Raw genomic sequence first — 72,089 nt, forward strand, 5'->3', positions numbered from 1 at the left:
AGTTACCTGAATTGATTTTTTGAATATTTTTTTATAATAAACCTGTAGTGTTGTTTTCTTTAGGACGACAAATTTATCGTTCCACCCTGCAGTATACGAATATGCTTAAGTGGATGTATTATTTTTTCACCGGCGTCTGTTTAGCGCATTTATAAATCGATAACTACATAAAGTGTCATGGAAAAATGAATAGAGATAAAAAATAAAAGCAGCTTTAGAACGAGATTAATAACAGTTTCGGTTAAATAAACACGCGATGACGAAACAATAATGTCATATTTCAATTACAGTTTTTAAATATATTCCAAAATAAAAAGAAAACGGTTGTCACTGAAACATAAGACACTGCTATGTGGGACTATATATGGCGTTAAAAAGCAATATTATGTTTATCGTTTTAAAGTTCTGCAGAGTATCACATTCAGGAAAGCAAAGTGGGGAGTTCTAAAATCTGGCAGTTCGAGGAAAGAAACTATTACAGTAGATTTTTTTACGGAATATGGTGACCTCAACAGTAAAAGAGTTAGTTTTATCAATTAAACTCTTCCTTTTTCATTTTCCTAAATATTACTCATAGGATGTAAAAAACAACAAGAGGAGATACCAGATAAAGGTTGCTGTCGAAAATATGAAGCTAATATAAGTTCGAAAACTAAGAAAATATGACTAAGATTAACAGAAAGCTTGAAAAATCTGTGATTAAATGTGGCACTATATCTTATTGCCCTAGTTTTAGTGGTTATTAACACTCCCTCCAGCATGGCCAGGAGGTGATTTGGCCGGAAGCGGAGGGATACACAGAAATAAGCAACCAGATTCCCTTCCTTTCTTGGTCTCATTTTGTTGGACAGCCATGAGGTACCTATTTACTATGCCTCCCCACAGGACAGAGTTAGACACCAGGGTCGTTTTTTAACGTGGAGAAAAGGTACAAAAATAAAAATTGTCTCAGTCGTGAAGGATTTCTCCTCCACCGAAAGAGAACAAGAAATAGAAGTGCAGCATCTGAAGAACAGATGGTATTTATTTGCTCCCCCACCGAGCAAATTAGGCACAAGGCCAATTTTTAATGTGAGGAGTGAAGGGAGGGGGAAGGGAAAGGGGGGACCAGCTCCCGAGAGGTGAGAAATGGGAGATGGTTAAAGGTCAGGCAGTGGGGTTGCCCCCACATCTGGTCTTTGCTAGTCATAGCTAGTCCTAGCTTGCAGTATCTGCCGGAACAGATGGTATTTATTTACTCCCCCACTGAGCAAATTAGGCACAAGGCCGTTTTTAATGTGAGGTAAAAACCAGCTCCCCTAAAAGTAAGCAAAAAGGGGGCACTCTGGTTACCAAAAATAATAATTGTCCCAGTATAGAGGGTTTCCCCTCCATTGACTGGCAAAAATTATCTTAAGTGCAGCATCTGCCGGAACAGATGGTATTTATTTGCTCCCCATCTGAGCAAATTAGGCACAAGGCCGTTTTTAATGTGAGGTAAAAACCAGCTCCCCTAAAAGTAGGCAAAAAGGGGGCACTCTGGTTACCAAAAATAATAATTGTCCCAGTATAGAGGGTTTCCCCTCCATTGACTGGTACAAATTATCTTAAGTGCAGCATCTGCCGGAACAGATGGTATTTATTTGCTCCCCCACCGAGCAAATTAGGCACAAGGCCGATTTTTAATGTGAGGAGTGAAGGGAGGGGGAAGGGGAAAAGGGGACCAGCTCCCGAGAGGTGGGAAATGGGAGCTGGTTAAAGGTCAGACATGTGGGGTTGCCCCCACATCTGGTCTTTGCTAGTCATAGCTAGTCATAGCTTGCAGCATCTGCCGGAACAGATGGTATTTATTTGCTCCCCCACCGAGCAAATTAGGCACAAGGCCAATTTTTAATGTGAGGAGTGAAGGGAGGGGGAAGGGAAAAAGGGGACCAGCTCCCGAGAGGTGGGAAATGGGAGCTGGTTAAAGGTCAGGCATGTGGGGTTGCCCCCACATCTGGTCTTTGCTAGTCATAGCTAGTCATAGCTTGCAGTATCTGCCGGAACAGATGGTGTTTATTTGCTCCCCCACTGAGCAAATTAGGCACAAGGCCGTTTTTAATGTGAGGTAAAAACCAGCTCCCCTAAAAGTAGGCAAAAAGGGGGCACTTTGGTTACCAAAAATAATAATTGTCCCAGTATAGAGGGTTTCCCCTCCATTGACTGGTACAAATTATCCCAAGTGCAGCATCTGCCGGAACAGATGGTATTTATTTGCTTCCCCACTGAGCAAATTAGGCACAAGGCCGTTTTTAATGTGAGGTAAAAACCAGCTCCCCTAAAAGGGGTCACTCTGGTTACCAAAAATAATAATTGTCCCAGTATAGAGGGTTTCCCCTCCATTGACTGGTACAAATAATCCCAAGTGCAGCATCTGCCGGAACAGATGGTATTTATTTGCTCCCCCACTGAGCAAATTAGGCACAAGGCCGTTTTTAATGTGAGGTAAAAACCAGCTCCCCTAAAAGGGGTCACTCTGGTTACCAAAAATAATAATTGTCCCAGTATAGAGGGTTTCCCCTCCATTGACTGGTACAAATTATCTTAAGTGCAGTATCTGCCGGAACAGATGGTATTTATTTGCTCCCCCACCGAGCAAATTAGGCACAAGGCCAATTTTTAATGTGAGGAGTGAAGGGAGGGGGAAGGGAAAAAGGGGACCAGCTCCCGAGAGGTGGGAAATGGGAGCTGGTTAAAGGTCAGGCATGTGGGGTTGCCCCCACATCTGGTCTTTGCTAGTCATAGCTAGTCATAGCTTGCAGTATCTCCCGGAACAGATGGTATTTATTTGCTCCCCCACTGAGCAAATTAGGCACAAGGCCGTTTTTAATGTGAGGTAAAAACCAGCTCCCCTAAAAGGGGTCACTCTGGTTACCAAAAATAATAATTGTCTCAGTATAGAGGGTTTCCCCTCCATTTACTGGTACAAATTATCTTAAGTGCAGCATCTGCCGGAACAGATGGTATTTATTTGCTCCCCCACCGAGCAAATTAGGCACAAGGCCAATTTTTAATGTGAGGAGTGAAGGGAGGGGGAAGGGAAAAAGGGGACCAGCTCCCGAGAGGTGGGAAATGGGAGCTGGTTAAAGGTCAGGCATGTGGGGTTGCCCCCACATCTGGTCTTTGCTAGTCCTAGCTAGTCATAGCTTGCAGTATCTGCCGGAACAGATACTACACTTTGATCTTAGGTAAGCAAGTATTATTGTCTCTCTTTAAATGGAAGGAGGGGGTCACCTCCTGCACTCAGCATTAGTTAAGGTTAGCTAGTTGTGAAAGTTAATTATCATCTGTAAATTTTTTTATAAAAATATTGTATTATTTTCTTGTAAAAAAATAATAGTTAATCATACTTCTCATATATTACCAGTGCGTTGTGCGTCATTCTTTTGTGACTGCCTTAAATGTCTACATTAATAAACGAAACAGACCTAGAGAGGAAGGATCCAATCATGTCAAACCCTCAAGGAACAAGATATCATTTTGGGAGAAGAACGACCCAGCTACATCCAACATCTTAGGTATGCCTTTTTCTCTTCACCTAGACAGAAAGCCATCTAATTGACAGATCTTCCTACGCGGACCGTTTAAAAAACATTTAGCGTAACACGTGGGTCGATCACACACCAATACCGCCCTATAGGTGTACAATTTTTTTTTAAATATCAACACTGAAGTTATTAAATCTGGTAAAATTAGTTATTATTTGATATGTAAAGGTAGCTATATGTTTACTGGAACATTTAAGCTGCAGTGCAACAGGCTATGTAAAATTAAATAGATGATTATTTGAGTAGACTCTAAGTAAAACACATTATTATTAACTTGATGATTATTATAATCTATAAAATCACTCGTATAAAACGTACAGGTTTAGCTTAAAAGAATCCAACATAACGACATTTGCATTGAAATTATTTTCATTTTCTATTATATGTAATAAATTTATTAAACTAATATGTAAATACAGAAGATTTAAACGCTCCTATGAACTCATTATTTCATATTTAGTTAAAAACACATTACAGCAAGTTTTCTACCCGAATTGTCACAGGAATTTATTTTTTTAGTAGGATTTGAAATATAAACGCTGGACAGAGATATATGAGGGGCGTTCTAAAATTAAGCTTTCTAATTTTTAATGCAAAAACTAAAACGATGAAAGCCTACCAAAACGGGTGTGGTAACATTTGAACGTGCAATCTTTTGTGCTCCAGATTTTTCCTACATAGTTATTATTATTATTATTATTATTAGTAGTAGTAGTAGTAGTAGTAGTAGTAGTATTAGTAGTATTAGTAGTAGTATTATTATTATTAGAGTAGTAGTAGTATTGTTATTCTGAATGAACTTTTGCCAGCAATGAACAATGCATCGTGCATAAAAGTAAAGAGTGCGCTTTGCCACTCACATCTTTGCCGCTACGGTGAAATCGACGGGTTATTTATTTCTGCTGATGACACATACCTATCATTGGGGTTATTTCTTAGAGTCTTACGCCGTCGATATCTGTTACGGAAAGAGTGAAACTGCCAGGTCATGAATGCATTAGCTCAGCTATTATGCCAACGCAATTTACCATACTCTCTAGTACATTCGGTGGAATAAAAATAGAAGGCATTACTTTTGAAACAACTCTAGAAAAATTAGTTTATCGTTTATAATCGCTACTTGTTACTTTGAGCGTAAAAGGGTTAAAAAATAATACCAATGTAAATAAAAACAATAGAAATATATTTGAAGGCAATATGATCCACACACACACACACACACACACACACACACACACACACACACACACACACACACACACACACACACACACACACGCACACACACACACACACATACTTATATATATATATATATATATATATATATATATATATATAAAGTTAAGTATAGAATACAGAGTTGATTGGTTAGCAAAAAAAAAAAAATGTGTTGTTAGTTTAAAGACCACAAGGAAAATTTTAATAATAAGCCAACCTGCAGGCTAATAAACCCGACTAAAAGCGAAATCAGTTTAGCTAGCAAATCAATTATTAGAGAAATAGTAAAAGAAAAAAGAAAGAAAATCAATTCTTAATTTGTGGGCAGACACAAGCGCGGTACTGGACTGGTTTAAAAGCATAACTGAACCACACATATGTAAATTCCCAAAACTAGACATCGTGGATTTTTACCTCTTAATTATTAAGTACTCTGGAAAAATCATTACTTTTTGCATCAAATTACAAAAAGATAAGTGAGCTGTATAAGGAAACGATTATGCAAGCAAGGCAAACCCTCTTATTTTTTGAAGGTAAATACCCCTTTGATGTCGCGAAGGGGTCGTTTGACAGTGCGTACTTCTGTGATCTATTTGGACTTCTCCTACTAGGCACCATAAAAAACAAATTCCCAGTCCACCTTTTGGAGTTATATACGGATGATGGACTTTTCCTATCACGAGACTGCAATGGATGTACACTAGACAGGCGTAGAAAAGATTTAGCTGATTATTTTCAAGGAACTAGGTTTTAAAATAATTATAAAGGCAAATTTGTATTAAGTGGAGTTTTTAGATGCAACTCTGGATCTCGAGAAATATACGTAAACCCTTCCATAAACTAAATGAAAAAACTTATGTACATAAATATTGGTTCATGCCACCCACCCACAGTGTTTAAAAATATAATAGCTAATATTAGCAAAAGAATATCAAGAGTTTCTTCGAACGCCGAAGCAGCGCCATATTATAATGAGGCAGTACGTAAAAGTGGATTCAGTGAAAATATAAAATTTCAGCAGACTCAGTATCAAAAAGGAAATAAAAAAGAAATAGGAAACAGAATATAACTTGATTCCTACCCCCGTTCTCACTTAATACAAAAACTAAAGTAGGAAACTTTTTCTTAGCCTTCGAGATAAGCATTACCTATAAAAGCACAGGTTGCACAAAAAATTTGAATAGGAATACTGTGAAAGTAAGTTACTCGACAGCACCATCGATCAGGTTTATCATATCTAAGGAACAAGGAAAGATAGTTAACGCAGGCTGCTCTTGGTGAACCCAAAATAAGTGCCCATTGGAGGGCAACTGTGAAGCTGAATCCATTGTTTACGAAGCTACAATAACGGACCAATCTACAATCATACCAAAAAAATATATGGCTATGACGCAAGGCCCATCTAAACAAAGATACTATACGCATAGGAGCTCCTTTAAAGCTAAAACAAGGATAAAAACAGCATTAGCAACCCGTGTCTGGGAGCTTAAAGGAGATGGTACACCTTTTTCTATAAAATGGAGAAAAATCGAGTATAAACCAGCATACGCTCCGGAATTAAGTTAATGCTCACTCTTAAATGCAGAAAAATATCACATCTTTCGGGAAATTCATGACCCAGAAATGAGATGTTTAAATGTGAGGAGTGAATATTTGAAAAATTGTATACATAGCAGGAACGCACTTCTTATAAACTGGATCAGTGAAAAAAACAAAACCTAACACTTTATGTATAAAAAACAAACTTACTTCTTAGTTAAGTTTTTAATTCTAAAATTGATTTTCGTTTGTAAAATTGTATTTAAATTGTATGCTTAAATTATTTTATTATAGATTTTAAATTATGTTATTATATAAATATTAAAACTCATAGTTTATAAATGTTATTTACACTGTATTTCAATTTTAAAACATTGAAAACTACAATAGTATTGAGGTTAATATATTTGGAAAATCCATTTGGCTAGATAAATATCCCCCTCCAAAAATCTAGAAAGAGTTAACATTTTTAAACGCATTTCGATATAATTAAATGGAAGTTTTCGTTTTAATCGATATTGAGATGAATTTTTAGTTTTAAATTTTGAAATAAAAATGTTTTTTTAATTATAAAATAAACTTGTGGGTTTAATATTAAAGACACTTAACATAAAAAAATAATTTAAATTAGATTAAAAATTTAATATAATTTAATTTTAAAGTTATTAAAATCATCGCCATCTGATAAATAAAAGGGAGGTTCGCAAAACAAAAGTTGAACGTGAACTCATGAAGTTTATATATTTATACTTCCAGTCATAAAATAGATGAGTATTGGCCGAAGAGAGCTTGATATATGTATCTAAAACGGTCCTAATTATCGGGTTTAAAACCGACGGTACTAATGAATTGACTCATCTAAAAACTTTTTGTAAACAATATATATATAGTCATCCACATGCAGTGCTATTTCGCTGTTTCACAGTCAATCAGTGCGGCTAGACAAGCAATTACCTCAGGCCAGGATCGAAACCCAACCGCCTAAATGACAATCGGAGCTTCTAACTATTGCGCTGTTCGATGCTGCTATGCGGGCGGTGAATTAACAGTGTTTTGACATTGACCAAAGACACAAAGAGCATCCTCGCTTAATATGCTAACGATAATTCGTATATCACTTCCCAATATGCTCAACCTAAGATAGGGAACATTATAGTCATCCACATACAGTACTTTTTCGCTGTTTCATAGCTCATCAGTCGAATATATATATATATATGTGTGTGTGTGTGTGTGTGTGTGTGTGCGTGTGTGTGCCTGTGCTTGTGTATATGTGCGTGTGTGTGTGTACATATATATATATATATATATATATATATATATATATATATATATATAAGCAATGTTTATCTAGGGCTTCATATCGTATGAATGGAAAGATTCTGTGGTTGGCATTGATTACGCAGACACCTTTTCTTATTTAGCATGATTTCTAGAAAGAATTAATATATTTACAACAGACACCACGTAAAGATTGCCAACATCCTAAGTAAACGCAGTTCTGTAGAGCGAGCTGGATTTGAAGTTAGCAACCTTAAATCGAGACTTAGTGTCGTAAAACATTTAGCCACATTTATTTCATATTTTAAGTATACATTTCGGTAACGTTTGTTATGTTTTTTAAGCAGGCAATATTCTCCACGAATATTCTTTGCAATGTATTCTAAGGAAGGATGACCCTTGTTTTTTTTTTAACTTTCGGCTGTTTACTACTTGTTTCACTTATTTTGTTCTACAGTCCTTACATTCCATAAGCGACGTTTCTGACAAAGAAGAAAGGGTTGCTGTATTTTTGTTGGAATCCATCTAAAACTTGATCATCACTCGTCGGAAACCTGTAAATTTGTGTATATTTGGTTTTGATCACGAAGTTGTATTTTTAACTTGGTTTTTCTGCAAGATTTCCATAAACGTATGTTCTTACACGGTTCGTATTTTGGTCAAATGGCAATAATTCAATACAATACAGATCAATCTCCAAACAAGTTTTGACCATCCCAATTGTGCTCATTGCTATAATATTTAAAATGTAAAGATGACTGCGCGAAACAGAAAGTTTACAGAACATTCTTTCAGTTGACTGCTTTAGTTCTAAATATAACATCGACTTTTCAAAGCCACCGCACGTCTTTGTTATAATTTCTTTTTGTTTTTCCTTGCACCAAGTTACTTCATTAATAATAACAATAAAATACATTTGAAGAAGTTAATATTAGATTGAAAACATATGCTAGTAAATGGTAAATATATCCGGCTTAGTGCTATAGCACACAGGATATATTGGACATTAGTTTATATATAAAAGTAATTACGTGATTAACGAACTATGGAAGCTGCACTGAAACGGATAACGAAAAATATAACAGAAAATGATGTCTTAAGATAATATGCAAATACGTTCTTAAAGTCACCCCCTCTTATAATAGCGTACGAGAATATAAAGCACGCAGCTGGAGTGAGTCTGGTTGGGTGAAGATGACTATCGTCCCTCGTTTACTCAGCGGTCATCGATCTTTTTTTCGTTTTGTGTTTCTTTCTCTGGAATCGATCAAAACAGATCTTTGACTTCTATGCTAACACTTGAGCGACTGGACATCAATAAATCGCATCACCTCTGCCCCAACATCATCAATCAGTTGTCGATTCGATTCGATCGATTTGACCCGGTAATGATTCGATTAAAATCGCCCTTTTTATTTGCTGCCCTATGCGGCGGCTTCAGTGTCTGTGTCGGACGACAAACAATTTTGCTTTTCAAAGGACATGGATGAACAAGGTGCCTACTGACATAACATCACAGATATTTCACCGATTCTTAGATTAGTAAACTAAACAACTACGAACATTTTAGATTTCGTTACAATTTCATCAGTTTAAAGGAATATAACATCCTTTTGGGTTACTTAAAGCTTGAAATACAATACTTATTGTTAACGATTCATTGAATACAACATGCTTATTTGAACAGGGATGGGTAAATCTTAGGTTTTTAGCTTTTGTAAATATTCGGTCCTGTAATGAATTGATTATTATCCTTGGTTTTATTTGCTGCTCTTTTTTGTTGCATAAACATTCGTATCGAACAGCTAGCCTTTCGATAAAGAAATAGATATAAATTACAAGCACTGCACCACGTTCTAAGACGATTTATGTAAAGACCTTTCAATTGACTGATAAAATAAACATAGCTGTTCTTTTTCTCGTAAGTGAAAAGCCTACTAACAAGGTGCCTTAATAATGATGAAGGGAAGTAAGTGTTGATCAAATTGTTTACATAAATACTGGCAACACCTTAGAAAAATTCATTGATAAGTGTTAAATATTACATATCACTGACAATTCATATGCGTCCATTTAGTTAAGATCACTGCAATCCACATCTTGGTTTTTATTTTCACAGCGTTTCGGCGAACAAATCTCCGAACCTTTTCAAATGCCTATTTTTGAACTATAGCAGCTTTATTTCGTACTTAAAGACCTTTTTGTAAAACCCGCGGATGACCAGGAAATTTCGAACTGGATATATGCACATATCAGTCCATGAAAATATCTACATGTCAATCAATGAGAAATCTGTGACACGTAATCCGACAGTCTTGGTAGCTATCGGGCTGAAAGATAGTTCTGTTGTGTTGTAGCAGGTGGATAATTCCATATCGAAGCTTATTTTGTTGTTTGTCGCAGATCCATTACTTTAAGAATACTGAAAAGGTTGATCAAGGAATTTTTGATTAGTTTACTTTTTACCGCAGCTCATTTGATGTCCATACTCTTTGCAGAGAATGTGAATAATGATAATTTATATGCAACTGGTTATAGTATTCTAAATTCGTTACCAACTACAGACAAAATGTCAATTAATCAGATTCATAGTAATAGTTTTATTATACGTAACAGTTTCCAAAAGGGTTGTTCTATATAGACAATTGTTGGAAAACGCGTGGAACTGTTACAGCACAAGTCCAGTTTTATTTTAGTATTTATATCAACAATGTTAAGCAATGTTTTGCATTCATGTTTGGAAGTGACTTTTATAAATCAAGACTTACTATTTTTTTTATTTACTTATTTTCTTACTGATGCTTTCAACGAGTATTTATAATCATTGGTTTCCATATTTTAATCAATTCCATATTTAGCTCAACATGCAAGGACATTTTCACCCAAGATATTCACTGTTTCATTAAGATGTCTCCGTTGTTCTGTCTGAACTATATTTGTTTGCTAGGAGCAAGATTATCAATATCTTCCTGACTCGATGTTGCAATGTTTTTGGTTTACAGTCACTTTTATTTAAAAACCTTCGAGTGATTGAGGATAAATTTTTACTACTAGTGAAAATAGCATAAGTAATTAAGTGAAGATATGATATTCTAAATGTATAATATAAAGAGTGTGATTTCTGGCATGTTCACAACTCACCCGAAAAAAAATTAATATCTCAAATACTCATCTCTAAACAGTGTGAGTTGATACTCTATGAGAGTGTGGGGACCATATAACACATTTGATATATAAGTAGTTAAGGAATGATTTCGATGCATGATATTACCTGCAGCTACGATTTCTGCTTGAAATTTGTGTAATGATTTAAAAAAAATATATCTTAGATAAATATAGCAATCTACATGTGATTGGTTTACATTTTTAATCAGAGTGACTTGTTTGCTGAGTGCTTGTTCACATCGTGCCTTTCCAATTCATTTTACTCTCATTCTCTGAAAACATATCAAAAAAGAGTGGAGCTGGTCACTATGTGTACACATCTTTCAACTAGCGTGGCGTTACGTCGACTTATATGTTCTGTGTATTGTTGATTTCAGTCTCACACTCTATTTAATTTTTTCTGGTACATCGTCCATGTTGTGTCCCTACCCACACTTCGTTGCAAGTTCTGAAGTCTAATCTTGATTGTGGGCCTGCGCTGATGTTTTATCGATTCTTTTCAGACTATGCGGTATCGATAGAATATATTGGCAGATGCCAATAGTGGGACGTTGTCCGAGTGTACTGCTTTCGGTATAGTACACCTTTTTCTGGTAGCGATCATTTTTACAGTTCTCTGATATCGATCGATAATGTTGTTATCAGATGGAACGTATCAAGTCGACCTTTCTATTCATCTAATTAGGGTTTGTACAAGCTGCGTCATACGTCAGGGTTATTACCTGTCACAATCTCATAGAAGAATGTCCTTTGGTTGATTACACTTGCCGCATATTGCCGGGGAAGGCGGCGCAAGATAGCAAACCCAACGGGAGCGAAGCCAATCAATGTACACAATTGGGCCCTATTAAAATGGGTAATATCCATCGCTACTCGGTAACATATTTACTTAGCAGTCAAAGAACCCCCCGACAAGTGCATGGGTTACAGATCGATCGACCGACACTCTACATTTTCTGACAAGGGTTTTCACAGCGGTCTTAGAAATACCAGAGTAAAGTCGTTGCGAAAAGTAGAATGCCCGTCTTACACCAGGATTATTGCTTTGTTGCTGAAAAACTTTGATGTAATAAAACGCTCAGGAATAAAGCGCAAGCAGTCTGCACAGGCTCTGGGGTCCTCATAACCACGCCAAGCTGCCTTTGATCTGCTATTATTTGGATAGATATGCCCATAGATCCATCCCTTGACAAGGCGTATTTCATTAACAATTTTATTATCGTGTCAACCGCCCTAAAATGAGCATCAAGTTGTAGCTTTTGTTCGTACCCAAGCCTTGCAATTAATGGTATCAGATGCATTTATGGACACAAGCAGCATCAGAAGCTAATTGCAACGGAATGGTCCGGCATAGAAAGGCACACGAAAGGCTTGTTCTACTTGATTTAAATCTTCCCTAAGTCACGGATTAACGATTGATATACTGACAGAGCCCCGTCTCCTAGCATGAGTGGTAGAAGATGTTCGACATTGTCAACAACACACATTTTGGCACATCAGCGCAAACTGTCTCCACTGTTCGAGCACTGTATGATATAGTGGCATGCTATAATATATATATATATATAGAATATAAAACGCTTTACCTGTCATTTGCATGTGGTTATTCATTAGTCGAAATAATGTGTTCGGTAGGGTTTTAAATTTTAGTCGAAGTGAAATAAACGGTAAGTCAAGTTTAAACGCAAGCAATGAACTAATAGATATTCACCTACCAGATATCAGCAAAATGCTGCGATTTCGCCTTTAAGATCTGCTCTTTTCATGCTCATTAAATGCAGCCACTTAACATGAGATATCCGACGTATTTCTACATAAAACATGCCACACCTATTACGTCTACTTCTTTAGTTTACCACGTACAAGTGTTTCTCCAAAGTAAGATTGTTTGTGGCATTTCTTCAACAGAATATCTTTTTATGCTTTACCTCATCTGTCTATTCTTTTAGACGTTTTACAACATTATTATGTTATTAGATGAAGCTTATGCCATCCAGTTTAGGGAAAAGTTCATAAAATGACTTGCAGTTTAACTTTCGCCGAGATCACGCGGTGTTTCTTCAATATTTTCAGATTTATTATTCTTTTTGCAGTTTATATTTGACTTGATAGTGTTAGTACTTTCCGTATTCGAATATTTCCTTAAGATATAAGTTATTTCATCATGTCTGTCTTTTGTATATTTGTAGTCTTCCCTTTGATTCCAATTTCTTTTAGTTTTTTTTCTTCGGTTTTATCGAAACAGTATCTACTTCATATATTATATTAATAAAAGTAGTAGTGGCAGTATAAGTAAGAATAATGTTTTATTTTTATTCACTCACTAAGGACAGCGTTATTTTTAAATTATTGGTCTGTTTTAAAATATGAGAAACCTGACAGTATTATCTTGGATATATTCTGACTAGAAACAAGAAGTGTGCTAATTTCTCATGTTTATTCAAATTCCTACCGCCTTCCTCAAATATCCTATCCCGTTAAATAGGATGCTCGTCAAAAGCGAAACTTAAAAACTTGACCTTTTGCACTCTAAACTCACACCCATTTGGATTTTCTATTCTTGTTTCCAGGCGTCGCTCTGTCTATTTCTCTCGTTCTTGAAACATTTTAACCATCAACTTCTCTTCGTCATGAATATGCAAGGCAATTTCCAATAATGAAACGTTGTCCGTTTTCCACGACTAGTATTGAGTTGTTAGATGATACAAAGAGAATTTTCGTTTCGAAATGAGTGAACGAATATTTTTACACTTTCTAGCTACATTAGACAATCAGTCTACCGTAAAGCGAAGGCAGCGGGAGTCCTTATTTAAGAATTATTATAAGTACTGTTAATTTTATTTTTGAAGTTCCCGACGTTTTGACTACTTTTTTCCTTTTGTTTATTTCAGGCTGACTAAGCCAAGCGTCCAAATTATCTGTATAACAAAAATATATGATATGAAGATGAGAAGGTGCGAGAAGAGTAAAGAAACAAAACGTGACAGTAAAAGAGTAAAATATAGGGACTGGATTAGGCAGAGAAATGAAAAAAAACGCTTTAAAATCTGGCGTATTTACCTTGGAACCATAATTCCTATCATTTTTTCGGAGTATTGCACTATAAATATAGTTTTGCGTAAATATTGTTTCTCGTCGGACAAAAAGGTAAATAAAAGGGTAAAACAAAGGGAATAAATAAATTAAAACTATTCTCCCTATGAACATTCTCTTCTCTTTGGTCTACTATCTATATAAACATGCTTCGTCACTGGACACTTGTCTATAAATACTATTTCTCTTTGGTCTAGTTTCTTCTGTAACATTATTACTTTTCTGACTACTGGAGTCGTCCGATCTACCTTATTTCTCACCTCGATTTTTACATCATGCAAACATTGTCACGGACGTTTATTACAAATCTTACCCCATGAATTAGTGTAGAAGTAGTAGATTCATGTTTATGTTTGATTTATAACATGAAATTAACTTAAACCTCAAAATCCCGACCCTCAGGCCAAGATTGAAGTACAGTATACGTTGTGTTCTCCTCAGTGAATAACCTCTTCTTAATCAAGTAAATTTTATTGTTTGCCCCAATACAGCTGCTTCGTTTTAGGAGGTGTATTTTTACTACAGTAAAAATTACAATCCGCCGAACTCTTCACGTGGTGGAAGGTAAGAAATATAGTTATTTTTTATCCACTAGGCGTTCTAATATAGGTTATAATCAGAGACTACCAACTGAAAACATCCGATGGTATTCCCTTAAAGTTTGGAGAGCAAGTCTTCGGTGATTTCCAGTACGCTCTAACACTTTAAATAACCCGTGTACATGAATTTGCATGATGGCAACAACCGTTTGCTGTTAACTTCTAGCTTGCAATTTTTATTGGTCATCACTGGATTTTGGATTTCAATTTCTTCGTACTCATCCGTTTGTAATTTTGTTAATGCTTTTTCTTCTGATTCTTTCAATACTCCTTATCTGTTTTCGACTTTTAGCTGTGGAGCCAGTCAATACCGACTATATATATATATATATATATATATATATATATATATATATATATATATGTGTGTGTGTGTGTGTGTGTGCGTGGTGATCAGTAAACTCACATTTTTTTTGTATTTTACTCCAGTAAGTTTTAAGAGATCAAGGGGCTCCTTTCTGGAGCTAACACTTGATTCCGTTATGATTTAAATTTATATCCGAGGGTTCTTTTAAGAATAGATAACTGTTCCCTTTATGACTGCTATCTGTATTTCATTCGTAGCAAATGCAGTGTTCCTCCATCACTTTGCTTTACTTATATTTAGTTTTCATATAGCAGATAAACTGATGAAGACCATAGAGATTAGATTGATCACTTTCCTTAAGATTGTAGCTAGTTTCAAAATTACCATATATTGTAAAACCCCGTTTGTTCCTCGTGCTCCTGCAATTATAATCATTCTAGTTATTTATTCATGGCCTATTCAGTTCTCTGGCAATTCTGCGTATTTTTGGGGTTTTCTGGGTCTTAAACTGTCACCCTCTGGTCTTCTGAGACGACAATTGTATACAAGTATATTTTTCTCCTCAACTATTATGACGTTCGGTCTTCTTTTTTAAATGGATTTATCTGTTTATAGCTCCATATCACAACATATTGTGTTGCATCGTTTTCAATTATTGTCTTTGTTTTATGTTTGTACGAATTTTCGGCATGTTTCAGGTGCAATCGTTTGCAGAGTTCACCGCGCACTCCCTATTCTACGCAGACGTGTCTGTGCTTATATTCTTTTTTGGGCATATCATGTTAACGCATTTAGATTTATTAGAATGCAATTCGTGAATAGTTGTTTATTTTACCGGTGTATTAATACTTTTCATAGCTATTTTATGACAAAACAGACTGAAAAGTGTAAATGATTTATTATATAAAATTGATGTAGCATAAAGTGCATTTTTATACATCAACATCTACACTAATTGTAGGTCCATACAATTTCCTTTAGATCGTGATGATTTAAACGCGTCACTATCGATTTCATAGTTGACGACGTTATGCATTAAGCAATTCAAGCGTCTTTTAGCTCTTGTGAACTTTGTTCTCTCTATAATTTTGCGCGTGCATCCATGCACAAACATGTGTATAACTATGATATAATCCAGATTAGAAGGAAACGTTGGTGTGTTGAGACAATTTAAGCATCCGAAATCTTAAAATATTTAGTCTATAAATAATAATAAGTTTGAACTCAATGGTAGAAGTAATGCAAGAATAATAGCAATAAATAGGGATAATGAGTAGGAAAATTAGGAAAAATATACAACCCAAAGAATTCACTAATAATTAAGCAGAGTTTATTTTTCGCGAATTCTTTTCATATATTGAAGTTTATTAATCGAAAAGAATTTACTGAACATACGCAATACATAATAAAGCAAATGTGGAATAAAAATCAAATACTGTCGTTATTATTCAAACAAAATTCACACTAGATATGCAGAGAGAGAGAGAGAGAGAGAGAGGGAAAGGGGCAGGTTAGACGAAAAAGAAAGAATCATAAATAGGAATACACATACAAATTTCCATCTTCTGTTAAATTTTCGAAACTTCGTAAAAGAAACTCATTAACTGAAATGAAATCGGCTACTTATATTTTAATGGTTCCTGTTCTATATACACTGTTCTGTGTTTATTATCTCTATTTCTGTTTCTATCAACACAATATGTCAGATATTTAACGTTTATATCAAAGTTTGATATAGTATATATTATGCTAGATTTGACATAATGTTTTTATTGATGGAGAAGCATTCTACTTTCACCGTTAGATATCTTCTGTTTGCTTCCTTTTCTTATTACCATCCTTTCGAATGGCCACATGGGGAGAGACAGAAGTGATAGATTGGGGGTTAGATTCCGTTTTACTCTCAGCAGGGACGCGACGTAAATGATTCATAAAGCTGTCGAGTTTCTAATATTGATACGACCGATGAACACCGAAGGCGAAACTGCCATACAAATATAATATTCGATCTCGGACACGTTGATCAAATATTCCTGATTGATTTTAGTTAAACAAATAATAATAGTGTATTCAATATCTGAAAACGCATTTTTTCTTTTTATTGATATTATTCTAAGTTCGAAAGTAGGAACTTCTGTAAAAACTGTACAATTGTTATTATATATCGTAGCGGTTCTAGTGCTTATATTTTTTTAAATGTCGGTTATGTATAGTGTAATAATGATTGCATGATTGAAAGTTATATATACTAGCAAACAAGTAATGCATACGTTGCATTTGCTTCCAGCTAAAATATTCTATTTTCATTCAAACGATATATTTTAATACACGTGTCGTTTTTAAAAAGTTATTTAAAACTTACTATAATAAAAGAACATTCATACAAGTCATGTCTGTTTATTTCAGATTTAAAATTGGGAACATCACGAATACGACGGAGAGCAACACAAGACAAATATATGATTACTTAATATTTCATTAACAAAACTAATGCAGCACCAGTAACAATGGTTGACATGGGGAATTATTTGCTCGTCGTGCCTAACGTCGAAGAGACTCACTGTCGTGCATGTTCAGGGGAAGTAATCATACTATTTACATATAATATTTACGATACATAGATTGTCATATCAAGCGTAAAGAAAATAGCTGTGAGTATAATATCAGGATAAGCGACCATTTACTAAACTCCCTGTCTTAAAATTAATCGACAGGAGACAGTTCTCATGAAGACAATATATACTATACTACGCCGCCCGTTCAGTTGAGAAGGTAATACTTTGAATTATAGTAGCTAGGACAAGGTTACTGGCTGAATAGCTTAGATAGCGGTGGAATCTGGGTAACGATAAACATTGATATGCTCAGGAACTGTATAAACAGCACACAGGAATCCAGTATATTCTAGTTTTAATTTATTGTTAATGTCTAGATATATATTTCTTATTTAAATGTAGTAGTGTATTTGCTATCGTTTTGACTATCGACTTGTACTACTAAACTACCATTTATTCAGGTTAAGAGGCATATGAGTATAAAGGTTGGAAAGTATCGTGGATTATAAAATAATTATTTCCCCCCAAAATTAGAAACAGTGGCTGGAATGGTCACAAATTATTAAGGGGAAGAATCTTATTATAAAACAGGTTGATTTGAATTTATTTGAATTACACTTTATAACTGAGGTAATGCAGTCACTTAAGAAACTGATTCAGTTTATATTTTTCCTCAGATATATAACGAGCTATTTCTATTAAAGTTTCGTTTAATTTTCAGTGGTAGGATCAGTTTATTTCGCTAATTAAATTTGGACCAGCATATTGTTTTTTGCATAATGCTTTCCATACGGATATTTCGATGATAGTATAAAGAATTAAAGAAGTATATGATATAAATTCATACACTTAGCGAAGCGAATGATGTAAAAATGTGATTCTGTTATATTCTCATTTTCTGAGAGATTGTAGTGATCTGTCTAGACCAGCAGTTAGGAGAAAGACAAAAGCAATTATCTTGGCTACTAATAATGACCCGGGGAGTGAACTCTGCATAATTTATTTTCTTTTTTTTTTCCTTTCTTTCCTTAAGCATCTTTATCGAAGAGATTTGTGGAAAATTATTGCCCTCTGCACAAGATGTTACTAATGTTGAAGCCAATCGCTTTATCAATCTAATTTGCCCAAGCTTCGTAATTTACTGGTTAGTCTTCCTCTTGTTTTGCCAGAACTAGAGACTCGTTTCTTAATGGTTGCTAAACTGTTTGGGCGGGCAGGGTCAAAAGAAAATGAGAAATGTGTCCGGGGGAAATAGGCTTTCATCTCTCCGCCCGCCAACGTTGTACGTTATCAAACAGACCGTTTCGTAATTGGTCTGAAACGATCGAACAAAGGATGAACTTTTGGTATTGCACCCGCAATTAAATGCATCGCACGCACCTGCTACAAGTGGTTGAGTTGGAAAGTTGTGATTTTGCGAGAAACAAAGTTTGTGGATTTGGATTTACTAAAGAATCATTCTGTTTCCGCTAAACACAATTATTTCTAAAAAACAACTTCTGTAACAGTCAGTTAAAATTGTTGTGTCCCAAGCCTATCACGTGATATACAGTGAATTCCTGCGTATTTGTGTTAACTAATAGTAAAGAATTTCGTAAACTTATACAGCGAGAAAGAATAAGAAGCAGAACAATGAAATGCGTAAATTTATATCGAGATATTTATATCTGCTTCTATTTTTTTTTCTAATTTGGCGACGATTTAATACAAATTATAATTTTATTATTAGGAGAGAAAATATGTTAAAGAACTTAGGTAATCCGAGAAAAAGGAACAAAATCATCCTGATATAAAGATTTTATAAATGAGAATTTTTCGAGATTTTAGTATGATAATAACTTACATCATTCATAATACTTACACTTCTGTTCTAATCTTGTCTGTAACTCTCACAACGTTTAGGCCAATGAAAAATTCAACCTTCTCCAGTTGTGTCTGGTTTTATTGAAAAATCTTCCTGCCTAAATCAGAAATCTGGACAGAATTTTGTATGGAACACTTTTTAAAAAAAATTTAGTTATGAAAATTTATTGATAAGTTTAAGCAAAATCTAATGCACTGTTATAAACCAGTGAAAGCCACAATATAAAAATTAAATAAAGCAGTAGGACACAATAATTGTGAAATTAAAAAAAAATAATAAAAGAAAAATATAATCTGGCATACACATCAATATTATCAGATGCTAAAAATTGATATTGACAATGCCATCTTATCGAAAAATAACCTTAAATAAAAATAACCTACAACTGACAAACTGTTGCAGTGAAAAGTAAATGTTAATTAAAACACATAATAACACAATCCTAAATGAAAGAAAACATAATAACACAATTCTAAATGAAAGAAAACATAATAACACAATTCTAAATGAAAGAAAACATAATAACACAATTCTAAATAAAAAATAAACATAATAACACAATTCTAAATAAAAAAAAACACCATAAAGAAGTGATCCATAGAGTAACTTAAAACAACACTAAGAAGAACCCAAAAATTATAACTAGAAATTATAACAACTGAAACACTTATAGCAGTAATTAATAATGAAAAGCGAAGTTGGAACGGTAGAACTCGTTCATTTTGTGCACTATAAAATAAAAGCACACAGGATTCGCTATATGAAGCTTGAATAAAAAGAATAACTATATGGCTATAACTAAATTTTAAAACGAATTCTACGATCGTAAATGGGTACTCTGTCACAAACAACCCCACTATTTTACATTACTGAGAAATGAAAGAAAATATAAACGTTCCAATTAGTCGAGTGGACAATAGACCGACGTCCCAGTAGAAATTGTTTACGACCTTTGTAGACTAATGACAAATTGATAGTCGAAACTTTAAAGACCGTAGCAGTTTTGAAATAGTAGAGGCGTAAAAGCAAATAACTGCGCACAGAGAATGATGTTTACTTGAAGATAACTATATATAATGCAAATGCGATAAAAGAAACAGTTTAAAAAAATAAACACAATTAATCTAATTCTATAAATCGATATAAAATTTAATCTAGGGAAACATGTGTTAAAATACAAATTACTTATAGATTCGATATACTGACAAAAATTGAAAAACAATATTCAGTGGGTGTTACCATGCAGCGGACTGACTAGATGAGCTGCCTAAACTAAACACTAATCAACAGGGCAAAGTAAGTTATAAACTTTCTACCACGTATAAAATTCTAGTCAAATTAATAGCGTTTTTATAACTGAATAACCTCGTTTAAATTTGAAAGTCCTTTTAGCATGGATATGTTAAATTAACATTCCCTGCTGATTGGAGTTATACATACTAATATGTTTATAATTCATGGCGGCCATCAGGCACTCATTTTCTAATCTTCCATTGCCTCTATCTAAATCTTAAACCCCTTATCCTTTCTCGTTCATCCCTATGTCCTAACACATACCTTAATTCGTCTTCTGATTGGGTCTGATTGATTTCCGCACATACATAGACAATGTTTTATTTTTCACAACATTTGATGGGATCTCCTCATATAAACTCCCTATGACGAAGACCTAATATTTTTTATTGCAAACTTTGCTTTCCTATAGGTTGTACCGCTTGAAAAGGTCTCTAGTTACTGGTTATAAGCCGACCGAAACATACTTATGATTGTGTAGCAACATATTACTGCTTATGTAAAATCAAATAAAGAGTATACCTTGTCTAAATCCGTATTGAGCGCTTTGATATACACCTCGTTAAACCTCATTTGTTACTTAAGCTCTGAAGAACAATTACCTCTGATTATATATATATATATATATATATATATATATATATATATATATATATATATAGTGAGGGGTCAAAAGAGTTTTCAGACCTATATTTTTCTCAATTGCTTTATTAATTTTGCTTTATTTTTCATTTTGGTCTCTTCCATAATTTGCCGGTTGCCATTCCGGTTCGTTCCATTACTACATTTTACGATAAAAGCCAGAATTTAATAATAGTTCGACATTTTCCACTTTTCAGGTGAGCCAAAAGTGTATGCAGGTACTCTTAATTTATTGCTAATGGCTAAAGGAAAGATGTTGACAGATAGGGAGAATGGTGAAAGTGTTACATTTCTTGCTGCAAAGAAGTCTACATTGGAAATTTCGAAAATTTTGAAACGAGATCATCGAACTATGAAATGTTTCGTCATTGACGGCAAGGATGGAAGAAAAAAGCATAAAAGTGGAAAACCAAAGGTGACTTCACCACGAGATGTTAGAAAAATCAAGAGGAGTTTGCTAGCAAACCCACACAGCACAAGCAAAGCTATTTTCGACCAGGCAGGAGTGTCTGTCATCTCTAAAAGGACCCGAAATCGGAGTTTGAAACAGATAGCCGACCAGAGAACACAGACAACATGTCCTCCTTTGAGTAATATAAACTGTTAGAAGCGACTAGCATGGTCCACTAAATATTTGAAAACCCATTTTCAAAATGTTCTCTGGACTGACGAGGCCAAAGCAACCCTCGACGGCCCCGACGGTTGGGCCAAGAGATGGCTTCTTAAAGGCAATAGCCCACGCTTGCGATTCAAACGTCAATAGGGAGGAGGAGGAATAATGATTTGGGCTGGTAATATTGGAAGTGAGATTGTTGGTCCTATTCTTGTCCCCGACTGTGACAAAATGAATTCTGTGAACTACTGACAGTTTTTGGAAGCAAATTTATTGCCCTGGTTGAATTGACAAAATGATGCTCTCAGCCAGAATTTAATTATCCAACAAGATAATGCCCCAAACCATGCTTCTCGATTCACAAAAGCTTGGATTTTAGACAAGGGGATGTCTAGTGAACGTCTGATGGACTGACCACCTCAGAGCCAGGATTTAATCTGATAAAGAACCTCTGGTCGATTTTGAAGAGGAAGATTTACGAAAACGGGCATCAATTCCATAGTTAAAAAGACATTTGGGAAGTAATCCAGAAGGTATCTTCTGAAATCACACCTCAGCAAGTGCATACATTAACACCCTCTGTTGATAGGAGGCTGATTGATTTGATTAAAAATGGAGGAAAGCGAATAAAGGGTTAAATAGTTTCATAAATTCTTATTGTTCTGTTAATTGTTATTTGAGCAATAATTGTTGTTTTCTTGTAATATGTTATCAATATATGGTACTATAATCATGATAACACAGCTTTTCTGTAAATTGTTATTTGCGTAATAACTGTTGTTTTCTTGTAATATGTTATCACTATATGGTACTATAATCATGATGCCACAATTGTTCGAATTATATCATGTTTAAAAATTGTATTTATTGCGGATGAATGAGTGCTTGCAAACTCTTTTGGCCCAAAATCCATTCCTGAAATCATTTAAAGATCCATATCCCCCCACCGGAATATGATTATTTGGTTTCCGTTTCTGTGAATTTACTTCATATATTTGCATATCCAACAGTGAGTAACATAGTTATTATATTGGAAAATATTGAAGCATAAATTTATCAATTTATACAATCTACAAACACTTTTGACCCCCACTATATATATATATATATATATATATATATATATATATATATATATATATATATATATATGTTTTTATTAGGGGCAAGCAGTTACATATGGTCGCTACAAATAGCCACCTGTTTCAGTAAAAGAGATTTCATCAGGCGACCTGGAACCTCACGACACAAAAGAAAAAAAAAATCTTTTGCGTCGTGAGGTTCCAGGTCGCCTGATGAAATCTCTTTTTCCTGAAACAGGTGGCTATTTGTAGCGACCATATGTAACTGTTTACTCCTAATAAAATAAATATTCCGCTCTTTTTATTGAGCATTATTTAACAACCTCGTTGTCTTCATTAGTTTTGACTTTTGAACACATCCGAAATATATATATATATATATATATATATATATATATATATATATCGTCGCACTTATATTGATATTTCAAACTACGTTTTCCATACAAAAATACAAAAACATGAATATACTCAATCATGGATATGTGAACTACTAAATAAATAGTAACAATTGTACATTAATTCATTATTCATTGTTATCGTTTCTGAGAAGTGTTTTATTTTTATTAAAATATTAAGCATCTTTCTATCCATGCATATTTTCTATATTGTGCATTATTGTGTAAGCTTTAAGATGAAAATAGTTTTACACAAAAATGTATTGATATATATATATATATATATATATATATATATATATATATATATATATATATATGGGCATTCATAAAATGACATTGTCTATGTATGTGCGGAAAATCTTTACCAAACTCCTGTCTGACTTCGGCTATAGACTTGACATTTGATATATAAACGATTTAAAGATGTAAGGCTATTTTCATTTTATTTTTCGGCCTTTAAAATAGCCGCTAATTGGTCAGAATAAAAAATGCAAGCAGTTGACCTAAGCAGAGTAAGCCGGATATAACTGTTACTCCTGCAGTTACTTTTGGGCATACGTAAAATAAAGCATAAATTTCTCAAATTCTCCAAGTTTTCCAGCTTTCGTATCCATCGGTCGATAGCTAAGACGATAGCTACGCTGGAGAGATTAAGGTTTCCGTTTCAGTTCTTTGAGGATTGCACCCAAGTAATATTTTTCTAAGTTCGTAAAGCATTACTATATATTGGGTGATTATCAATAGAGAATTTGCTCTATGATAATGAATACAATAAATCTGCATGAAATAAAGTATTCTATACATGCGTATTTTACAACCAGACAATTTCAGACCGACTATTAGCATATCTATAATATAAAGCTGAATGGCTGTGTGTATGTGTCTGTGTATGTGTGTGTGTGTGTGTGGGTCTGATCGCGAATAGGCTCCTATACGGTTGACCATTTAAAAAAAACTGATTACATATAATGATAGAAGATTATCGAGACACAGGAATGGGTATGTTTGATCTGGCAGAACAGTAGTTCATTCAAATGTTGGGGTCTATGGTAGCGCCTGATCAACAAATATGGAAAAAAAGCGTTTACAAGTGTTTTTGATATAGATGTACATAAGAATACTTTGATAGGTACGTTTTAACTTAAATAGGGATGATTTAATGAAATTGTGGGGTATGCGTTCGCGCCTTTTTTTTAGTTGCTTACTCTGGCGGTTTGCCAAGTCTTGTAAAATAACTTATTTACTCCTTATAACATGAATGGTCCATTGAGTTATCTTTACAGAGAAGCGAACGTAATCAGGTGTGGCCTTCCTTGGAAGCTTTTAATAGAGTACAGAAAGGGGCAGTTATTTGTGTTGATGTTAGCAACAAACTATAAGAAGCATATATGACACTGTGAACAGAATGAGCATAGTGAAGCGAGGATATTCTAGAACGATAGTTGACACTGAATCTATTCACAACCAAACACCATGGAGCACAAAAGAGTGCATCGATTGAATAAACCTACTGAGGTTTAGAAAAAAGATTCACCTAAGAAAACAGATGCTTCGCAGTCCTATAAACATATCGCGGTGAAAAGCAAGAACGGTTCTCGATATGACTGTGTACTACTGACAGAATATACACAAACTATATTTTGGGAATTTAGAATTAAAACAAACGAAGTTGCAGTGGACATTGTTGCTTGGCAGATGATAGCTAGGCTTATCAACACAGAAAACTAACGAATGGTAAGATAAGTAGCTTCACAACTACATTAGCACAGTTTTCACGGTTCGCCTACCTGAAGGATACAGGCAAGTAAACTCTCCACTTTAACGATACCGCAACCCCTCTTGCACTATTCAGTGTACGTAGATCGAATCAAGAACAGCACAATCTGGATAACCAAGTTTACTCTGACCACACGATACACTAAATGCTTCAATGGATTAGAAAAAGTCACACACAAGAGAATCGATGAGTCGAAAAATTATTGAGCTGCTGCATTTAAGAGCCACTATTACTGAGTGGTGGAGCAGTGAAAAAGGTACTCCATAAATCTGAAGGATCCAGTACGGAAGGTACAAGCAAATTATCGAGGAGTTAGGAAGTATTTATATTTACCAACGGTACCTCAGCTAATTTTTTGTGCTCACAATCAACAGCCGGCGAACCCGCCCTACTCTGAATTGGATGTGGGACAATTCCTGATGTCTTATTTCTGAGCATAAACATGGGAACAACAGAAACACGACAGGCCGCACATGTGTCAGAAAACACCTCTTAGTTGTATTCACCTATAGTCGGGAGTGTATATATACAGGGTCTGTTTAACGCGTGTCTTTTTGGCGTTGTGATGTGTCGATAAATGTATATATACTTGTTTAAACATTTTTGATCGTATACTGTCTTGAATGTGCGAATAACGCCGATTGGTCATCTCTAGTGTTCATGTGTGTAGATACTTTATAAGAGTGTGTATAGCAACTATGGCAATGACAACTTGCACAACTTGCACATTTTATACCAAAGGGACGGATAACATTGCCAGTGGAGACATCAGTAAAGGACACACAAGTTTTCAAAGTTTCTTTAATGCTTCCACATCTAAACGTGCTTTTCTATCGAAAAATGTAACATTAAGACGTGAATAATATTAAGATATGATCATTTGTGCCCATACTGGACCTCTTTATCGGAATTGTGCACACTTTGGACCAGTCGTCATTTTACTATTTCGCACTGGATTGTTCGCTAACTCATCTCAATACGTATATAAAATTCCATCTTCATTCAATCAGATTTCGATGATACCAGTGTACAACAACAAAGTTATCATTGATGCATGAAAACGATACCACCTTACGCTACACCGGAAACCTCTAATTCGTCACCAACCCCTGAGCCCAATTAAACAACACCTTATCTAAACAATGAATTTCAAACGGCATATAAATGTTGGATTGCCCAGCAAGCATGAACAACAATATTTTTTTCTCTCTGGCCATGGATCAATAATAAATATGTCAAACAACAAGATCACCTATTCTATCTTTCCTACCTAATTTTGTTTATATAGTTACGAAAACCAACAGTCTTTCTCACCAAATTCTCATACCTGGTACATATTTTGACATAAATATTTTATTTTTAAATGCCTAATCTATTTTAATAACAATTTTCTGTTATTACCACATTGCTCATTGTTATCGAAATATTTCTACTGACCAAACTCATACGGTCGCTTACGATCGCGATCTAGTATTTTCTGTGTCCAATGACACATCAGGATTTTCCATCCTCATTCAATCAGATTTCGATGATACGAGTGTACAACAACAAAATTATCGTTGATGCATGAAAACGATACCACAGCCTACCGATATCTCCAGCTGCATGAAACGCTACTTCATCAGAGAAACGAGTGATATAGGTACTGCTGGGACCCTAAATCATTTCATGGATCAGTGGATGAATGCACCCGTCGGATTAATTACATCACCATGGATATGGCTCGTAACACCTAGTGCATAGACGACAGTCTTCTTTCCCTCAAATGAATAGTTCCTTCGGCCTCGCATACGATGTACTCCATCAGTCATAGTGCAAACAGGGGGATTATATTTAATACAAGCACATTTCACTTAGCCTGAATTAAGGGGGAATTCTCCAAATTTCTGGTTAACGCAAACTGTGTAAAACCCACAAAAAGAATAACAAAAGCAACCCTTGACTTCGTTACCCGCACAAATATTATCGGGTTTATGTCCTGGGTTGGATTCGTCGAACAGATATCGTGTTCATCTCCACAAGCAGGAGTTATGGAATGAAGTTTTTTATATTTCAGAAACACTTCAGAATTGAGGGTGAATTAAATATGAGTTTTATGACTGGTTAGTTAAAGCTCGTTCCTGCTGTATCCCCTTTTAAAAATGATGGAAATCGCGATATGCACCAGTGAAACGAGAAGCTGTAGCTATAGTCTACCGAGTGTTCCTACTCAGGTGACCGTTTTTTTAAATAATAGTAGATCATTTGTCAGTAATAAAATGATTTTAAACACTTGACCATCTCCAAAAAACGTCTGTTGAATTGAAAATAAAGAGAAGATGTACAGATTCCAGAAAAATCATCGTCAGAGAAAACTTAATTTAGACTTTAATTGTGCATCCCGATACTTAGCGAGTAACCGAGCTCGAACTCATGCCCAAATGCAGTCAAATCCGTTTTCATATCCATGTACGAAACTAATCATAAATTGAAGCATTTGAAAAGGATCGTCGCGACCTTAAGAAATATATTTACAAAATAGCTTACTCCAACCACACAATGACCTCTCGCACCGCTTTAATTTTCTGATCCATGCGCGAATAATTATATTGCCTGGAAGGCGTTATTATCAAAGGCAGCAAAATCCTAATACATTGACAATTTCACGCAGAGACGTTGAAACCAATTCATTCTGCACATCAAGGCGTTACTGGTATGCTGGTGAATGCAATACCTCGATTGTTCTGCCCGAATTTGAGTTAACATTAGAAAACCAGATCCTAGTGCCGCACTTGCAACACGAATGCACGTTGTCAAGAAGGGATCTTGTGATACCATCAGCAGACCATTTATTTTTATTCCAATAATTGGTGGTTTATTTTGTCGATATACAGCGTACGCATTTTATGGCGTACGCTGATCGATATACTGAATGGGTGGAACTGGTTCCAATAATATTTGCGAGGACAAAAACTGTATCCAGCATCTTGTGTACTTAGTTCTGTATTTACGGTGCCCTTGAAGAAAATTTTTCGGAAATAGCAGAACTCGTTTTTGCGGACCCGAGGAATACGGAAGGTACCTTATCATCCTATTATACTCAAAGGGTCGTTAAGACCGTAAAACGTATACTAGCTAACAACATGGACAGCTATAGACGCCTATGCCACGATTAGGTTGGTTGTGAATTACTACTCCATCACATTCTCCGCCGATGATCTTGCCATATCACCGATCATAATTCCAAGAATCGAGCTCTTCATATCAAGATCACCTTCATATATTATAGTTTAAATGAAACCTGAAAACCATCGAAACTTATTGGGCGAACCGAGGCAGTTGGCAATGGCCAAAAAGGCATATGTAGAAAGATCAGTTCTACGGCCAACAGTGTCGTACAATCCAGCAACCTGAGGAATTTGTCTGAGACTACGCTTGTCGATTGAGAAAAACTTCGATGATCGACAGTAGCAAGTGTGAGTAGCAAGTGAGCAATCGCGTTAAACCGGGCAACCGTCATTTTCTCCATAAAAATATGTAGTTTGGATGGTCCACCTTACGCTACACCGGAAACCTCTAATTCGTCACCAAGCCCCAATAAAACAAACCCTTAACTAAACAATGAATTTCGAACGGCATATAAATGTTGGATTGCCCAGCGAGCATGAAAAACAAATGGAAGTTGATGAAACCACAGCAAAATATTCACACCCGCTCACTCCCCCCTTTTAAAACACTTTTCATGTCGCAAAACAAAAGCACCAAGAAACGTATCGCTACAAATGCACGAAAAATGACACAGGTTTTCTGGTATATGTAAAGATAACCACTACAATCTATCCCGTTGTCATGTATATAAGGGGCATGTATGAGAAAAATGAATAATCTGCCCTTGATAACAGGAAGTGACCGTGAAGTTAAATCCCTAGATTGCATGAAGTAACCAGGCAGTGATATGCTTTTATAGCTATATACAAGAGAAAAGTATTTGCTTTTTATGTGGATTTTAGCAACCAGCTAGAATGCCTGATATACACTATCCCCAAGTGTCTCTCTATAAAGATGTTTGTCAAGGCAACCCAACATACAGATGACTTTCACAAGTAAACTTTGATTAAATATTAAACATCACATAGTATTGTCGGCCAGATAAGATCTCCTCCGTATTGCTAATCAACATTGGCTTTTACGGGGTATGGGCCACCTTTTCCAAATGATGTTACATCAGATAACAGCACAAAACTGGATACTCTACTATAACATATTTCAATGGTCAATTGAGGAGAGGAAATATGTTCTAAACTTCTTCACTAACTCACCGTTTAAGCGGTAATATATATCTTTAATAAGACATTCGAATATATATATATATATTAGCACCAAATAACCAGCCTGCACTTGCCATTTATTTTTGAAAAAACGCAAATTTACACTAAATTGAATGTAACTGTTTAAGCAATCTATACCTGATTTGGTTTTCCTTTTAATGCTCTATAATTTTACTTCTTCATATTTGACTTTTAATTGAAGTACTCTAGTGTTTACGTCAATTTAAAAAAAGAGAAATTCTACACAATGTAAGATTAGTATTTAAATATAAATTTTGAACTTTAATGCAGCACAAATACAACGGAAACACAATGAACTAGTTAATATTTTGTAGCATAGCCCCTCTACAATTTGACAGCCTGCAATCTTTTGGACATTCCTTGAATTAGTCTGCGGCATCCCACTGCTTCTTAATTTTTATCAAAAGTTCATCCAGATTTGAAATCTTGTTATTGTGTAGCTATTGCGTGATGTAATGCCATACGATTTCGATAGAATTGAGGTCTTGCGATGGTGGAGGCTTATTTTAAAACGGAATATCATGTTCTCTTGAGATTGCAAGCTGTGTGAATGAGATTATCATCCTAATTGTGGCCAAAGTAGGACAGGAAATGCTTAGTCAACATATGTGTGTACTTGGCCGAATTTATTCGACCTTGCAAGCGAATTATATGCCCTGGACCATTTGCACTAATAAGGCCCCACACCAAAACTGAACCTCCACCAAATTGAAGCGTTGAAACTGTGCACCTAGGATTAAATTACTTGTCCTTCCCTCGACGGACGCACTGCTTACCATTGCTGGCCGATCTATTGAACTTGCTTTCGTCGCAAAAAATAACTTTCGACCAATATGAAGAGTCATGATCTTTATTGTATCTGATGAAGTCCAGTCGGGGCTTTCAGTTTCTTACAGAAATATTGGCTTGCGTCCGCAACAGTCTCGCAACAGTTAAATTCCTTCAATCTGTTCTTAACTGTAGAAAGAGAGCATTTTTTTTAACAATATGACATTGATTTGGGATTTGTGGAGTCCAATAAAATATGTACTGAGACTGCGGATCTTGATAGCATTGTCTTCCCTGTACGAAGTAACTTTAGAATGACCAGATTTAGGGGCATCACGAACGATGTTTTAGTGCTTTTACATCATCATTCGTACCGTTTTCTCGTCGGATTTTCATCTGCGGACGATTTTCCGATTGGATAAATCAGGAACGTGGAGATTGATGAGCTCCTGACGACCATAAGTCGAGCATGTAGACTAAATGACCGTAAGTCGAGCATGTAGACTAAATGACCGTAAGTCGAGCATGTAGACTAAATGTAACGTTGTGTAAACTGGACCAAAAATAATTACGATTAGAGATGGTTTCTTGCCAAAAGGGTTGATATCATTAGCTGATTTTAACTCAGTTGTTGCTACTTGATCTAAAGTATTTTTTTTAAATTGACGTCAACACAAGGATACTCCGATTAAAAGTAAAAAATGAGCCGGTAAAATTATGGAGAAGCAAAAAGCGAATCAAATGCGATGTAGGTTGTTTAAACAGTTACATTCTAATTAGCTTAAATTTGCGAGTTTTGAAAAAATGATAAGTGTGTACTTTGTTTTTGGCCTCACTGTATATGTGTCTTGTATTGAGATCAAGTTTAAACCAAAAAAAATACACCCCTTTATTTGTAATTACTTAAACTGAAGTAAAATCAAACAAATTTATTAATTGTTAGGCGAAAGTACAACACATTTTTACAACATTTACATGTCTAACTTAAATAATGGCACCCTAAATAATCATCTGCATGTGATACGATCATAACCTTATTATTTAGATAGACATTCCTAACATGCGCAAAAAGGTTAACTATAATGAACTCTTAGCCACAATTGTAATATATGAATTAGCAAATTTCGGAAACTCTTGCTGGACGATATATTAGAAATGAAGTTTTATACCAGTAGTTTCATTTGAGCGGGCATCATTTACTACAAACTTTAAGTCGAACATTCTTCCTGTTTACTGAATAATCTATTTAATTTTACCGTAAAGTTGCAATAATACCTTTTACAATGACTAAAACGAAAGTCGTAAATGTGTTATCTTATTTATTAATTGTTATAATGTAAGTTAAGTTGAAATAAATAGGGCTTTTTTTAAAAAAATATTATCGGGCATATAATTGTCATTTAAATATTCTTCAAATAATCAAAAATAAATTTTATTCGGAATTCATGTCTGCCCATAAGGTAGATTGGTGATAACTAAGGCTGGGACAACAGCATATTCTTTTCATTCTTTTGACACACGAGTATATATTCGACGTAGATAGACACAGTTAATCAATCAAGAACCACACCAGTCTATATAAAAACTATATATATTCTGCTGTCACAGTCCTACTGATAACATACAGTCGAAATTAATACTGGTTTAGGTTATTATTATATACATCATGCAAAAAATACGTGATACTAAGCTACATCTAGTAACAGGGAATTAGCCTAAAATAATAGCTAGCGCATAATGCAATATATTTATTGTATCGCTTAATAAAACGAGACACGACAGTTTTAAAACAATCAGAAAAATTATAAATAACGACCGAGGACCGACAATTATATTAAACATCCATTAAATATGTCTCTGATTTATATCATGATTTGTAGATATTGAGAAAACGTGTGTTTGTTTTACGCCGAGTTTGAATATAACTAAAACAATTTCAATATCACTTGAAATGTTTATCTATGTTTATTGCATAGTATATCAAATTTCAGAAACATTTAGATTTCGTGCTTCCACTATATGGAAAACATTCAGATAAGACATATTACAATCTGTGTAGCACTGCGGATGACATATTATGTAATCGTAAGATTAGATATTACTATACCAATGAAATTATTTATGTTAGGTCTCCTTCTACATTTTATCTGATCAATTTAGAAAACAATATTGTCGTACAAAATTAGTCAGTAACGCACCTCGAGGACGAGACAAATTCTGAACTAGGTTATATAAGAATAAATACTCGAGCAATTAAAAATGAAATGTCACTACTCAGAATATATTAAAAAAGCCAAGAGAAAAACAGATTAAACACGTTAAAGAAAATGTACCGCTTTTTTTCGTATCAGCGGATAGCTGTAATAAAAATGAAGATTTTTAATATATTGAAAAATGGATGTTGCAATATTTTGGATGTGTAATGGGGTATTTATTTAAATGCTGCCCACATCAGCATTATTTGGCACAAGGCCTGGAAAGTGGGATACCCGCAGGCTCCCCTAAAGGAGGGGCACTCCTGCAATTTTAAAAATTGCCCGAGTAACCCCGTCGGCATTCCCCGGTCGGGGCGCCTCAGGCAGCAAGCAATAAACTTGCCCCACCGGAAAGCCCGGTGTCAAGGCCTGGGAGGGTGGACCTCCTAGGTATTACCCAGGCGGTGTACCTCAGTCCAACAGGTGCTGGGCCGGTTCCCGGCCCCTCACCTGTTGGGCTGAGTGTCAAGTGACGAATCCTTGACATGTACTACCCCGTCTCCATGCAGCCGAAGCCGCTAGGAGACATCCCATCACTATGGAGGTGTAATGGGGTATGATCCCACACAGTCGGACGATTCTATTTATAAACGATGCTGCTAGGAACTGACAAATCGAATAAATTCACATTCTCCTACCAACCAACCAGAAACCAAAATTGCTTCATAAATATTAAACCTTTTCTGAAGCAATTTCACATGTTTTTCCGTCTCGACACGGTAAGAATATTTTTTCTCTGTGGAACTGTCTACTGCAAACAAGTCACCTCTCAAAACTTGTTTAGAACAACGAACCACCTGAAACGTTTCTAAAGCTAAGCATGGTGTACACTTCTAGAGGTTATGCGTCTTTATTTCGATGGATCCCAATCAAAATTCAAATTGTGGCAAGTTAAATTTCTAGGATATCTACGAATCCAAAAACTACACAAAGTACTACAAACACAATCTGAAAACAGAAATGACCCCGACTTCATTGAAAAGAACGCAACTGTCTTTGTGGAATTAATACAGTGTTTAGATGACCGAAGTCTATCACTAGTAATGAGAGAAGCCATGGACGATGGCTGCAAAGCATTACACATATTGAGAGAGAGCATTATTTATCGAACGGAAAACCTAAAATTATTTCTTTATACACTGAACTGACCTCTCTAAAACATAAGAACTAAAAACTCGGAACAAGATATTTGGTAGTGCGTAAATATTGAAGAACTAGCAGGGCTACCCGGCGTTGCTTGGGACCGTATAAACCATGAGAAAATTTTAGTTGCTTTTGAATATAATTGTATTGTTATTCTTTGGAGAGAGCTTTTTTTAATGTCTATGTATCATTTGCTATTTCGAACAAAAGAATATTTTACCTAGGACAGGTGATTTACCTAGGACAGGTGATTTACAGAATGTATATGAAATGATTTTACCTTTTGGGGAAGGATAATTTACAAAACATAGTTAACATTTTTACCTACCTTCGGACGGGTAATTTATAGACATATATGAAACAATTTTACATATTCTCGACAGGTATTGTACAACATATATGAAATACATTCTTTTTCCACCAAGGCTACCATAATTTTAAGAAAATTGAAATCATTTTTAGAAGATGGATCATTAGGATTTCCAAATTAATACATATATACATTGCGTTGGTTTATGAGTTCGCAACCCTTGCTTTACCATAAATTTCAACATTACTGCGTTTCTTTACTTCGTCACTATCGGCACTATTATTGTAAGAAAAATTATGTCATTTTTGCAAGACGTCTTAGCAGGATTTTAAAATTAATGCATAAATACATTTACACAGTTAAGTGAACCCTTACTTCATTATCAAATTCCACATTACTCTGTTTCATTTTTCACCACTATCGACAACATTTTTTTTTAAAGACGTCATTTTCGGAAGATTACTCAGTAGGCTTTACAAACAAACAAATATGTTGAAAGCTTAGTAGTGGTTAGACAACCCATGCTTCACTAAAAAAATTCCACACTACTATGGTCTTTCCCTCCCTACTACTAACACCATCATTTTAAGTGAAATGATATCATTTCTTGACCATAACTTAGCAGGTTTTCCAAATAATTACATAAATGCATTGGCACGAATGATGATTAGACAACTTTTACTTTACCACAATTTTAAATATTAATATAGTTGTCCCCGCTTCCTAGCACATCCACCAACAACACATTAGTAAGTGAAACGACGTCATTTCAAAAATATGATTGCATAGTTGCTCCATATTTTTGGAATATGGCATTGTAGGAGATTGCATAGTGACCCTAAAATGGGCATTACTCCCTCCAGCCCCACCTCAAAAGTTGAGGTTTGTCAATTGCTATTGAACTTCAGAGCACGTTAAAAAGCAACATAATCATAAGTCTTTCAACTCACCACTACAACTGTGACGTCATTCCCCGAAGTTAACATTGAAAATTAATAAAATATTGTTAACCACCTACCCAAACTGATAAATTGTATGGGCCGCTTATTTCATTGCAAACAAACCAATCAATTAACTCACATTTCATAATTCTTATAATTCTTGGATATGTTTTTCATAATTTTAATCTACATTATCGCGCGCCACCTTATGAAAATAATAATTTTGATATATTGTCTGGGTTGATTATTTTATTATCATCGCATCAATAAATTACCACAAATTTCATAATTTTTCATAATTATTGGATATGTTACTAATTTCGCAACCATTTTCATAATTTTAATCTACATTCTCGCCTTTCCCTTACTAAAATAATAACTTTGATATATTGTCTGGGATGACTATTTCATTACAAAAACACTAATCAATTACCTCACATTTCATCATTTTTTATAATTTATACATAAGTTACTAATTCCGACAATTATTTCTCATAATTTTAAGTCGAATTATCGCTCCCCCTTAATGAAAATAATAACTTTGATATATTGTCTGGATCGATTAATTCATTACAAATGAATGAATCAATCAACTCACATTTCATAATTTTTCATAATTCTTAAATATATTACTAATTTCGACAATCATTTATCATAATTGTAACCCACATTATGCCCCCTTACAAAATAATGGCTTTGATATATTTTCTTGGTCGATTATTTAATTACAAACACGACAATCAATTAACTCACATTTCATCAATTTTCAATAATTCTTGGACATGTTACTAATTACGGCAATCATTTCTTTTATAATTTTTACCAACATAATCGCCCCCCCCCTACGAAAAAATAATGTTTAAATATTGTCTGGGTTGATTATTTCATTAAAAACACACCAATGAATTTATCTACATTTCATAAGTTTTCATTATTCATGAATATGTAACTAATTTCGACAATCATTATTGATATTTGTAACTTACATTATCGCCCCCTCCTTACTAACATACAAACTTTGATATATTGTCTGGGCCGATTATTTCATTGCAAACACACTAATAAATTAACACACATTTCATCATGTTTCATAATTCTTGGATAGTTCACTTATTCTGAAAATCATTTTTTATAATTTTAACCTATATTATCACCCCCTCCTTTTCGAAAATAATAACTTTGTAATATTGTCTTGATTGAATTTTTCATTAGAAACAGAACAATCAATTAACTCATATTTCATCATTTTTCATAATTCTTAGATATGTTACTAATTTCGATCTTAATGCTTCATAATTTAAACCAACATTATACCCCCTTACAAAAATAATAACTTTGATATATTGTTCGGTTTTATAATTTCATAAAAAACACCAATCAATCAACTCACATTTCATCATTTTTCATAATTTTTGGGTATGTGTCTTATTTCAACAAGCATTTTTCATAATTTTAACCCGCATGATAGCCCCTTACCCTTACAAAATAATAACTTTGATATATTGTCTTGTTTGATAATTTCATTCAAAAACAAACAATAATCAATTAACTCAGATTTCATCATTTTTCATAATTCTTGGATATGTTACTAATTTCGACAATCATTTTTCATTATTTTAACCCACATTATAGCCCCTTCCCCTTCCGAAAATAATAACTTTGATATATTGTCTGATTTGATAATTTCATAAAGAACACCATTCAATTAACTCCAGTTTCATCCTTTTTCATACTTCCTGGATATGTTCCCTATTTCAACAATTATTTTTTTTATAATTTTAACCCACATTATTGCCCCACTTACAAAAATAATAACTTTCATATATTGTCTAGGCCCATTATTTAGATACAAACGCACCAATCAATTAACTCACATTCCATCATTTTTCATAATTAAAGCATATGTTACCAATTTCGACAATCATTTGTCATAGTTTTAACCATCATTACCGCTCCCCTATTAAGAGAATAATAACTTCGATTTATGGTCTGGGCCGATTATTTCATTATAAACACATCAACCATTTAACTCACTTTTCATCATTTTTCATAATTCTTGGATTTGTTACTAATTCTGGCAATCATTTTAATAATTTAAACCCACATTATCGCTATATTAAAATGGTTTTCTAAATAATAACCTTATTATTTCAACACAGTCCGTATTCTGTGTGTCAGTTTCTTATTTAATAAATTGTTAGGTGAAATTACAAAATAGTTTTAAAAACCTCCCCTCCCATATTAAGATTGGCTTTCTAAATAACATTAATATTTCAGCACGGTCCTTATTCTGTATATCAGTTTTTTTTATTTGTAAAATGTTTAGGTAAAATATACCTTCCGTTCTCCATATTAAGAATGGCTTTCTACACAATGACAGCACGGTCCGTATTCTGTGTGCCATATTTCAATTTTTAAATTGTTAGATGAAAGTACAGAATAGTTAAAGATATACGCTCCCCATATTTATAATTGCTTTCTGAATAATAACGCTATTATTTCAGCACGGTCCGTATTTCGAATATCAGGTCCCCCTCTTTTAAAATATATATGAAATAAAGTAAGTATGAAACCGTAAATTGCTTCAACCATTTCCAGGACTGATTCCATATCATCCCACAATTTTAAAATAGATATGAAATAAAAAAATTGAGATCGTAAACTGCCTCTGCCATTTCCGAAAGTGCCTCTATATCACCCCCTCTCTTAACAATAAATATGGAATAAAGGAATATTGAGATTCTAAACAGCCTCAGTCATTTATGGGGTTGGCTTCATATCCCCCTGTCTCTTATAAATATATGTAAAATAAAGTAATTTTCAGATCATAAACTGCTTCGCCGTTTCTGCGCCTGACTCCGTATCCCCACCCATTCACCCCCTTTAAAATATATATATAAAATAAAGTATTTTTCAGATCGTAAGCTGTTTCAGCCATTTCAGGGATTAACTCCATATCCTCCCTATTCTTAAAATATATTGTGTTGATTATTTTGTATCGCTGCATTGTTTTGTTTTTAAGGAGAAGATAATGCCTGGTAGGAAATTATATTACTCTTACTTGGCCTTTTTGCTAAGAGCAAAGTGTAGTATCTGTTTTGCTGCAGCATTTCGGCGACCTCTTCCCCCCACACACATTTGATTTCAAGGAGGAAATCATTCCTGGTGAAAACAACTTGGTTTCTTGGTCTTATTGACTGAGACAATTATCTTACATTCTTAGGAGAAAGTAAAGAATAAAAAAAAACATACCCTACCCTACTCATATATCTTTCTAATAATATCTTTCTAAATAATAACGCTATTATTTCAGTACGATCAGTATTTCAGTTTCTTATTATATAAATTGTTAGGTAAAAGTACAGAATAGTTTTAAAAAATACCTTTCCCTTTCCATATAAAGAATGGCTTTCTAAATGTTATTATTTTAGCACGGTTCGTATTCCGTATATTATTCCCCTCCTCCTTCTTAAAAATATATATGAAATAAATATGAGATCGTAAAATAAAAGATATATAGGCTTACAAATTAAAAACCGCAAGTAAAATTTATGTATTATTTCATTCTTTTTTATTAAAAAAAAGAAGATTCTGTGTTATCAGCTAGATTCAAAACATCTAGCGTTCCAGCCTAATGTTGTGTTCACTATTAAGTGAGCGCATGCGTATGACCGCAACAAATGTCTGCTCGGTGTTAATGTACATTTTACATGTAAATTTGCCGATGTCTATACGCGTTATTCATGCGTGTAAACAAAATAATATTCGCTATAAACCATCCTCGCTTACTGAATATTATTTCCTGAAAATTTCAGTGTTATGTTACCAGTAGTTATGAGTCTACCTCTTAGATATTTACACACACATGTGTACTGTTTTTTTTATATATATATGGTGAAAAGTCGCTAATTGTTAAAATGTGATAAAACTCCATAGTCCCATGGTCGACCCGAACGTTGTGTGCCATGGATTTCTTCTTCCGTTTCTCCTCTGACCTTATCGTCGTCATTCGCAGTAGTAGTTACTAGTTAAGGGGCACGAGTTCACAGGTACTAAAGAGAAGTTCCCTCCCCAAATAGACACACTCTCTGATATTCAAATATTAGTTGCACTCTGTGTTTGCGTGTGTGTGTGTGTTTACACCCCACGTTCTACATCTACATCTACTGTAGACGATTGATCAATTCATTTTTCTATTGCCTCCGATCGACAGCCTATCTGCGACTGTAACTCTCCAACCTGTCATGTTGGGCTTCTTAGCCATAAACAGTTTAAAAGTAGACACTGTTTTAAATGTAATTGTCATTAACTGTCAGAAAACGTCTTCAACTGTCGGAGAACTGTCACAAACCTCATAGCTATTCTTAAAAGTACATGCAAACAAACCTAATATATATCTACGTATATTGTTCGTTTTTTTTTATTGCCGTCACTTCCACAACATGGACAACATTCCAATTTCACCCTTTTTTCAACCACTTTGCGAAGAGTTTCCTTCTCATTTTTTTTTCACTAACTTCGTTCACTTTAGTTTTTCGAAATAATTTATTTCTCTAGTTCTTTGTCATACTTCTCTCTCTCTTTCTCTCTCTCATTATCTTTTTCTCCTTCTCCTTCATACACATTCCAACAGTTGGAGAAAAGCGCCGATAGTATTATGAAAATAACGGAAAGAGGAAAAGAAAAGGGGGGAAAATAGTTACACCGGTTAAATGGGGTAAAATGAAACAGTTCTTTATTTACATCAGAATATGTTATCCCGTGTCAAAATATATACATTTATTTTAGTACAGTTGTTATCTGCTGTTTGGTTAAGAATTTAATGCTGGGCATAATTTTCACTAAAGTTCAACAGTGTTAAACGCGTAAAATGAATAGTAATTATAATCTATTAATGTCTTGGATTAACTTCTGATATAATTGAATAGTTGTTACAAATGTTAGAGGAAAGCTGTAAGATGCAACGGGTTTGAATCGAGTTATTTTTACATTAAATTTACTTCATGCAATAGAAGTAAAACGTGAAGAGAAGCGATTTGTGAACATTGCGATGGTTTCAAACTCTTTTAAATTCTAACGATATTTTATCGATGTCAATTAAAAAACATTCCATCATTTATTTAGAGTTTTTCAAGATTTTAAGATGCATTTTATTGCAGAATATTCGCATTAGTAAATTAATAGAAAGTTTTGCATTGAAGTTACTTCAGATTCATTAGAAAATAATGTGTAAAGTATCCTCAATTTCAATTTTTCCTAAATAATAAACTTAGACTTACGCTTTAACGGTGTGTTATTTACTTTTGCTGCAACCCAATATTTACCGTTAAATAAAGGACTTTTAAAGGTGTTTAGGTAAACCGAAAAGGAAGATCACATTTAAATTTAAAAATTTGTGAACATTAATATCTTTATTTTCCAATTCATCCATTAAGTTTTCACTGCTGGCCTTGTTTTCCGAACTGAAAAGTACTAATGCGTGTGTGCGTTACAAAGCATTATCTCCTCATGGCAACCGCTAATAACCTTTATTAAGTAACTAGCGGGAGGTACCTAGCGTTTTAATAAGAAGATAGGATTGAACCCCGAAGCCTTGACGCGAAAGTGGAAACGAAAGGGGGAAAAAACCAACCACCTTACTGCCTCGGCCACGAGGGAAAGGAACCGATAAGGCCCTTAAGTAAATGTTTATGAAGCGAAATAAATAGGTGCGAGGAAAGTGGCGTGGTGTCTGACCTAGTTTTGCGCTGCAAGCCAGATGATTCGGTTTTCGAAGCGGCGAGCTGGTAAAAGTCGGGCAAATTAAATACACACGCGACCCCTGTTCGTAACTCTTAGATATTATCATTTAGACGTGTTATAAAAAGTTTACAGAAGGAAAGGGCCGACCGATCGCTTCTCGGAAAAAGCCTTTCGCGGACATACACAAAAATCGAGCAAACATATATATACATACATGCATACATAAACACACATTTTCGCTTATATATATATATATATATAGATACATTGAGAAATGTCTTTATATCCAGAAAACTACTTGCTTGCCGCAACTTTGAATGTTATACAGGGTGACCCCCCAAATAACAAAAGCTAAATGGGGGCAATCTAGAACATATACTGTATAATGGAGAAAAAAGGCTAAATATCCTAGTGTTTTGATGTGATGTTTTGACTATAATAAACTAGTTATGACCAAAGTTTCATTTCATTCGGACAGAGCACTAAGAAATTGGGATTAATTAGAGTTGGGCCCGTTTTTAGGGGGTCACCCTGTATCCGTTTCCACCGGATCATATAAACGTTTTCAGTTTACAGGTGAATATTGACTTGCAGTTAAAGTAAAAAAAAAAAATCGTTTCAATTTAAATTTTATACAAGTTCAAGGATTTCAATCACATAATCCATTTTGTTTAAAATTGTCTAAACGCTGTTTAACTTTCGAAGAGATCATAAATTTGATGGTAAAATGTTTTTTTAGAATTTAATTTCACTCCTGCTGTGACGTATATTCTAATAATGTGTATATTTATTTCATTCTCGCTTGGTTGATTGGTTGGTTTTGTTTTACGGCATATCAACCATTTTCAGTGATTTTGAAGAAAACATATTTAATAGAATATATTTTTTGTCAAGTCCGTTTTCGTTTAACCCATATTTGGGACTCTAACAGTTACTACCACTCCCCGTCAGAGTGCACCTGGGAGCAATAACAATTAGAGGTGACTTCACACTCCTCAAAGCCCGCAAGCTGTGTCCTTACCATTGGATATAGTTTAAGGTCATATCCAGGACCTTCATGCTCGGACAGACCTAGCGATATTCAAAACACAATAAGGTGGTCTGTTCATATATATATTATATTTACTTATAAAATTTTAAAGTTGTTTGCCCATAAGAATGCAATTTATTTTAGGTAAATTGATTTCAACGCTTAATCCAATAATTTACTCCCTTTTGTCACCGTTTGTTAACTTGCCTTTTATATATATTATATACTGATTTTAATCAGCACTTATGTCTCATTCACACAGTTGAACGCATTGTTACATGCATCAGATAAATGATTCGAAAGATAAATGACTTTGAAAGTCTAAGTGATCGGTCGGTAAATAATGTCTACATTCTTATTGATATACCCTTAATGAAAATAATAACAGTATTTTATTATCAAAATTAATCATTATTTATAGACAGTAATCCATGTTAAATGTGAATGCACAAGTTAAAATTGCAGAGAATGTTAACTGACCTTTTATAATAAATGATGATATTTACAATAAATGATGATATTTATTATTTGTTCTAGTATTTTATTTACTAGAAATAGTCTAATATGTATATATATATATATATATATGAATATATATATATATATATATATATATATATATATATATATATATTATTGTTCCAATGACTGATAATGTAGGCATTATATGATTTCCAAAGAATTACCAATTCTATTAAGAGATAAACCCGGACACCTTAAAGAATTTTATTAATTGATTAGGTTTTGGTAAAGTGAATCAGATTGCTTTGCGTGTAAGGTAGATTAAGTATTGCGTGTTTCTGTTTCGACAGGTATGCTTAAAAGTACGCTTAAAAGTTTTGTAGACGCACCACGAAGTGGCGAGCAGCTGTTATAGGGAGATAAGGAGGTAGATATTAACAATAATGTATCGATCGTAATTGACATAATAGGTCTAGTACAATGTTATAAACAAGTTGATACAGACGAACATTGATATATTATTCATACTCATAAGTACATAGCTAAATAGCTAGATAAGATGAGGCCGATTGGGACCTATCATATATAAATAACTATTTACTTAAACTGTATTTATATACAAATAGTATAGTTTTAAAAGTTAAAAATAGCATTAATAGGCTATATATATATATATATATATATATATATATCATGTATATATGTATAAATGTATTTATAATTACATATAATAAATTCATATAGATATAAAAAAAATGTATATATGTCAAAATAAAATATTTTTAACCTTTATATATCTAAAAATAAAAATTAGATAAATAAGAATGTAAATATACAAACTACTAACTATAGTGGGGGTGATAAGTAGTTAAATGCATTAATCCAAATCTTATAAATACAAGACTTTTAAGTTAAAAAATGTATCCATTTTAAATGTGGAAATTGATGAATCGCACAGGTAAGAAATTCATTTTTATACTATGAAAAGGTTAGTAATTGCAATTAAGAACAGGAAATTGGATAAAAAATTGTTTTTTGTAACTTGTCTTCTTCCTAAGATTAAGGGCGGTGGTGTTTGATCAACACTGCTGGGGAGCCATGATGTAATACACTGTTTTGTTTTTAAATCCCCGAAACAGTGTTTCATGGTAAACAACTGATGATCCCTTGAAAAATAAAAAAATTGGTATTATAGTAAATTTGAGAGTTGATGCAGTGATTGCAGGTGATTAAATGACTTACTGGCTAGATGTTTTTGTAACGAATGATAAAAAATAATTTTTTGTATTGTTTCAAATGTTAAAAACTTCAAAGACTATGTATATATTTATATATATATATATATATATATATATATATATATATATATATATATATATATATATATATAGTGTGTGTGAGTGTGCGTGTGAAAAAATATCCCCGGCCACGTGTTGCTTTTTTTGAAACAGAAAACAAATAAAAAATACAAAATGTGCATCTATATAAGAAAGAAAATCGTGTGGCAAACATTTTGAATACATTATAAAAAATTATCCTTATTTTCACACCTGTTTTTGACAGGAAGTATGCATTTCAATTGATATAATGATGTAAAGTATTTAAATAATCATATTGTTCGTAACAATTTTTGTTCCTCCTTGGTATTTTAACAAAATTCGGAAATCGAAAAAATTATGTTTCACTGTAAGCAATAGTACTTTTTGAAAAGCGATATTGCATTCACGCAAAATTAATATTTAATAGTTGTTGTTTCACGACGTTTTTTTTCAACTATTCCTGTGGCCTTCGTCAGGTGATTAACCTGGGTGGAAATGCTGAAAATTGCATTCTCAGCAATTACTGGCGTGCAAGGCTGTTGTCATCTCAGCCTTAATCTGTGAATACGTAAGTAAATTCGAAATCACAAATAGGTAGCTGAATATTATTTTTCTTTTACGCAATGTATTCTAGCGAGCCGAATAGATACGAGCCACACGCTACAGAAAAAAAAACTTGCAGTAGGAGAAAGAGCGAGGGAGAAACAGGAGGGATGAATATAGAGAGTGAGTTAAGAAAAAATACGTAGAGTTGATACCGTAGAATATAATTAATGTCGGTTTCGCAGTAATGCAACGAAAATAAACGGAACATTACAAATTAATTAATATAGAAACTTATTCTCAAAGAAACGAAATAATATGTATGTCAATTTGCCATGTAATCAATTCACTAACCGTTTGTTTATGTAGTGAAAAATCTCATAACTGAATCGTAAGATTTCCAGATCTCAGCCAATCAGAATGGATGGATTCAGTAGGGAGCTATTATACTTTGTGATTAAGAAAATGTAAATATTATGATATATCTATGTATCTAATAACTAGTTAATGGCGGTGCAATCCCAGTATCGTGGGAAATTTAGTATTGGTTCCAGTGAACACTGGTAGGTGTAGGAGTACTAAATATTGAGAGAGAAAAATAAGTACTATCTCCTCTAAAGATGTTGCGATTGTTATGCTGATTTTCCTCGGATGCAATGTAACAAATTATTTTCACAATGTAATGTACTATTTGAAATCGACATAAGATAATTGCTACTAACTTAGATGTATTCAATTTGTATGTGGCATTTGCTGCTGTAAACCTAAAAAAATTAAGTTCAGAGGGGAATTTCTGTAGTCATTTTATTATATAGGGGATAAATATTTAATTATATACAAATTGATATGTTTAATGCTTACTATTAATCGTTAGTTTGGCTTATATAACAGAAAGTTATACTTTCCCGAAGAATTGGGAAAATAAAAATGCATAAGTGCAAAAAAAATAAATAATAATAAAAGAAGCAAAATATCCACGCTACAATTGGAAGGTACTTCAAACAATTCACTTTAATACATTCGAAAAAATGTACGGCTAAATCATTACTTCAAACCAAATATTTTTTAAAAATCAGAAGACGTCAAAAAGACGGAAATAAAACAAAAAGAAACAAAAAAACAGAGAAGATTTCTGATACATACTAAGTACTAAGTATGATGCCCTTAGTATGGTGTTAAGTAAAAAGTAACTGAACACACATAAGTATTGGATATTTGCTGGCAGAAGCACATATACTACTAGTTACAGAGATAGAATACGGAAATCAGCCAGAACACGAAAGCAAAAATGTACAATAAAATAATAAAATCAAGACTGTTTTAGGTGCGAAATACAATACCAAATTGAACCTTATCCTCGCGTCACATTTTGTCTTTGATAAGCGGTTAATCGTTACGAAAATAAAAAAAGACAAACAACTTCATAGAATATTTAAAAGACTGCACAGATAAATTACAAAGTTGAAAACGTGGCCGTTTCTCAGGATTTAGGATCCAAAGAACATACTCTCTTATGGCAGTGTACAACATTGCAATAAGGACAAACAACCAAATGTAAACATTTCTACAAATCAGAAACATAGAAAAGTGTTAGATGAAAAGGCAAATTATTTCATTATATGATCAGATCAATTTGCCTTTTACTAAATTTCTCTTTTTCTTTATTGTGGTTTATATGTGTTATATTAATTTTACTCTTTTATACATTTGTCGGTTTCCCGCTGATACTCACCCTACAACTGCTTACTGATATGTCTTTTTCGTAATCGTTATAAGTCCCCGCTATTTAATTCTCTATTTTTTTTAATCTAAATTCAAATTCGGTTTTATTTGTATACATTATTTTTGTATAATGCCGGCTTCCTTCCCTTTTGATGAGAAGCATTTAGCTACGGAATTTAATGGTGTAAAAAAGCTTTTCTATTTTCGTCTTCATATTCACCCTTTGCTTGTTTGATACTATAGTAAAGTTATGTTATTTATTCTTCATTTTTAGTTATATTTATGAATAGCTCCTTTCAACTCAGTAGAGAGCTTTCTATCTTGATAAGATAACTTTATTAAGGTAGATATCTTTTGAAGTTTGTTGCTTGGTTGGTTGTTTTTGTTTTACGGCATATCAACCCTTTTCAGGTTATTTAATGCCGAATCCTAAGATTTTGAAGAAAAAATGTTTAATAGGTCAGAGTGGACCTGAGGGCAATTGCAATTAAAGGGTGGCTCCACACTCCACAAAGCCCGCAAGCTGGGTCCTCATGATTGGATATAGTTTAAAGTCATATCCAGGACCTTAAATTTGAATATATATATATATATATATATATATATATATATATATATATATATATATGTGTGTGTGTGTGTGTGTGTGTGTATGTGTGTGTGTGATTCTAATCCCTCTCAAATAATTGATAGATGGAAACAGAAAAATTTTGATATTTTGTTAAGTTTGTTTTTGTTCGTAGAAATACTTATTTACAAAAATTGCATTTAAAATTAGGAAAACATTACAAAATTTTTTTCAGATGCATATAACATTGGAACATTCTTATGATGCAAAGCACATCTCACCTAGGTATAAATCGCCCATCTTTTGAGCTGTTTTCTATTAATTACTTTTAATTATACCTTTATAAAGATCCTAATTCCATTGACATTTTCTTTTACCCTCTCAAATAAAAGCGCGTGGTCCTATTTAAAGCCAAGTTGGAACTCCAAGAAAGAACACGATTCCTTATCCAGTAATTTGTATAATTTAATTTGCTTAAGCATAATAATATATATTTTAAAATAATAAATCCTGCAGAAGAAAATGAATACCTTTCTTTATTCTGAACAAAAGCTCATTTCCAGCTAAACTATTTAAAATATCTACCACATAGTAGTAAACGAGCTACTATATATAAAATAAATATTACTGGAAGTAAAAATATATATTGCTAAAAAAAATAATCACAAGAAAAATGTAAAGTAAAATATTACTGCCATAGTATTACAGTTAGAAATAAATATTTTCGATAAAAATTGTAAGTGGATATGAATTATAAAAACCATTTATAAATAAATATTTACAATAAAAAAATTGACAAAACATTATATAAAATCTATTATTATGAAACAAAATTAATCTTTTTAACGTATAATAACAAAAATATTAATAGTACTGATTTAATTAATACTTTAAAAATTAACAAAATGGCGCTAAAATCAAATTGCCCTCACTAAGATTATAAGTCCAATCGCTATAAAAACAGTGTTTGTTTGAATTTGTAATTTTAGAATTGACAATATCTATTTCATATTATATGTAAATATTAGTTTGATATTAGAAGACTTTACTTAAAATTAAATGCTTAAAAGTTCACATAGCCGAATACAACAATGTAATATTACTTAAAACTTCAACATTAATTATTTTTAAGAATACTTTTCTAGCTGTAATTAAACCTTGTACATTTTATATTAGTGAGAAAAACATTGCTTTTTTTAAAAGATAATGATATTACTTTTCTGTCAGTGTTTTTACCTTCAAAGTTATTTAAATGTATATATATGAAATGAATATTGAAATATTATTTAGATATTCGTAAGTATAAAATGTTGAATGTTTACGTAACTAAATGTTATTTTGTTCGGTTTTCCTAGGAAGACATCTGTGAGGACTCTGGCTAAAATATTCCTCTTATATATTTGACTAAAACGTATTTATAGATATACGTCAATGTAAAAATGAATAAGCCTAAAAAATCTCATGCAAGTGCGACCAGGCGTTGATTTTTGCAATATGTACTAAACGGCAAAGCTTTCTGAATGCTCAATACATTTAAACGTTTTTTTTACGACGTAGATGATGTAAAAGTAATTTCTTATTTTCGTACGCTGAAACAATGTTTAAATTATTACTTGTTTATTGTAAGTTGTTACTTTTCAATCGGACAAAAATTATTATGGTAATAATAATATATATACGAGTTACGTCATGTTTAAATCTGTGAGCACGTTAAAGGTCCCTATATATATATATATATATATATATATATATATATATATATATATATATATATATAGTCATCCAAATAAAGTACTGTTTCGCTGCTCATCAGTGCGGCTAGACAGGCAACTACCTCAAGCCAGGATTGACACTCCACTGTCTGTACGACAGTCAAGGCTCCTAACCATTACGCTATTGGCGGCTGCTGAGCGAGTAGTGAGTTTAACGAGGTTTTGACATCGTCCAAAATACCTGCGCTCGATTTGTTTACACAAAGAGCGTCGCTAATATGCTAATGATAATTCGTTTATCACTTCTTAATATGCTCAACTCAAGATGAGGAGCATTATAGTCATCCACATGCAGTACTGTTTCGCTGTGTCACAGCTCATCAGTGCGGTTAGACAGGCAACTACCTCAAGCCAGGATTGAAACTCGACCGTCTGTACGACAGCCAATATATATATATATATATATATTTATATATATATATATGTATGTATATATATATTATATGTTGTATATATATACATATATATATATATATATATATATATATATATATACATATGTTATATGTTAGGGTTTGGATTTGTTGATATATATATATATATATATGTATATGTATATATATATGTATAAATATATATTATATGTTGTATATATATACATACATACATACATACATATATATATGTATATATATACATATGTTATGTGTTAGTGTTTGTGTTTCTTGATATATATATATATGTATATATATATATATATATATTTCTGTAGAAATATATTTTCTCATGATATATCAATTCTTATATGGGAAGCTCACCGTTCTTACAGAGCAATATATAGAATATATGACAAAAATTTATATTCCAACATTCATGATGTTGACCATCTTATAATTTATTCCTTTAAATCAGTCAGTGGAATATAATTGTCATTATTTGTGTGTGTGCATATATATATATATATATATATATATATGTATTATGTGTTATTTGATATAAATGCGTTTGAATAAAATAAATGCGTATTTGATACGTTTGAAGCCAAAACAACACATCATTACAAAAGAAACAGATATTTATTTTATTTGAAATTTATATTGAAATTTATGAATGTATTCCTAAGAAACACTTCCTCATCAGTATGTCTTTCCTTTCTTTTTATTTTATTTATTTATTTTTTTTGCCATGTTTTTGTGGGAGCATAGAATCAGTTGTAATCCGTTTGTTGTTTTTACGGTAATCTTTTCAAATGTCGAAACGGTGCGTTGGTCACGCGGAATTTCCGTTGCGGTTTGTGTTCGTTAGACGCACTGGTTGGGTTTGAATAGAATAAATGCGTATTAGATACGTTGTAAGCCAAAAACAGCATAATAACAAAATAAACAGGTATTTATTTTGTTTGAAATAAAGAAAAGGAAGAAAGACAAAGCGGCGCTTCTATCAAGGACCACAAACCCTAACGTGAATTTTGCGTAACCAACGCACCGTCCGCATTTTTATCATTTATTGCTTTATTTCTTTAGCATTTGCCCTGGTGACATTGTTGCAATTTAAACTACTTTTACTTCGAGACGATAATGAAACATAAGAGAAAATATTTGTTATTTTATTACATTCTGAGAATATGTCGTTTATTTTTTAAGTTTTATTTTTATGGATGTCAGTAAGAGATGCGTCGCCTTTTGTGAATCGAAAGTTCTACTACTACTAATACTACTACTACTACTACTACTACTACTACTACTACTACTAATACTACGAATAATAATAATGTATACTGTTATTTAAAAATATTTATATATATATTTGTAGAGATTCTTTATATAAAATGATTATGTTATATGTAAAATATTTCAGGTAATTCAATCAAAATTGTAATTCAATCAAAACTAGTGTGTTTCTAAATCATTAAATGATGACAAACAAATAACACTTTAAGAAAATGATTAATAGTTTAAGTATTATGACTATGTTATGTTTCATGGAAAGCGTAGGAATCTGAATGTAAAGTGAGGCGGCAGAGCTGCTTCTAGCTTCGTTGTTTCGGAAACGATGTTTTTATTGTGATAGACATTAAGCCACGGACAATAATTTTGACATAGTTTTTTTAAACAAAGTCTCTTCATCAGCAAAGGTGTTGGGTGTTTTTTTTAATATATTTATAAAAGAAACCATAAATAAACCTAGCAATTTTTAAGTAAGACAGATGTATCTGGAAAAAATTAAAATGAAAAGGAAACTATTTACTTGATAAAAGTAATATGGGTTGAGAATAAAAAATAGAATAAAATTATAAGTCATAATTTGGTTTAAATATAAGGTATAATAATATGTTTTTAATAAAAGTTAAGAATCGTATATGTATAGCTTATAAATGTACGAAATGTTGAATTTTCAAAAAGAACGCCAATGGAACATTTTTTAGCGGTTAGAATATATTAGTATACGCCTAATTTAAAATTAAGCAAATATTTTTAAAAAAAGGGAGAGATAATCTTATTTTTCTAATTAAATAATCAAAGGGAGATAATTAGTTTTTATTATATTTAGACTATAAAATATTATATTTTGAACTTATTGAATTTAGTATTTTTAATACTTTATTTATTTATTGAAATTAATAAATATAGTATAGCTTAAGCTTAAATATATATTTAAATAATATACAATAATGGTAAATATATCAGATAAATTAATATTAATAATAATATTGATGATCAATATTTTATTAATAAGGGTATCAAGTTAAACTTAAATTTCAAGATTGAATATTAATAAGTAACATTTTTAATGACTTATGGTGGTTTATATTTGTTAAATTTAAACCAACGTTTATGACTGCATGAGGATATAAGCTCCTCTCTTGAATTTAGGAGGATGGTTCTATTTTTGATATCGTCATATTTTAAAATCTTTAGGGTCTCCTGTAAAGTGCACAGAATCTATCTCCTGGTGTATATCCTTTATATGATCCTATTATTTGACATTTTTGCGCATGCGCGCTTAAGTGTTTTTTTACATGGTTTTGTGTGAATATGCATATATATATATATATATATATATATATATAAGCAAATAGTTAATAAACATGTTAAAAACACTTTGAAAAAAGTTTTAAAATATTTAATCTTAAAAGGAAACACTTAATAAGTGGATAATCCTTAATCCGCGGAGTTTCGAAAAAATGCATTCCTTCTAATGAGGGATTTTGCATAGAAAAGTATTTGGTGAAACTGCAAGAAAGTCAAGATTTACTTGATAACAAAAAGTTAAGCAGAGGGAATATGGTGAAGAAAAAGGTGATTTCAGGTGAATGGGTAGTACGGTAAAAGGGAAGGTATCCAATGACGGTAAACTCGTAAAATGTAAGTCCAAGAAACTTAATTTAATTTTCCATTCGCTCAAATAAAATCCAAGGAAGATGGTCCAACATAATCCAAAAGGCCGAAATCCGCGGAATAATTCACAAATATGTACAAGTAAAAGGGGGAAAATGCCAATGATAATAAAAGAAAAATAAGATATGCTTTTAACACGGCTGCCGAGAACAAAGTATATACATATATATATATATATATATATATATATATATATATATATATATATATATATATATATATATAGGGTGTACACAGGCATAATATATTTTCACGAGTACAATATTTTATGTATGTATATATATACATGCATATATATATATATACAAATATATATATATATATATATATATATATATATATATATATATACAACCATACATATACACATTGTAAGGTGCACATGTTGATTGAGTATTAAGCAAAATAAAACATTACAAGTAAAAGGTGTGATGCCTTTCTAACAAGCAAATAAAAACGTAACTGGAAACAACAATGATTTGAAACGAGAAAAGCAAAATAAAACAGGTACATAAATAACTGACCGTATTTAAAAGTCACCGGAAGCCATTTTGGAAATGAGTTGAAAGGCTTCGTTCTCGGGGGCCCACATAAAAGACACAGCTTTTATGACGTCGGAAATCAGAAAGAGATTATGTTTTTTTCTAAGATCCAAGATCGACAGCTGTTTTTTTGTTTCATTTTTTCCTTTTAACTCCCAAATAAAATCTTCTTTTACATCACATAAAATACGCACAAGAAACAGAGAGAGAAACACATATGCATATATATTTCTGTATGTACATGTAAATGTCTGTCTATGAGATATTGTGTATTCGTGTCTATAACAAAGTATTCATGTCTTGTTATAAACACACACACAAATATATAAATATATATATATATATATGTATATGTATATATATAGTAAGTTATACATATATATGACGATTAAATGCGGAATATTCTGTGCAGCTTAATCTCCACATATATTTTATAACTTACTAACTAACTCTATTTACGTATTGAGCACTGTTGAAGTAAATACTTACAGTTTACGCATAAATTTATACTTTCGTATATTAATTAAGTGAGTTATATATATATATATATATATATATATATATATATATATATACATAATATCGTTAGAATTCAAAAGATTGGACAGTTAAAGGCGCGTTTTTCATTTTTATTTACTGTTTAATTTTAAATTTTTCGTTTGTATGTGTATATGTACTGTGTGCACGTATGTATGTGCGTACTTATATTTAAAACTGGCACCTTATCATTGGATATACCTCCTTCTTCTCCTCCTCCTCCTCCTGCTCCTCCACTTCCTCCTCTTCCTTCCTTTTCCATTCCTCTTTTCTTCGTGCATGATCATACTTTCTCTACACCGATGAAGACTGAAGGATCGGTCGAAAAAATGTACTTGTAAAAAAAGTTTTTAAATTTTTCTTCATAATAATAGTGCACGTCAGCAATTGAAAACGAATAAAGAAAAGTTATAAGCTTATATACTTTTCGTATTCCTGTTTATACATTTCCATTCATATATATATATATATATATATATATATATATATATTCAGGCAAGCATTATTAAAAACAACAGAGATACCTTGCTTAATGATTCTTTTTTTCATTTTTTCGATCTTTCGTAAGATTTTTTTAACTTCAATATGGAAATGTTCCATGGTTCATATATATATATATATATATATATATATATATATATATATATATATATATATATATATATGAACAAATATACATATATATATATATATATATATATATATATACAAATGTTCCATGGTCCATATATATATATATATATATATATATATATATATATATATGTATGTATATAAAGCTGAACGTCTGTGTATCTGGTCACGAATAGTCTACTATATGGTTGACTACTATAGAAAACTGATCACATATAATGATAGAAGATTTATCGAGTTATAGGAATGGGTATGTTTGATGGTTCATTAAAATTGTTGGGTCTGCGTACACGCCTGGTCCACAAACTATGGAAATAAAAAAAATAAAAATTTAAAAAAAACGTTTACAAGTGTTTTCGATATAGATGTACATAAGAATATTTGATAAGTATTTTTTTAACTTAAATAGGGATGGTATAATAAAATTGTGGGGTCTGCGTTCGCACCTGGCCTCCATAGAATTGAAATAGGCAAACACTTTAATAAAGACGTTTCACATCTATCTGGGAAAGTATACTTTAATAATTATGTTTCAGTTGGAAGAAATATGGTATAATAAAATTATGGGGTGTTCGTTCACGCCTGACCTCCATAGAATTGAAATATGTCACAAAGTGTAAAGGTTTTTTTTAATATAGATCCACAGAGTATTGTGATAAGTGTTTCAGTGTGAACAGGTATGGTATAATAAATTATGGGCTTTATCTATTTTATTTTTACTTTCATCATATTTTGCTTGGTGTTGATACCCCAAAGTCGAAGCTATCTCTTTACAATCCTTCCTTTCATAACCTATCATACTTTCAGAAATCAGAGTCCATTTTCCGTAGGCCGTTTTTGAACTCAGTCAACGACGGGTACTTTTGCTCGTATATATATATATATATATATATATATATATATATATATACATATATATATATATAAATCTATAGCACCATCCGTCTCTAGAAGAATTTCTGCTCTTTCTGCTGATAAATAACTTTTAATCAAAATGCTATTTCTTCAATAATTCCTTAAGGAACTCAGGACACAAGTAAAAGATTTAATAGAACCATTATGCTCCCTCTGCTGGCAGCCTTATATTTGTAATCACACACAATTAGTACTCGCAAGAAACCATTTCAAATAGCAAGATCTGCCGCTATCAATAACAATGAACCAGTCTACATATATAATCCAAACCAAAATACTAATCGTAACATCCTCTAACCCACTCAGTCGCATCAGGAGAAAGACAAATATTTGGTTTAATCCTCCATTTGGCGTAAATGTCAACACAAATATACCTAAGGGATTCTTCAACATTGTACAAAACTCTTTCAAATACCCACACAGATATAGTTCTATTTTCAATAAAAACTCAATAAGGATTTCTTATTCAACAATGCCTAATTCAGCACAAATAATCTTAACATTTAATAAAAAAATTAAATCAGCCCCAAAAATGCCTTTCCACATTTAAACCAAAACTAACTGTAATTGTAATAACAAACATCGTTGCCCTCTCAATGATGGTTGCATCCATAAAGGTGTTATATATTCATGTACAATTACTGAGCTCCCACGTAATCCTCCCATAACAGACACTAATATTTTTTCTTCAAGTTATCCTTCTTCCCATCTTCCATCTGATATTGTTACTAATATAATATACCACTCGAGCAGCCCCTCCATCTACAATCATACAACTAGTAATAATAATAATAATAATAATAATACTAATAGTAATAATGAGAATAATAATATTTCTCCTAACAGCCATCCTAACACTAACAACACTTGTTATCCCCTCCAAAACAGTTTGTACAATCATTGTTCCACCCTTTGTTGAACACAATGAACAAAATTCTAACTATTTCCCTAATACAAATCAGCAAATTAATATTAATTTCAGACCTGGAGCTTTTAATAAAGTACATCCATTTATCGGCGCTACTTCATCATTAATTAAGAAAAGAATATCAAACCACATTTCTTTTTTAACAACCATAATTCTAATAATAACCAAGAAACTTCTCTAACTACTTTAATTTAAAAAATTCTAATAATACGCCTTTCTAAATCAAATGGACTATAATAAAAAAAAAGTTAAGTCAAAGTAATAATATAATAAGTTCTAAAAACCAACTGATCTCTTTCTGTAAACATAAGTCCAAATTTAATTATGGTAATGTTTAAATTACATAGCTATTACTTTAACCTTTCAGATATATAATATTTCTTTAGCATTATCGTTTTTTCTACAGACTTTCTCCATACTTTATAACTTAATAATGCTTTATTTTAATTCTTTTATTTTGCCGGTTTTTTATCTGCAATTTCCGTTTTATATATCAAATATATCAATCTACCTACACATTCATATTCTGTATGTATATTTTACTCATATTTTACTATATGCATTTACTTACATACTTACTAGCTTTATTCGGAATTTGCAGATACCGGCAATCCTCTTCCCCTAAAAAATATTTTTTCATTTAGTTTCTTTTAATAACTCCTGCTGATATTTTCTTAAGTAATAACCTGTGCATTTCAGTTGACTTCTTTCTTTGCCCTATATTTTTGGCGCCGTTTAACGTCATCTTGTCGAAGTCATTTTGGCATTTGCATTTCTATTTTATATTTAATTCAATCACCATTCAACATATTTTATTCTTTTCTTCTTCACTCACTTTTCTTAATTACACGTTTTCTCGGCAGCCAAGTGAAACGCATACCTTATTTTACTTTTAATAATATTATTGGAATTCTTTCCCACTTTTCCTTGTACATATTTGTGAATTATTCCACGGATTTCGTCCTTTAGGATTATTTTGGACCATCTTCCAATTACGCGATTCCTTTGATTTTACTTATGCGAATGGAAATTTAACTAACTTTCTTGGATTTAAATTTTTGGATTTTACCGTCATTTGATACTTTACCTTTCACCAGAATATCCATTCACGTGAAATCACCTTTTTCTTCACCCTATTCCCTCTGCTTCACTTTTTGTTATCAAGTATCTTTGACTTACTTGTAGTTTCACCAAATACTTTAGCATGCAAAATCCAATCCCACATTTTTATTATTCCCACCCTCTGATGAGAAGGGAAGTATTTCTTCGAAACTCCGCGGATTAAGGACTATCCACTTATTAAATAAAATATGTTTTAACTCTTTTCTTTGAAAGTGTTTTTACATGTTTTATTAACTACTTACTCTTATATATTTATGTATATTTATATATATATATACATAAATATATATGTATATATAGTGTTCTAAAATGATCAGACAGATTTGTTTGTCAGAAAACAATTAAATAAAGAAAATATTTTTTATAAAATGTACGAAGACTTCCATTTAATATCACACTGTCTTAAATCGGTTAAATCGGTTTCCTATCATTGCTAACGCACAGTAATGCACGTTCACAAATGTTTTCTACAACTCGTGGATTTTATAGGGTAGCAGATCTGCAATTTCAAAACGAGTAGCTCTTTTATATTCTTCAAAAATTTAGAACGGTGGCTCAATACTTAGATTCCAAATATCCTCCAACGAAAATGTCGCAGGAGTTTTTCTTAAGCGATCTTGCAGGCCAACCAATAAAACCACATTAAAAACTCCAATTTATAAGAGTATTCTAAAATTAAAAAAAATGAATACAGATATAAATGAATACAGATATAAATAATGAAACTAAAATGACATTTTACGTACATTAAAAAATAAAAGGTAGATAAAAGCTTTTTTTTAAATTTTATACCCCCAAATCATTTTATGACACCCTGCATATTTGGAGGTTAAATATATATACATATGCATACTCAGTTGTATAAATATGCGATGAATATATTTTGTAGACTATGAAATATACCCTTAGTACTCGCCGATATTTATTTCAGATGATTTAAATAGCAAACTATATACCTATCTGTCTATCTCTCTATCTATTTATCTATCTATATATATAATATATATATATATATATATATATATATATATATATCTCCAAGACTTATACACGCAATTAAATAAGTTCATAACTTATTTTATTTTATCAAACAGATAAGATTGTTCTAATGAAACCTAAAATATTCCATTCATAAAATCGAGATCACAAAAAATATACATTACATCTAGTAGCGGCACATATTTTTTTTGATTTTTCCACAAAAAGAATAAAATCATTCTTAATATCTCATAAACGTATATGTCTAGTATATTGTCCGCTTTTCATCAAATTAATCTTCTTGATAAATTTTCTGAAAAACGATTAATATAAAAACAATTCTTGCTCTCCTTTCGTTCTATACATAAACTATGGCATAGAGTTTTCTACTGAAATAGACACGTACACATGCACTTAATATATATGCATCTCACATTCCAGACTACGAAAACAGCTCATTCACTGTGAGCAGGTCAAAATAAAAAACAAAAAACACTACAGGGCAGTAGAAACAGTTTAAAGATAACTTGCAGAGAGCCATGGACAGGTGTTCCTGGCGTACCTTGAGCCACGAAGGTGCCGTGATTATTGAATCTGCTTCCATTGAACGCGATAGAACGTGAGATACCTGATAATTAAGACAGAGCAGCCAGCACCTTTGAAAAAAACAATTCTACAGCAGCACCAATACGGGATATATATATATATATATATATATATATATATATATATATATATATATATGTATGTGTGTGTATACATCAACAATGCTTATATTTACTACTTTATATATATATATATATATCATTTAAACAAACGTACTATGGCATGACCTTCTATTTAATATGCATTTTATTTTAATAATAATTATTTTAGTAAGAATCACAATGATTATTATATGAGGCATATATGTAAATAACATTTTCTATACCACGTGTAATATGTTACAGTTAGCAAAAGCAATAAACCAAGCCGTATCTCGTATTAGATAATATTAAGTTGATACTTCCTGCCAATTTTACAACAACCTATTTGTTTGGCGCAGTTTTGCAATGTTTAAGATATTTTTTTTACTTATTGTGAATACAGAATTACAGCAAATGTAATGTTTTAGATATACTGGTTAGAACAATCAAGTGTTAACTATTCTACAAATTCAAGTAACAATTTCCGGAGTTTAATTCGACACACTGCTGTGAAGATTCACTCCTCAAAATTCGACATTCTTGCCAGAATTAATTACTCCAAAACTCGGTGGTATCTGTCCAAACGTGTTATTAAAACACTCGATGCTCTGTTTAAAAAAGTTCAACTCCCCAAAAACAACACTCAGTTTTATAAAGCTCAGAACTCAAAAACTCGATGCACTGCTCACAAAACCTTCTCTTACATTTAGAATTGACTTAGTATCTGACAAATTAGGCGTTTTTGAATCCGAAAGCATCTCACTTGACAATAGCGCAAGCAAATAAAGAAAACGCGGCGAGTTTACTTTAATTTTATCATTCTTTTTGATTACATGTGACTCAATTACTGTACAAATAACAAGTTAGTACCAATTTTAAGGCGTTTGATAACAGAATAATTATCTATCTTTAATTTGGTGACATTTCAAACCACAGATAGACAATATTACTTTCTCGTCAAGCTTATGAACGTCGATCGTTTTTGTGTTTCGCTCAGATCAAACCGTTTATACATTAAGGCTTACAGATTCCTTAACAAAAGTTTTAGAGTAACTAAATTTATTTTATAGTTAATCTTGATTTCTAGGGTCGTGCATAAGCAGATCCACATATTGTTTCTTAGAAGCGTCGGTTGTGGAAATATGTGTCCGTACGTCATTTCTCGTATATAAGGAAATAGTGATTACTAATTTTTAAACAAATAAACTGATGGTGTATTTTTAATATTAAAGTAGATTTTAATATAAAAGCAGAGAGAATTACAGGTTGTAGTATTATAATTCTTTCAATTAGATTTTAATGAATAGAATTTAGCGAATACTCTGATTATTATCTTTTAACAACACAAATAAAGATGTTCTTTATAGATACGTGCGTCCCTTACTTGAGGGGTGGTTATACGTGGGTCTTAATCCGCTGTATCTAATACTGTTTTCATTTAGCGTTATATGAAGGCTGTCGATTGTTTTGTCTGCTAACTCTAACGACTAAACCTTTTACTGAAGAAAGTAACATAATTAAAGATGTTGCTGAGTTTTCTGCATGTTTCTTTAGAGAATTCAATAAGTGAAAAAGTTTAACGCTATCGTAGCTAGTTACTTACTCCTTAAAATAAACTGTCTAACTTATGAGATGAGTGACGCAGAAAGACAGACATCGAAGTTACATTCACCATAGATTAGTTCTATCTTTTTTGCGATGTCTTGTTCGCATGGTTTCCCGAGAGAGAGAGAGAGAGAGAGAGAGAGAGAGAGAGATAGAAAGAGAGAGAGAGTGAGAGTGAGAGAGAGCAACTCATGAACTTTATTTTCCCTTCGCTTTAAAAGACGATGTCATTCTTCATCGTTCTACTATGTTTGATCTTGTGTCTTACAATCCTGGTAAAGATGTGTTTGACACATCTTATTTATTATCTACTTCCTGTGAACGTTGTCGCAATTCACACTAGCTAAATAATTCTCTATTGTCGTCGGGCCCCTAAGATGTTACAAGGTAGCAATTAAGGTCACATTATACCTCTGATTATCCATATCGATTTGTTATTAATTAATATAGTATAGTATAATAATCGGCTTTTAAGACTGTTTGATTTTGGAAGATTAAGCTAATTTTAAATGCAAAAATCAATCCAAGTTCATGTATTTTACAATTACAGCTAAAAATATTAAGAATGTTCATCTTATTCGGTTAGTTTCGTATTTTTACTACTTAATATTGTATAGTATTAGAAATGTTATATTTAACGTAGAGGCAATCAATTAAACGTTTATTTCATTGAAAGTATATTACAATTTACATGCGGATATATATAGTCTTAGACATGGACATGCCCTCCACAACAATACTTGTAAGTCATTCTCACACACAAAAACAGATACATTTACCTACAAACTAGGTTATATTATTAAAAGAAAATTACGCCGTGCCACATACGGTGTAGATTATATGTACATATAAATCTTTAATATCTCTATATATAATAAGCGTTCGTGTAGTTTATGTCTATTATAGGACGATTAATCCTATGTATGATAAAGGGAATATTTGTTGATCGGTGCGCCACTCATAATATTGAAACAACATTTTATTTACAAAGATCCACGCATTTATATAATAGTATCTGGTAGTGTTCTTTTCTCACACTTAATTGAAATTAATGTTGTCGCTACATATCCAGATTAAATTTCCGGGTCGATTTTCAGATATTTTTTCCGTCATTTTTACTTTTTTGTCACATCATCGCATGCATCGACACATCTATATGGTTGTTTCTATCTTTTTACATCACTAGAAAATTGGTATTCATGTTCTTTCATTATTTTATATAGACAGAGCTATTTGCAAGACTTTCCCTTAAGGTGAGCACATTATCACATAACTGATTTCCCTGTTGATTTCCAAATGGCAATATTTTTAGTCTAATGTAAACAGCTTGTCATGGCCGCCCTATAAGCAAACAAATGCATTTAATACCATTCAACCATATCTTTTTTCATCTGTGCACTCGCAAGCAGATCCCATGCATTAATCTTATACGATAGTTGTCATTGGTCTTGGTCAATGGTTACTCTGTTAGTAAAATGATAGAATGCTGACAAATACCTATGTATACAAATACCCGGTTATTGATATGCTCTCCAACCCTAACAGTGTTAATAAGACTCGTGATCGCCGCAGAGTGCCCAAGAGTTTACAAATGTAATCATTACAATTAGCTAATCACTTTTCCTTGATCTAAATTGAAATCGGTTAATATTTGTTGAACACTCACATATATCTAACAGTTACGATTATTTCGGGATTTAACCTTAACATCAAGTTTAGTGAAATATATTACATTTTTACATTTTGTAAATATATCCATCGTTTACATTTGCAGATATTCCTCTGAGTGTTTGGACAACACGTATCAAAAAATTGCTTTCATTACCCTACTGACAAATTTTCGACATTATTCTGTAATTATCGTTAATTATCTGAAGTAGATGCACGGTACTTAATAATTTTCTATTTGCTATACATCGATTTTACTGATGTAATCTAATTGATTGATTGTCTATTTGGTGCTATATGTTATTGCACAGTTCCTCTATTTAATATATTCGCGAAACATTTTCATCATTAGAACGAAAGAAAAAAACCCAAAGTCATATTAACATATTGAATAAAGTTTATAATTATTAAACCACCTCGGTCACATAGGCGCAGTAGTTAGATAATAACATTGTTAAAATTTCATTAATTATTATCGATCTATCTCTCTATTTATCTATTTATCTATCTATTTAATTTTATTCTTAAAATAGCTCATATTTGGAGGGGTTTTTATAGAAAAAGTGTAGCAATGGGTTTTAGCTGAGGATGTTTAAATAAATTAGCTTAGTTAAATATAAACAAAATAACCTTGAGCAGGCATACGTGACAGAGGAGGTCAGGTTAAAGAGATGTGTCTTTTAATTGCTTATGTCACTAGAACTGAGATCTAGAGCTAAACCTCTACCAAGTAATCCAAAACGTATCGAAACCCCCCAAAAATAAAAACAGCTACATAAAAACGCGATACATCCAGTAGTCGTGCGAGGTAGCCGCGTAGTAGCGGTTTAGGCTTCTTATCATGGGTTCTGATTTCGAATCTCGCTAGATTCAGACACCCTGATTAGTCGTAAATGACGAAACACGTGCCATGGATAAATATATTTTGAAAATAATATAAATGCCGCTCCCCAATTAGGGGATAAAAAATTGGTTAAAGGTAAAATTATTCCCAACTTGCATTTAGGTAAAAATGAACTTTCGTATAAGTGATTGGAATCATTCAAAAAGTATCGAAAATAAAGACACACACACACACACACACACACACACACACATATATATATATATATATATATATATATATATATATATATATATACGTTCAATTGGTTTTTACATAAGCAGTGATGTGTTGTGTCACAGTAATGAGCATTTCTCGGTCCTCTAGTATTTAGTAACTAGCGACCTCTTAAGGCAACTACGTTCATATTGAAAGCGAAATAAGTAATGAAAACCCGAAAATAATCTTATAATAATAAAAACTAGGAAAAAAAGAGACAGCCGTAGGTAAAATAAGGTTGATGAGGTTTGGGATTTTGTCTGGGTTAGGGTTGAGGTTTGAGAAGTCAAGTTGGGGACAGGTTTGAGACTGCTTAAGAACAGATGTATATGTTATCTGCGCACGTGTCTAGTGTGTTTGCTAGCTGCCTGACTTAACATCTAGATGAACTAGTGTATATCAGCTAAGGTAGAGGTGGACATTGCATCTTGTACAGAACCAGGTTTTTTCTAATTTTTAATCAGAAAATTGTTTATAATATAATGCATACGGCTCGCCGAAAATTGCTAAAATCATCAATGTAATATATTGACAAGAAGTGTTTTTAGTTCAAGTTTTACCTTTGATACAAGAGCTGTACAACTGACGACCTTTAAAAAAGATTACATTGTTCCATTGTTTCTAGAAAATTCGCCGAAACCTTTTTTTTGAGAATTAGCAGCTGCTATTGTAACTAGGAATATTAGCGCCAAGAAATTTCGGAAATGAGTTCTTCTATTTTAGTGTAGTGACAAAGATGTGAGTGAAAAAGTGTCTATCGCTGGTAAAAGTGCATCGAGATTGTTGACTGTATTAAAAATTTTAAGTAGCACAAATGTTTGCTTGTTTAATTTGTACAATTCCAGTGTCCATAGTCCTTGCGTTTTTAGTGTTTTACTGCACAAATAGTAGGCTATATTTTTAAAACGACCCTGGTATGATGATAAGTAGTAAGATTATACATATAGAAAACATAGTAGGTTTAAAGTTCCTAAAATGCATTCTAGAATCGTTCGCTAAAGAAACGTAGCGCAGTTAAAGGTCAGTTGTAAAGTTTATGTATTTCCTTATGCTGAGGTCCTGGATATGACCTTAAACTATATCCAGTGGTGAGGCTCCAGCTTGCGGGCTTTGGGGAGTGTGGAACCACCCTTTAGTTGCCATTGCTCCCAGGTCCACTCTGACCCGGAGTGGTAGTACCTGTTAGGGTCCAAACTGTGTGTTAAATAGAAACTAATTTGAAAACAACAAATATATTCTATTAAAAAAAAATTCTTCCAAATCTTTGGATTCGGCATTATATAACCTGAAAAGGGTTGGTATGCCGTAAAAAAAACAACAACAAAAAAAACAACCAAAATCTTAATGCTGATGATTCAATCCGTAGTGTGGACAACATTAAAACACAATTGCAGCTTATCTGGACTTCTACCAAGTGACAGAACGAAAACGTAGATTAAATTAACAATTAAGGATTTAATGTGAAATTTCGTGAAGATTACCTAGTCGACAGATTCCAGAGTTCAACAAGATGAACCTGAAAAAGTTCGGAGGTTATATCGACTAAAACGTTGTGAAAACAACATAAGATGCGAATATTAGTTCAAAGAGTTAAAATATCACGTATAAAACGATACGCTACAAATAATGTGTTCATTCACATTTTAGAGAATTCAGAGTAACAAGATCCGACTAGCTTTTTGAATAAAAATAATGTAATTGTTTTTTTTAATATATTAAACGTTTTACATAAATAAATCTGCTCTGTCAAAAGCAAATAAAATTAGATTCCTTTACCAAACAAATAAACAAAGCATCCATGAATAAATATCTGATTCTATAAAGAAATTTAAGCATGAAAACGCTTTCTAAAATTACAGCAATCGACATTAAATCACCATTAGTCAGAACGTATGCATTTAATTCGAATCCAAGCTAAGAAGTTTATGTATAATAAAAATCTCACCTGTCTGTTTAAATGTATGTATGTATGTATGTATGCATGTATGTATGCATCTATGTATGTATGTATGTATGTATGTATGTATGCATGTATGCATGTATGTATGCCTAAAACTTTCGGGATAGGCAATGGATTTTCACGATATCGGTTTCGTTTTAAAGCCCGACCATTTGGACCACCAATATCGTAAAACTGGCTAAAACATTAATTCTTTACTCTAAACTGGGCCTTTTTCTACAGGGAAGCGTCGCTCTCTTTTCGATTAACTAGCCTAAATTAAAACTTAAACGATGGACGCAACAGCAAAGACGTTACATTTGTTCTTTTCACGTTCTTTTCCTCCTTCGCGGTACGGATTTTAGCCTGCCTGCCTACAACCAATTTTGCTTTGCTCAACACTCACCTCCGAACACCCGGGCAACGTCGAGCAACCAGGCTAGCCTATAATATAAATCACACCTGTCTTTTTAAATGTATGCGTGTATGCATGTATGTATGTATGTGTGTATGTCTGCCTAAATCTTTCGACACAGGCAACGGGTTTTCACGATATCGTTATCGTTTTGAAGCCCGACTATTCGGACGATGAATATCGAAAAATTTGCTAAAAATTAATTCCTTAACTCTTCGGTTATTTTTTATATGCTAATTTTATTGTCCAAAATAACTTTTGCTTACGACGCGACCTAATGACTAAACATCTTCTCGACACAAGAATTTAAAGTTTTGGTTGCAAGTATCATCTTTTTTATTCTTGCTTGCCGAAACTTGTAAAGTCATAAATAACTATGTCATGAATTAAAATCTTTCATCGCCATAATCTGTCAATATAGATACATCTGCATTTACTTAGTTATTAACACGACACGCATTGGATTAAACTACTATCTTGTAATTGTAAGGTAGTCTTAGTTTAATAACATTTGGTCTTCCATTTCTGAAATCTAGTATCCGTTTACTCTTGCATAGTCTGAATGTATATATATACGGAAATGGTTTTCTTATCTCAACTAAATTACTACCAAAAAGTTTTACTGTCATTTGATAATAAACCAACTCTATAGCATTTGATATATATATATATATATATATATATATATATATATATATATATATATATATATATAGTAATTTATAAAATATATATGGCGATTAAGCTACACTGAATATTCTGCGTTTCATCCACTGTAGGATTCGTCAGGCTTATGCGCGAATTTTGTGGTTGCTTCTTGTTTTTATATATGTTGAGGATTTCTAGCTCTACCTACTAGGAACTAGCGCTACCTACGTATTGAGCATTTTTGAAGTAAATACTTAAAGTTTACGCATAAATCTATACTTTCGTATATTAAATTTGTGTGAGTAAATGAAGTTTATATATATATATATATATATATATATATATATATATATATATATATATAACTACTTCATTTACTCACACAAATTTAATATACGAAAGTATAGATTTATGCGTAAACTTTAAGTTTATTCTCTCTCTCTCTCTCTCTCTCTATATATATATATATATATATATATATATATTTATATATATATATATATATAGGGAGAGATTAAATAAAAAGGAACAAACCGTATTATATGTTCATCAACGTTCCGTCCTCTGGATATATATATATATATATATATATATATATATATATATATATATATATATATATATCCAGAGGACGGAACATATAATACGGTTTGTTCCTTTTTATTTATCTCTCTCCCTATATATATATATATATATATATATATATATATATATATACACATATATATATACACATATATATATATATAGAGAGAGAGAGAGAGAGAGAAAGGGGGAGAGGAGAAAAGAAAATGATAGGGATATAGGATTAAAGTTATATATAAACTTTATTAATTTATAATATCAATAAGGTTGAGACTCCTTATAATAACTTAAAGGGAGACGGAACGGAAATGTATTCTAGCCATCGCATTTCAAAGCTAAATGCTTCTGATGAGAAAAACAGAAAATTAAAACAGAATTATACAGGAGTAATGGGAAAGAAGACAATGTAGACTTATAAACTTTAGAGAGAGAAGTAATGAAAAGGGGGGAGTGGGAGCATTAACATATTCTAAAGGAAAAAAATAGGAACGTATTGAGTATGACACTGTTTTTGCCTTTTAAATATTTTAATGCTCTCACCCCTACCTCTTTTATTACTTCTATCCCTTAACATTTCCATTCCTTACCTTAAATGTATCTAGAACCAGTGTTTTCTTTTTTTTTTTGCACTTAATATTGCATGATGCTGTTTTTTTTCTCATCTTCCGACGAGAAGAATCTAGCTTTGAAACTCCGTGGCCTAAACAAGTTCCCACTATTTCCCATTAACTTATTGTCATCAGCCTCAAGTTATTACCATACATGGCTTCCTTAATAAAGATCGAAACTCGGAAGTTCAAATATGATTTAATATTTTCGTAGTTTCTAACATAATCGACTCCAACGAGAAATTCTAATACTACTTTTATGTCTCTTCTAACTCTGTGTCTTATCTTATCTATCAACGCTGATGTTTATATAAAATAAATAACGCATGAACGGAAATATCTCGAATATTTTTATTTACTCTAAGAGTATATTGTTATAACCAAACTTATGGCGTGCTAAAAATCAAGTAAAGTAATAGGTATTAAATACTGATAGCCACTAATTGCCAGTAGAATGCATACAGCACAATTAAATTATACGAAAAACATGGATGTTCAAGTTATGTGTATATTTAATTATATAAACATGAGTGTTTGGGAAATCTCAATCTTATAAAACCTCTATTGTGGAATGTCGAAAACTTTAAAATCACTTATTTCATTGAATTAAAATACACCGGTCCACATACATATGTGTATTTTGCAGAAAACTGTCTGTTCCTCGGAAATTAAATATAATGAAGTAGCTTACTTAATCGATGTCAAAAGAGTGCGGAGATATTCTTATTTTTGAAAGCCAATATATATCATGCACTCATAAAAAAGCAGAAAAAAAACAGGATCTTTTATCACAGAATGATTTCAATGAATTGCGATGTGCTGGTCGGGTATTCCCTCACTCAAGAATACCTTTAGAAACACACACTTAAGACAATCTAAAACTAATGTATAGCCGAAGTTCTGTATTCACGTAGATAAAATGGAGATAGTACACTTTATAAAAAAAATATAACACTTCCCTATTTAACATAAAATAATAAATAAAGTACAATTTTGGGTATTAACTGATCGAGGGCCGTTTACCTGGCTAAATATTAATTCTTATTCCATCCATTTTAATATGGTTTCTACAAAAAACGAGAGATAGGGTTTCATTTATTTTTGACATTATGGCTCCGCATCAAGCAGAAAATAGAAAATAAATTCTGGCTTAAATCATTTTTGTAACATCATGAAATTACGTTATAAACGTCTTATCGACTAACCTTAACCGTTATTTTTATTTCTGTATCATAGACAGTAATCTTTTTTGTTTTTCAATTTAAAAATGAAATATATACTATTATAATTAGCTACCCATCTAGCAAGATGTCGTGGTAATTTGCTATGCTTTTTTTTTAATTTTCCTAACGAATATTTTATTTATAGAAAGGGGATATTCATCGTTTCGTATTTACAATTTAAAGGCATATCATGAATGTTATATAACATTAATGAATCATATAAAATATTCTTTTTGTGAACTTAATATTGTTTTAATAACAATAATTGCAATTGTCTATTTAGTTGCTTTTATTTCGACCGATAGAAACTGAGTTGTTTTATATCGTACAGCTTTAAATCAACAAATGACTAATAATCCAAGTACATGTTGATACATTTCAAATATAAAACACCTTTTCCTGTTGCATGTTGACTTTTGTTGGATTTTTTTAAAGAAACTGTGAAGTTCGAACGTGTAGAGTTTAGGCCATTGATTGTCACTCCGATGCTAGGTAAACGTCAGGAATCAGAAAAAATAAAAGAAAATTTCCGTGTGAAAAAAGTTAAGTGGCTACAAAAATAATAAAATGGAAAGAAGATATTCCAAGGATCATTGGTGGCATTAGCTTTCAAAGACATGCACGTGTATTTAACAACAAACCTTCAAACCTTATTTTTTGATGATAATTAGTTTGAGGTTTTCAAGTGAATAATAATAATAATAATAATAATAATAATAATAATAATAATAATAATAATAATAATCGTATCATCATTATCTAAGCAATAATATTTTTGTTTCCAAAATGTATTTACACTTGTTTGTGCTGATCCAAAAATGTTATCTGAAATTAATATTTCAAAAATTAAGTTGAATTCTCTAAGGAAATTGATTCTTGTTAAACTATCCATGGCCATCTATTGAGACATTTGTAAGATTTTAAATAATAATCTGGTGGTCGGATTGGAGACTGCTCAGGAATAAATGCAATCCTGAAATTAGTTGAGAGTTACAAATTTTAACTCGGATCGAGCGTTTTATTCTTGTCTTCTGTGTCCAGTGCAAGTACCTCTGCTATGCACACATAAATTAGCTACACGATTAAATGAGAGCGCCTGAATTTAAAACACGATTTAATTATGTAACGGCTATTTTTTACGAGAAATTCATGGTCTAATCGTCTTTCAAAAAAGAAATATGTTATTCAAACAGATGGAAACAAGTGGATCGATATAGCTAAATTTGAGACCCTTTTTCAGAATCGTTGGTACATTAATGACACATTTCATTTGCTACGATACTGGATTGTATATAGAGGTGTCTTCATATCGCATCATTTTCTAGAGATGCATCCAGTCTACAAAGTCAGCATGGCATCTGAGAGAAACATTTTATATTTGCACATTTCTTTTGGGTAAAAAATATTTACATTATTAATTTTCCCAAACTATATGTTTTCACAAAGGCCATCATAAAATATTATCGTTTAGAACAACTGGTGCTGTACAATAGAGTCTGAGTGACAACAATTTTACGCAGATTTCCAGTACTCTCCACCTTCTTCGATAACATTTGACAATTAATTTGCGTTATCGTGAATTATGTGCGTTATTATTATTATTATTATTATTATTATTATTATAATTATTATTATTATTATTATTATTATAATTATTATTATTATTATTATTATTATTATTATTATTAATATTATTATTATTATTATTATTATTATTATTTTTATTATTATTATTGTTATTATTATTATTATTATTATTACTACTACTACTACTACTACTACTATTATTATTATTATTATTATTATTATTATTATTATTAATATTATTATTATTATTATTATTATTATTATTATTATTATTATTGGCTTACAAGAAACTTCCACACAGGTCATCAAAGATTCCTCTTTGAAAACAACCGGTAGTGTTCCCTGGAGGCTGAGTGATAAAAAATGTTCCCAGATTTCCAGTACTCGCCAACTCTTTTTTATAATATTTGCAAATGAGTTTGAACTACCGCAACACAAGCATGCCATTAATTTCTCACTGACAGCGGCCATTGGTCTCCACTGGAATTTGAGTGACAATAAACCTCAGCAAGGTCCCAGTTCTTTTCGCACTTGTCAATTAGGGGGCCTGGTTAGCGCTATCTCCTCGGTCTTTCATTCCTTCTTAACCATTACAATCTATTTGACATCACTCTTTTATGGGGCGTGATAGGGCGATGAGAGGGGATGGATAAAAGGGATAGAGAGCTTATAGATATGCTGCTTCAATTTTCTTTGTTCCATGTAACGCTTCTTCATTTTTGTCTTTGCAGCAGTTTGTCTGACTCACGATTGTGGTTCATGTGTATTATTCTCCGCATTTAAAGGTTTTCCTTCATATTTCAGCCTCTTTTATTAGTGTTATTCGTTGTATCTTTCCAGTCATTGCTCTTATTCTAATTTCTGTTATTCTTTTTTCCAAGTTTTTGAGGAATTGTTCCTAGTGCTCCTACTATTATAGGTATTATCCTGATTTTCGTAATCATCAATATGCCTTTCAGCTATCTGGCTAGCTCTGTGTATTTTGGGCATTTCTCCTGTTTTTTAATATTCACCCTGGAACAGCAAAGTCTACGATTTGACAGGACTTTTCTTTCTTAGTGATTATTACGACATCCGGTCTGCTTGCTTGAATGGTTTTATATGTTTGTATGTCTATGTCGCATCAGAGTTTATGATTCTTATTGCCGGCTTATACTTGTACCATTTCTCTGGGCGTTTGAGGTGCAGTTATTTGCATAATTCCCATTATACTGTCCACCCCACTTGGTCGTGCCTGTTCGTGTATTCCGTTTGGGCGAATTTGCTGCGTTCGCTTATTTTATAGTTTATCATTTCGTCTCTTTGTCTACATACTCTGCATTTGCTGTTTTCTTGTGGATTGTTTACTTTTGCTTTTATGTGGTTTATCCTTATCGAGTTATGGGCTACAGGTATTAGGGATTCAGTTTCTCGGCTTATGTATCCCTTTTGCATCCATTTCAAACTGTTTATTCTCAACATTATGAATCTTTCATGTAGTTATTTATCTTCACACTTTTCTTTTCCTGTCTTATACTTTGTCTCTCTGCTTTCTGTTTGGTTGAGTTTTTAAGTGTCTCTCGCTGCCATAATTATCTTTTACGAGTTCGTCATTATGTATTTCTAGTTTTTCTTGTCATTTACACAGTCGTCTTTTCAGATAAAGTCGGTCAATATCGCCCTTTGGGTGTAGTGCATTGGGCATGATCATCAGGGTTTTTTTTTTGTTTTCTGATCGAGCAGTCTCAGTTCATTTTAACCACTCTAAAACAGTCCAGATTATATTACTAGTGATTATGCACGGCTGAGAGTATCATATTAGTAATAGGATTACTACTACTACTACTACTAATAATAATTATAATATTAATAATAATAATATTAATAATTATTATTAATATTATTATTATTATAATTGGAATTGACAGCTGATGGGCAGCACATAACAGAAATTAACAGAGAAAAAGGCATCTCTCACAGAAATTCACTATCATCATTAATGTTCATCATAGCCATGATTCCCCTGAACAATATACTGAGAAAGTGCCAAGCCGGATACAAGTTCTATAACACGGTGGAAAAAAATGAACCACCTTATGTACATGGCCGATCTGAAACTTTTCGCAAGCACTTAAAAATGAACTAGAGACATTAATAAATACCACCAGGACGGCGTTTGGCATGGAGAAATCCGCACTACTAGTTATGAGAAATACAAAGCTAGAGACGACAAAAAACATGGACCTACCAAAAATTGGCGGAGGTGTTAGGTAGAGGTCAACTCTTTCAACATTGACCTCATGCCAGCCAAATATTCGCCCATGTTAGATAGCATTTCCAATGTAAAGACTCACAATGGTCTGAATAGTTTGCTAGAGACCGCAAAGGTAAAATCTTTTGAACTTTAACCTTTAGAAAGCAATATTATCAGAAGTAAAAAACGATTAAAAAGCTTGCCCTATGTCTGAGTACACTTTATGTAAATGTTAAAATGTTTACACCAAAATTTGGCTTAGTGATTTGGTAGCGAGCGATGAGATCACATTTTTTAAAACTATTTCCCATATTTTGAACCCTTAGAATTTAGTGTCTTGGGCTCAAATCTTATTAAAACATAGATCCATGTCCAAGTAATTTTTATCTAAGATTTCAAGTGTTTATACCCAAAATTGACGGAGAGGTTTGGTAGTGTTCTGCAAAGTCAAATTGTTGAGCTTTGACCCCTTAACAGAATAATTACTGGCCGAAACTAGATTAAAATGATTTTCCCAAATCTCAATACCGCGTATATCAAATTTCGAGTCTGTAGACCAAAAATTGACATAGTTATTTGGTAAGGAAATGTACACAGACAGACCGACACACATCCACACAGACAATTTAAATGTTATAGATATACTTGCATGGATGCCCGGCGTTGCCCGGATAGTTGAAGGTGTACGTTGAGCAAAAAAAATAGTGGTAGTAGAAGGGTAGGCTCGACCCCGTATCGCGAAGGAGGAAAAGAACGGGGGAAAATCCCTGACGTATTTGCTGTTACGACCACCGCCAAACCTGAAGTTACGTGGGGTTAAATTAAGGCATAACAATCAAAACAAGGGTATGACTTTCGAAAATATCGGTGAAAAAAGCGACCCCTTCTTTGTAGAA

The sequence above is a fragment of the Euprymna scolopes genome, chromosome 7 (assembly GCF_053919585.1).
Source record: "Euprymna scolopes isolate OS-2025 chromosome 7, ASM5391958v1, whole genome shotgun sequence".
In the NCBI taxonomy this organism is placed as follows: domain Eukaryota; kingdom Metazoa; phylum Mollusca; class Cephalopoda; order Sepiida; family Sepiolidae; genus Euprymna; species Euprymna scolopes.